The 52,257-nt window shown below is 39.7% G+C and overlaps 4 protein-coding genes across 4 annotated transcripts; 2 read left to right on the plus strand and 2 right to left on the minus strand.

Annotated features, from left to right (window-relative positions):
• Window positions 1-6,638: 6,638 nt before the first annotated feature.
• On the minus strand, window positions 6,639-12,340 carry LOC307259684 (sialic acid-binding Ig-like lectin 5; the record flags this gene model as incomplete). The annotated part of the gene is made up of 8 exons (XM_080039628.1): window positions 6,639-6,873; window positions 7,540-7,618; window positions 8,472-8,642; window positions 9,740-9,910; window positions 10,960-11,265; window positions 11,397-11,696; window positions 11,848-12,201; window positions 12,295-12,340. 8 exons carry the CDS (start codon window positions 12,338-12,340, stop codon window positions 6,639-6,641), a joined length of 1,662 nt encoding a protein of 553 aa, XP_079895754.1.
• Window positions 12,341-15,318: 2,978 nt separating this feature from the next.
• LOC307259685 (NLR family CARD domain-containing protein 3-like) lies at window positions 15,319-20,180 on the minus strand (the record flags this gene model as incomplete). Its single annotated transcript, XM_080039629.1, has 7 exons — window positions 15,319-15,643; window positions 15,788-15,955; window positions 16,711-16,797; window positions 17,050-18,859; window positions 18,981-19,031; window positions 19,176-19,253; window positions 19,853-20,180. 7 exons carry the CDS (start codon window positions 20,178-20,180, stop codon window positions 15,319-15,321), a joined length of 2,847 nt encoding a protein of 948 aa, XP_079895755.1.
• Window positions 20,181-21,377: 1,197 nt separating this feature from the next.
• Window positions 21,378-26,581, plus strand: LOC307260113 (sialic acid-binding Ig-like lectin 5). Its single transcript, XM_080040246.1, has 8 exons — window positions 21,378-21,419; window positions 22,410-22,814; window positions 23,197-23,508; window positions 23,590-23,853; window positions 24,402-24,677; window positions 25,135-25,237; window positions 25,336-25,501; window positions 26,179-26,581. The coding sequence occupies exons 1-8, from the start codon at window positions 21,389-21,391 to the stop codon at window positions 26,335-26,337; spliced, it is 1,716 nt and encodes a 571-aa protein (XP_079896372.1). The 5' UTR covers window positions 21,378-21,388; the 3' UTR covers window positions 26,338-26,581.
• A 1,049-nt stretch (window positions 26,582-27,630) lies between these two features.
• On the plus strand, window positions 27,631-49,885 carry xrcc1 (X-ray repair complementing defective repair in Chinese hamster cells 1). The gene is made up of 17 exons (XM_080040219.1): window positions 27,631-28,014; window positions 28,138-28,230; window positions 28,857-28,964; window positions 29,054-29,212; window positions 29,482-29,559; window positions 30,784-30,907; window positions 31,991-32,097; window positions 33,315-33,477; window positions 33,562-33,808; window positions 34,794-34,910; window positions 45,031-45,112; window positions 45,230-45,329; window positions 47,339-47,381; window positions 48,044-48,180; window positions 48,465-48,555; window positions 48,665-48,740; window positions 48,989-49,885. The coding sequence occupies exons 1-17, from the start codon at window positions 27,964-27,966 to the stop codon at window positions 49,094-49,096; spliced, it is 1,884 nt and encodes a 627-aa protein (XP_079896345.1). The 5' UTR covers window positions 27,631-27,963; the 3' UTR covers window positions 49,097-49,885.
• The last annotated feature ends 2,372 nt before the right edge of the window (window positions 49,886-52,257 follow it).

Raw genomic sequence — 52,257 nt, forward strand, 5'->3', positions numbered from 1 at the left:
TGTTCTGGTGCTGTTGAGCTCTGATTTGTCGCATTTCTGCCAAACAATCATTGTCATAAATACAGGAAAGTGGGTCCACCTCAGGGTTACTCTCTGGGCTGCATGGGCTTGATTGTGTGTCTTCATCTTGTGATCTGATAGACATAGAGAGAGAGAGAGAGAGAGAGAGAGAGAGAGAGAGAGAGAGAGAGAGAGAGAGACAGAGAGAGAGAGAGAGAGAGAGAGAGAGAGAGAGAGAGAGAGAGAGAGAAAGAGAGAGAGAGAGTCTTTAACTGTATAAAGAGAAAGCATCTATACATTGCCCATGTTGCCAACAACTTTTTTGTGACTTTTGTATGTTTGAGGAGAGATTCAAAATGGGAGAGAGGAGATACAAAATAAAATAGGCAAATCACATCTCAACTGATTTGTGGTTGAAAATAAAATAGTTTTCTTTACCTTTGAGGACTGTTGTGTCCTTGTTCTTCTAGGACTATGTCTAAATCGATGTGGGACCTTAAAGAAAGATGAACAAATGGGATTTGAATTCAGCACATTGTACATTAATCATTGTCCACTATAAATATAAAATGAGTTCCGGTTCAATTCTTTAAGAAGATTCTGGTGCAGCACAAAAGGCCTGGGGCCTATTGCATAAAAGTGGAATAAAGATATCCAGGATGATTGATAAAGCCAGCCTTGACAAAGTCTAGCCTGGGCACTTTGGATTAGTCAGTTGCATGAACGCCAATCCAGGATGTAAAGGGGCCGCTTTGTCAAGCCAGGTTTAAGTAATTCTGTTAAGTGCCAGCCCAGAGCTTTCAGAAGTAGACCCAAAGATCGAACACAGATTTACTGATGGAAAAATGGAAAAGACGGCCCATTTTCCCACAATGCCTTGCTAGTTAGTCAGGGGGCAGTTCATTTCATACAGGACATGTTTTCTCTGCCAGCTGTTTTTGATGTCCCTGCATTGTTTTATGATAGAATAGTTGACAGTGAGCAGTCTGCAGGTGTATCAAAAAAAACTAATATCATGGAAAGTCCATTCAAAAAGTGAAACTTTCATAGATTCATTACACAAAGTGAAATACTTCAGGCCTTTTTTTTGGATGATTGATTGATCATGGAATAAAAAATCCAGTATCTCAAAATATTAGAATGTTACATACAACCAATCAGAAAAAGGAATTATAATACAGAAATGTCGACCTTCTGAAAAGTATGTTTATTCTAGATTAATTTCACTTCATGTGTAATGAATTTCTAGAATATATTTAAGTTTCACTTTTTGAATTCAATTACAGAAAAAAGGAATTTTTCATTGATATTGAATTTTGTTTCAGATGCACCTCAATATAGTTATAAGTACAAAGTGAATTTATTTGACCCACACTTGCAATGTCATCTGCCATCGATAATCAATTGTATAAATATAGCCTGCAATATGAACAGACTATCACATAAATTATATAATTGCATCTTAATCTAATTATAATTAAGTTAATTATAAATGGTTCAGGTTAAATAAATAAAAAATAAGAACTATTTAACTAAATGACAATGCAGTCTTTTATGTGGTACCTTAAAACAGGCTAATGAAAATAAAGCAATACACAGAAGATCATGGAATAACTGTTAAACACCTTGATTTCAGATCGGAGTGACAGCTGACTGAGCCAATCAGGCAACAGAATAAGTTTATCCTTTACGTTTAGCCTGGTCGGGACCAGGCTAAACGTAAAGGATAAATCTCCATGGTAACTTATGTCCCTCCGCTTTTATGCAACCGGATCATGGCTAACACAAGCCAGGATAACCGAAATATCCTAGGTTAATCCCTTATCCTAGTTTTATGCAATAGGCCCCTGTTGGCAGTCTGTGGGCAATACAATAACAATAATTATATACACCGGAGAAGCACGGCCATTATGTAAGAGAAGGAGTGAAATCTACCAACCTGCCCCTGTTATATTTTCTGTAAATGAATACTGTGGATCCAAACAACACGGCAAATCCCAGGGGCATTAGAGTTGTCAACAATATTAGCAATAAGGCTGTAAAACGGGGAGAAGGAAGGAAGCTTAGTTAATACGATAGACAAACAAATATGAAAATAAAAGTTGATATGCATTCGCGTTAAGTTTGGGAAACTAAATAAGTCACTTACATGTTTTTGACAAGTTGTCGACAGTCAGCTGTTTGGTGCTGCTTCCCAAGGAGTTTGTGGCTGTGCAAGATATGTTAGGCCGGCTTTGGGCTGGGACACTTATTTCCCCAGAGACTATATTTGTCTTATTCGTCGAGACGAATGTAAAAGAGGAAGTGAGGTTGTCATTTCCATCAACGGTCCAGTATATAGTGGCATGAGGGTAGGCCTCAGCGTGGCAGACACACTTCAAAATGTTCCCAGTCAAGTGGCAGGAGGACTCAGGTAGGAGTACTGGCATATCTAGAAAGATGGAACAAAAACAAAACATTTCAGGGATCTTTACTGCAGGTGAACACTTTCTGTCTCCCCATGTTTAATGTCTGCTACTATGAACATACAACAAAGACAACATGACAATTAAATATAATTGATTTTGATTGTGTTTAATTGCATTAAATACTTATTGTGTGTTTGATAAGTATTGCCCATCTAATTTATTGCACACAATCAGTTTCAACATCCTCCTCTTTTATTTAATTTTCCTAATTTTAACCAATGTCATGGTTATAACTGTTTCATCTGGTCAACATTAGAGATAATGACCCAAATTTAGAATAAATTATCTCGGAAAGCCTGATTCCTTAAAGCCTCAGTTGAATTTCTTGCAAGAACCGTTGAGTCAAACAGCTGTGGGAGCTGTACCTTCAGACGCAGTCTCCCTAACTTTCACCACAGTTTGAATAAAGTAAACCATTCAAAAACCATGTCACTTGTGTGACTTGTGTTCTACTGTATACTAATGTATGGGCAGAAGATTACATTGCGAGGAATTTTGCCCTGGTTTTTGTGGCATCACGGTCACAGTCACAGGTTCATCTGTGGATATAGAAAATTGTAACATACAATTAATATAATAGGACAGCTTTGCAGTAACATACTGTGGAAGTAAATATAGTTCTATCATTTACTTTATTTTGAATCAAGCAAACTGAATAACTTACTTGAAATGTTGAGTGTAATGTCATGACTTTCTGCGGTGAACCTTCTGAACTGTGCAGAACAACTCAATGTGCTGTTTTGCATTTCAAATCTTGCGGGACCACGCAATGTCTCTGTGTACATCCATTGCCCATGTGCTTTTTCATTGAAAGTCATTAAAGTGAAGTTTTCCAGAAATGTACTTCTGCTCCAATGAAGGGATGGAGGATAGAAAGGGCAGGAGTAGTTTATGCTGCAGTTAGCCTGGAATATCTTCCCATCCACGATTTTCTTCGAGGTTGATATTATGGGGGCGGTCTTGTCTGGAAGTTGCAAAGTGATAATGAAAAAAACACAGAGAAAATAGAACAACATCGTAATTCAATTAGATAGAAATGGTGTAACATAATGTAGATCTTGTTGTTTCTTTTTCTTCTATGGTACTCAGGCGGATGGTAAAATATTGTTGAACAAATGAATGAAAGCAACACTATGATCTGTCAAATTGTTTTGAATGCCACATGCAGGCTTGAACTCCCTAAATGAAATGGTCGTTTACAGTGAGGCATACTTACCAACAACAATAGTTACAGTTTGATCATAGAATTTCTGATCTGTTTTCGTGTCTGGGTTGACCCAAACGTAAACTTGAAGGTTGTTGTCTTCTCTCTTCACATTATTAATCACCAGAGTGCAGTTACCCTCCGCGGCTTTACCAGGTACAGAGGTGCGTCCTCTCCAATGGGTTTCCATGTTATGAGGGCGTAAGCTGTCATACACCACTGGATACTGTATTTTATGGTACAGGTACCAGATGACCCGAGAATGAGACTGTGTGTGACATGGTACCACCACACAGCTCCCCACCACTGCGCTGACTGTTTGGGGTAAAGTGATGCTCCAGCTTCTCACCTGACAGAGCACCAAGATGCCTTTGTTGGATGAGAGGAGGAGGAGGAGGAGAAAAGTGAGAAGGGTTGAATTGAGGACAACACATTTAAGTTTTGGTTGGTATTTTTTTGGGATACCACTTCTAGTGATGAATGTGAAAATATAATATGTGACAAACAACTGGAAACTGACGCACAGAGCGAGGGTTTGCTGTTAAACCCAATGAACCACAGCGCTGTCTATGCTGCACTATTTAGAGACATTCGTCTAGCCAAAGCAACATTCACTTAAAAAAAACCACAATGGCTTCTCAGAAGTAAAGTTAAAAATAGTACTGTAATGTACCATATTGAATGCCAAAGATGCACGATTGTTCTTCAAGAATACATGACAACATACAAGGACCCTAGATCACCCTTCATGCAAAAATGCAGTGCATTTAAAACGGGGTTCAATGTGTGGCAATACTGCCATTTCAATAACTCTAAAAGCTTACACGTTGATCACCTGAATTATGCAATTATGATTATGTATTTATTTATGAGGAGTAAACAGACACAATCTAAGCTTTTACAATATTCAAACTATAATGTTGGTTATAATGGATAGCATCCATTTTGTCTTTTGTAACCTTTTCCCATTCTAGGCCAAATTCCCAGATGTTTGGTAAAGTCATTTCACCGCTACTATTTGAAATGATAACACATTAAGTTAACTTTTTATTATCTTAGAAATGTCCCTCAGCACCGGAAACAGAAATACAAACAGATAAAGCTCAATATTACCAGTGAACCAGCCTAGCAGTCTAAGCAGATGAGAAGTCTCCATTAGGAAAGTAGTCGCTGTACACCTTGCAGTGAGTCACCTTTTGACCTCTCAATCTCTGAAAAACAATAGCCATATCACCGTCACTATCGTCAGATAATGGAGTGTTTGTATTGATTACTTTCTGCACATTATAATTAATAATAATTAATAATTGCTTGGATTTATATAGCGCCTTTCATGATACTCAAAGCGCTTTACAGGGTTCCAGACAATTCGTTCACACACAGTCATACCGGTGGTGGTAAACTACCATAGTAGCCACAGCTGCCCTGGGGCAGACTGACAGAAGCGAGGCTGCCATTCAGCGCCATCGGCCCCTCCGACCACCACCTCAAACATACAGCAGTCATACACATTCACACGAGGCAAGGTGGGTGAAGTGTCTTGCCCAGGGACACAACGACCATGACACAAGTGGCCGGGCTGGGATCGAACCGCCAACCCTAGGATCATTGGCCAACCAGTTTAACCACCTGAGCCACAGTCGCCCCAATGCAATTATGCTCTTTCACACGGTGTTACATCAGAATACTGAACGGATGTTTAGGTATGAGTCGTATATCACCTGTATATTGGTTTGTAACTACAGTATGTCACTACAAATCCTCTAGAGATGTAATTCATTGACACTCCAAGGCCTCAATCACTTCCAAGTTTATCAAATTACAGCAAAGTTTTTCATATGTTTTGGTTAATACCAGCCATAGACATTATTCTGTATATCAAAAACGTAATACTGCAAAAGTAGAATTTTAAAGTATCTGGATTCCTATTTGTTTTTGAGTGATATGGACAAGAGGACTTACCGGACCAGATGAGCTGCTGTCTGAATGTGTCTGTGTTGGCCCACTGATCTGTTGCTGTGCTCAAGCCCACCACCAACCCCCACACTGTTCTATTCAGTCTCAAACAGGAAACTTGCTGAGTTCATTTAAAGCACTGAGCCTGAACGCTGAGAAGCCTTAAAAGGTTTCTAAAGTCTACTTTACTAAATACTTGTTACGCAGTGTATGTCTCAAACAGTATCAAGAGTACAGATGCAAATGTACAACATACAATGTATGTTACATTCAAACATAGGCCTACATTACACACAAAACGAAGACACTATTACTTTTGCAAACACATTTTTTATTGCTCACTCTTCTTGTTTACATCCAAAGCCAGTTCAGTTTGAGCAAAAACGTAATGTTAAAAACAAAGTAATGAACTAAATATACCTTGATTTACACATGCCACACATTATCAAGTACAAAAGGAATGTGAATATACAGTATTTTATGTAATTTTGCATTAACAGAATAAATCGCGTAAAATGCATTGTTACTTAAAAAATACTAAAAAATAAGCCGATGAGAAAAAACAATGAAGTTCTTAAAAACCACAAACAAACAAAATTGTGTTTATCTTTACATGCCTATTTCATAGCTGGATTAAAAGCAACATAAAAAAACAAGAAAAATACAAAAAAACACACATACACACTAAATGCTTCAGTGTAGAATATGCAGTGGCAGAGTGCATTTACTCTTTCCGAATTATTACAACAATATCTGGAGTATTATAGAAAAGCCCCACCCACCCCTTCTCATTTAAAAAATAACCTGAATCTTCACACTTCCGTTTCCTTTTATACTTTTTTAAAACTCTTTTAACTGTTTAGAGATATTTTAACTCTTAAATTTGAACACTGTGGAAAGAGTTAATTTAACACCAATTCTGAGTGGGACCAAATACACTCGCAAATGGTGTCAAATTGAACTCTTTTAGCGTTACTTTAACACCATCCACAGCAATACAGAACTGTAATCTATTTGTAAACAGCACTCTTGTCTTTAAATTTAACCTGGGCATATTCACATTCCACTTCCTTCTTCACATTTCTAGGCTCCTTTTCATCATAAAGACACTCCATCTCCAGCGCCTGGTTTAAGAAATTGCTGCACACCTCACCCGACATGCACCTTTCCTCCTCCAGAAAGGAGCCACCAGGCGGGTGCATGTCCACGGGTTCCACTCCCTTCTGTTTCTTACTCCTTTTCTTCCTAGTCACATTCGAGTAAATCACATCTGCACCTTCGTCGTTGGCCTTCTCTGAGCTTTTACGGTCTCGTTCTGCATCGTTCGGCCCAGAGTTTGGCTGGTTGGTGTTGTTTGGTTCAGAGATAGTTGCAGGAGGGGCGTCGTCTGCCGGGCTTAGCTCATTGGTGTCAACCTGAATGTTCTCTGGTTTGGGTACCTACAATAAAAGAGATGTCAGTGATACAAACAAACTGCTAATCCAGTTCAATTACTCAAAGTAGAAAGTAAAGTTGAAGTAAAGTACCTCATCTTCCTCTCCGCTTGTTAGAAGTTGGTTCACAGAAGCTCTTCTGGTGTCACCTGTGTACTCACTATTTGGGAGCTTTTGGTGAGTCTTCAGAGCCCTGAAAATGCAGTAGGACATTTAAAACACATGACATATGTGATTTAGTGTTTAATTATATTTTTTCCATCTCATTTTTTTAACAACTCGATAAAATCTTTGACAATTGAGAAAGTAAAAAATCAAACAAAAAATTACCGGCAAAAATCATCTGTCAGTCAGCATACAGTAAACAACTGAAAGTAACTTGGTGCTGTAGTGCATGACCCTAATGTAACTGATATAGCTCAACAATTCAAAACTTAATTTAAAGTTTCAAATAAACATGAAATTGTAAACTATTAACCTGATAACAAACAGCAGGGCACATACTAGTACTAGTAGTGCAACAATGGTGCTGATGAAGACTGGAAACATCACTTTGTCTGAAACACAAAAGGGAAAACAGAAGATTAGGATAAAGAAATAATTCAGACAAGAAATAATTCCTGAAAAGTTTGGACATAATGTATATAAAATTTAGCCTGGTGGGTTGTTACTTGTGTAAATAAATAGTGTACAGTCCCTACAGTCAATACAGGAATTTGGTGTGAGATGTTTTAAAAGGGACATACTGAGACCGCACATCTTAGATGGTAGGAAACAGGGTGTTTTAACACCACAAAGAGGCAGCAGATATGCACACAGACACACTTGCAAAAACACACAAATGTCAAAACCAAATTGTGCGAAATTCGTCAAACATCAATTAGACTTTGATCAGTCAATCCCATACCTACTTTAAGCTGTACAGTTTGTGATAATTCAAGAAAGAAAAGTTCAAGAAAAAAGGATGGCACCACAAACTTCTCTACTCATTTTAAAAGTTAACTTGAACACTGATGGTACATTTGAGGACAGGAGAAGTTGATAAAGACAAGTATCTCTAGTATTGGCAGCAAAAGATTCTATGAAAACACCCTGGCCCTTAATTTCTTACAGAAGCCATGAACTGTATTATATACAGTACAATAAACATGCACCAGTATAGTTTTGTTGAAAATATAAAACTTATTTGGATGATACAGATTCTATTACGAAACGCTGAGGGCTTCAAACCAATCAATAACATGTTCAATCCGCTCACAGAAGACAGACCTTGATTTGCAAAGGTTTGATGCTCAAGGCTGTGGAACCAAAAGTGTTGACTGGCAGATCCCAGGGAGTTGGAGCTGCGGCAGAGCAAGGTAGAAAGATCCCTCCATTGTGGTTGATTCACAGCGATGATGCTCCTCAGACCTGTGTCATTTAGAGGCTCAGAGCTGATTGAAAAGTTGTCTGAGTGATCGACAGGTAACCCATCCAAATACCAACGGATGGAGGGAGAAGGGTTCCCCACAGTCTCACAGGAACAGGAGAGCTGGGCTGTGGTTTGGGTGCAATTAGAAGAGGGCAGGATCTGTGGAGCAACTGTAATGACCGTGTACACAAGATGCAGGTCAAGTAAAGTCAATCAAGCTTGCAAATATGAAAAATGGAACGAAAGTCCCTCAAAGCGTTCTTGAGATATTGCGTTTATGAGCCATGAAGTCACAGGGACCTTGATCTTTGACCTATGATTGTCAGTTAATTTTTCTATGTTATTCGATCAATTGAAAACTGAAAAATGTATACGCAAATAACTTGTAGTTCGACCAACGGGTAATAATGGTAGTAATGAGAAAAAGCTGCCAATCCTCTTATTTTGAATTTGAATATTTGCATTTTTCCTTTGAAAACTATCGCTTGTAAAAATTATTGACAGCCATTTTTTTTTCGTCAATCAACTAATGAGTACATTTAATAGTTGCCTGGCTCTTATTCAATCTTAATCGAGAACATTCAGAGACCAGATCAATTATTATGTTATACATGTAATACATTTCAAAGTAAATTTGGTTTGAGTTATTTTAAAAACAACATAGCCTACTGAACACGGACATCGTAGATGGCAGAAAACAGGGTGTTTTAACACTTCGAGGAGGCAGCAGATATTAACACACACACCCTCAAAAACACACAAATGTGAAAATAGTGTGAATTTCGTCAAATATCAATGTTGCTTTTGATCAGTCAATCCCATACCTACTTCAAGCCATACATTTTCGAGAAAAGGATGGCACCACAAACCTCCCGACTAATTTAAGAAGACGTGTACCAGATGGTACGTTTACAGCAAGGAGAAGTCGATAAAGACAAGTATCTCTATGAATCTATGAAAACACCCTGGCCCTTAATTTCTTATAGAAGCCATAAGTTGTATTATGTACGAGAACACGCAAGGGTATATATTGTTGTTGAAAATACTACATTTAAATGGATTATACTAATTATTTGAAGAAACGCAGAGGGCTGCTAAACAACTAAAAACATTTTCAATCCGCACACATAAGACAGACCTTGGCTTGACTCAACGCTGTGGATACAAAAACGTTGACTGGCAGATCCCAGGGAGTTGGAGCTGCGGCAGAGCAAGGTAGAAAGATCCCTCCATTGTGATTGATTCACAGCGATGATGCTCCTCAGACCTGTGTCATTTAGAGGCTCAGAGCTGATTGAAAAGTTGTCTGAGTGATCGACAGGTAACCCATCCAAATACCAACGGATGGAGGGAGAAGGGTTCCCCACAGTCTCACAGGAACAGGAGAGCTGGGCTGAGGTTTGGGTGCAATTAGAAGAGGGCAGGATCTGTGGAGCAACTGTAATGACCATACACAAGATGCAGGTCAAGTAAAGTCATGTTCACTCAAGCTCGCAAATGTGAAAGATGAGATGTACTAATATAGCAAAACTAGAACTAGCACCTGGCAGTTAAATGCCTCTGTGTGGCATACAATGTCCACAAAGTGAGAGTACAGAAGTGGTAGGCAATGATTTAAAGAAGGTATAGCTCCTATGAGCTACTATAAGGTACACGTTCACTGCTACCTCACAATAGGTAAGGTTGCAGTAACCTTTGACATTTGACCTCCAAAATCTAATCAAAACCAATTTTAAAGAAAATCCCTCAAAGCGCTCTTGAGTATTGTGGTTAAGAGGAATCATATCACAGTGACCTTGACCCTTGACATAGGATTGTCGACCAAATGGTTCTAATGAGAATAATTATTCTTTTTTCGGTCAATCAACTAATAGATTGTTTCAGCTTTTTCAATCTAAATCAAGATAAAAAATATGAGTTATTTTAAAATCGAGAGTATGAACATGCACATCGTAAATGGCAGAAAACAGGGTGTTTTCACACCTCAAAGAGGAAGCCAATATTTACAGAAACACATGCAAAAACACACCAGAGTGAAAATAATGTGAAATTCGTCAAATATCAATTTTTCTTTTGATCAGTCAATCCAAAACCTACTTGAAGCCATACACTTTCAAGAAAATGATGGCACCAAAAACCTTATTACTTAGTTTACCAGATGTGTAGACTGATGGTACATTTGCAAAAAGGAGAAATCGATAAAGACAAGCAACTATAGTATTGGTAGCTTAAGATTCTATGAAAACACCCTGGCCCATAAAGATGGAGTCAGCTATGGAGTCAGCTTGTTGTCAAAATTCCTTTTTGTTTAAATCAGTAAATATCTCTCACAATCAGCTACTGATACGTACCTTGTGTGCGTATAAGTAGTATTCTCAATAATTACTGACTCCAGCTTTAATTTCTTCCAGAGGTATTGAGCTGTTTTATTTACTAGAACATGCATCAGTACAGTGTTGTTGAAAATACGAAATTTAGTTGACATACCTTGACCTGCAAAGGTTTGAACACTGTTGACACAAAAGCGTTGACTGGCAGATCCCAGGGAGTTGGAGCTGCGGCAGAGCAAGGTAGAAAGATCCCTCCATTGTGATTGATTCACATCAATGATGCTCCTCAGACCTGTGCCATTTAGAGGCTCAGAGCTGATTGAAAAGTTGTCGGAGTGATCGACAGGTAACCCATCCAAATACCAACGGATGGAGGGAGAAGGGTTCCCCACAGTCTCACAGGAACAGGAGAGCTGGGCTGAGGTTTGGGTGCAATTAGAAGAGGGCAGGATCTGTGGAGCAACTGTAATGACCGTACACAAGATACAGGTCAAGTAAAGTAATGTTCAATATGCATTAATAAAACAATGTGACAAAAACAACCTCTAATGTTGATTCAATTAATAGATTGCAGCAGAGGACTAATGAACTCACATGAAACAGCAGCCGTTAAGTTTGTGGAAACAGATGCCTCAGTTCTGCCATTTTGTTTGCTGTAGGTTGCAGTACAGGAGATTGTCTCTCCATCATGGAGGTGAGAGGCATTGAAGTTCATAGCAGAGGTTATGACTCCCTTTTGGATGTGGTTCTCCTGCCTGTGACCCAGGCTGGGAGTCCATGTCAGAGTAGGAGGATGAGACAGACAGGGAGCAGGAGCAGAGCACGTCAGACTCACTGAAGCTCCCTCCTTCACCTCCAGTATGGACGGAGTCAGAATTGGTCTGGTTTGGTCATCTGATATGAAGGTACATTTGAACCAGTCACTCAATAAAAAATATTTACATTAAGATTGATTATTTGATTTGCAATGCCCAATAAGTCCACATCTGGGTTAAGGTGTAGACAATGGGAAATTTAAAAGATAAAACATGAACATGAAACTTACCTTCGACCGTAATATCCACTATATCTGATGGATTTATAAAATGATATTTTAAGGCATTGTTGCATTCCAGTCTGAAGAGATATTTATTACTGTCCTGCATGTTATTCAGGGTTGTGGTGCAATCTTTTTTTTTCAGGTTTCCCTGGAATTCTCCGCGTGTTTTAGTTTGTTCAGTACTATCAAACACAACTGGCCCATTTTCATCTTTAGTTTTCCATACTGCTTTACATGTGTGATCTAAATTGGCTTCATATTGGTTCTCTATGTCAAAGGAGCAGTGGATGGTGACACAGGATCCCTTCAGAACCTGTAAAGGCTGCGACACAGTGACCTCAAACTGTCCACACTGGGCACCTGAAACACAAGACACAAATGTTTAAATAGTGAAAACTACTTAACAGTGATGAGGAACTTTAAAATGAATTTGAATCTTAAAAATCAACTCACTTTGCAGCAGGCAGCAAATGATGAGGAGTTTCAGACCTGCAGCCATCTCTGTGCATCAGGAGAGGCAGAAACTCTGGAGATTATAAACAGAACATTTAAGATTGTTTGTGCATTTCATCCCTAATTCACTTAGTTTTTTTTAATAGGATTTATTTGGAGGCCATTGTCAAATGCATTTCTTAACCCTCACCCTACCGACGCATTTTACATACATGGATACGCGACAGGGTCACTAGAGACCCTTAGCAAAATATACTGGAAGAAACCACCATAAAAAAAAGTATACATGATTTGTCTTCTATCAAAATTATTAGTTATGTAAATAATGTCACCTGAGATTAAAAAAAATAAAAATAAAAAAAAACGATTATTATCATTTCAGGAGAGTTGAAGATGATATATTCAATGCAAACAAATGGAAATATTGTTTTTAGGGGAATATCAGTGTTTTAGAGTTACTGACTGAGAGAGCCCCCCTACTCTCCCTAATTATGTGTGATACTTTAAATGAGAAACTATGGTAAAGATTAACTCGATAAATAGTTATATTTCCGGTCCCTTTGTTTATTTCTAACTCTGAAATATTTAATTTATCCAAAGTCAAGTATCATAAAATGTACACTTTTTTGTATTATGTTTAAAATACATGTTGATGATTTGGTTAAATAGAAGGTATGAATACTTACATATTCTTCAGGTCTCTTGAGCAGAGGCATGAAAGATGTACAGAGAAGTGAGGTTCCTCAAAATGTGTGCTGGTTTAACAAACAGCCCGCACACATTACAGTTACATGAAAATGTGGAAGTGTTCTCCTGTTTTATTTTTTTCTAATCAAAAATAATCAGTCACACCTCTGTCCTTATCCCTGGTCTTACTTTACTCATTAAAAATGTTCTTCTGAATCAAACAGTCATGCTATTTGGACCTAGAATAGAACTGAATATTTGGAATGTCTGCAAATTATTATTAATTAGTCAAGGATAATATTTGAAATATTAACTGATTCAGTTAACTTTTTTTCATCTAATTAGAAATGTCCCTCAGCACCAGAAACAGAGACACAAACAGATAAAGCTCAATATTATCAGTGAACCAGCCTAGCAGTCTAAGCAGATGAACAGTCTCCATTAAGAAAGTAGTCCCTTTTGACCTTTCACTCTCTGAAAAACAGAAGCAATATCAACATTACTATAGTTATAATTAGTGTGTCACTTTGCCACTTCATGTCCTTTGGAGGAGTCATTTATGGAAACTGATGGCCTCAAGAACCTACACGTTTTGTAAATTAAAAAAATAGGTGTTTTCTTAATTTTCTTAGTGATATAGACAAGAGGACTTCAGTTGAGTTGCTGTAGAAGGAGGGCAAAAATGAGATGCCACACATCTGAATAACTACAGCAACAATTCAGAGAAACTTGTTTTAATCCAATTAAATTATTAAATCTTGATAGCTATGTACGACAATACGCAGCTGTACATGGCGTTGTCTCTTGATTGTTCAGGGTAAATAGGAGCCCTTTTCATTGCTTTAAGTCTATGCACCCTCTAGATTAACCACCAAGTCCTTTGGTAAAGGCTTTTTAACTGTTCCTAAAGTCAGAACTAAGACCTATGGCGAGACAAAACATACATACAAAAGCGTATAGAAATATTTTTTTTAAAACAAGACAAAGAAAATCATTTAAATTATTTTTTTGTTATGTTTACTTTATCTTTGTTTGACTTTAATTTTTATTATTTTCTCTTTAACATAACATAACATCATAATCAGGCTGAATTTAAGGTAGCAAAATATAAGGAAACATTTTCTTTATGAAAAAATACAATCTGTCTACTTTTCGGTAATCCCAAAAGACAATCATCATCATGATATGCACAACAATTTTGACTTGCATTTTTCAGTTGCACTCAACATCCTAGACTTTAACATTTAGCAGTTTGTTTTGTCAGTGGGGCTTGCAAAGACATGAAAACAAATGCCCCCACACACGCACACACAAAAACTCAAAATCGTGTTCTTATTTTCCTTTAATCAGATCTGCAGATGGCTGAGGCAGCTCTACAAAGTTTTTCTGGTTAGCAGTCTGGCAAAGTTTGCTGTCATCCAGAGTCCTGGCTGAATTTGCTCCAGCTCCAACCTTTCCCCGCCTTTGTGAGGTAATTTCCGATTTTACAGATAAAGTATGAAATAACTCATAACTGACACTAGATGGCAGTATACTCACATGTTGGAAAACTGAACAGGACACGTTGTATTTTACCCTAATGTCCATGTGTTTTATATACCATCTATGGTTTTGAGAGGTGTTTTTCTGTATCTTCTCTGTGGTAGCAGACAGTAACCAGCGCCACCATCAAAGGAGTGCCTGGTGAGGTTACTTGGCTTGGGATTGTCTCAGTATATAAATGAAATCATTCCTTTGGTGTAATTGTTGAATAATCATCCCAGGATTTACATTTAGAGTGATTATTTAATGGACAAAAACACAATCATGAAAAGGTTTAGACTACAGACGACTACAGACTCATACAACTTAACACAAGCAAGGGCCTCGGCCAGCAGCGGACCCGGATTCGATTCCAGCCTGTGGTCGTTCTCTGCATGTCACTCCCCTCTCTGTCCAATTTCAACTCTGTCTCTACATTATCAATAAAGCATAAAAATGCAAAAAAAAAAAATCTTAAAAAAAAAAAAAATAATAATTAACACAAGCAGCATTATTGATCATCAAGCTTCAAAATTACAATTATATCTAATGTACATGATCCCAGTAAGAGTTAATAGTGAGGCCATGTTGCTGCTCGAAAGCTTTGCTAAGGCTTTTTCATTTATTCTAACTAGTTAAAAGAAATGTTTTTTGATTTGTCCAAGAATGTTCATGTCTATGAAACCAAGCAGAAAATAAGGGTTAATATGAATTCTACTTTTACAAAAGTCAGAATGTCGATTGACTCGTGGTGAAGTGTCTGCCACTTCAGATGGAGCCCTATACCCAGACACAATATGCTACATGACTTGTGGTTTATCTTCCTCCAGTCAGACCTGTGGAAGTCTTCAGCAGCTTCACAATCTTTGTCTCGAGCTCTTTGGCTTTCTCTGCGTTCTCTCCTTTCTCCATGTGTTCTCCGGCCATCTGGAGCCCATTCAGCACCGACTGCAAGGCGTCTGCGTTCTTCACTGAATCCATTTGGTCTCTGTCAGCCCGGATCTCCTCCACCCAGTCCAGGTAGGCCTGAAGTAATCCGAGGTCGTCCACAAAGTTTGAAATAATTCTCAATCCCGGTCGACGTTGCTCAAGTTCCCTCAGCCTTCTTCGCCCCGTCTCTCCGATGTCATTCCCAGCAATGCTGATAAGGGAGAAAAATAACCAGATAAGAGTTTTAACTTTTTCATTGTGACAAGGCATTTACTCACACTAGATGGCAGTGTTTTCACTAAATGCAGCATTGAGAACACTGACTGATTAGAAGTTAGTGTGTTTAAATAATTACGTCAGTGTCTTCAGAGAGGTGTTCTTGCCAAGGCAGTTGACAATGTTTTCTGTTCCTCTCTCTGTAATGCCGGTGATGTCCAGATAGAGCTCCTCCACGGTGGTGTTGTGCTCTAGAGCGTTCCACAGCTCCAAAACACCATCTGGACCCAGGTTATTGCCGCACATACTGTTATGAAGTAAAACTGTGTTAAATAACCTAGATACAGTTATCCAATGACTCATAATAAGGGCTTGGAACCAGGGTATCTGCATATCTTGAAAAGTCTGAGAGGAGCATTGCATTTCTTTCCCTGAGGGAGGTGTGTTAAAAACTTTTGAATTTCACTTTTACTAAATTAGATTATGTTTGCAGGGAGCTTTTAAGGCCTTTTTTATAGTGTTGCAGTCAGTAGCTTGAGACAAGGAGAAAACACTGTCACTACTGGAGATCCACCAATCCACTAATTATAAATTCCGATCTTATTCTGATAGCCTATCTGCGTTTTGGATTTTGACATTCAAGTCATACACAAGGTTTTGAAAGTGTAAAGAAAATATTTCAATTGCAGTGGAAGAATGTTAATTAAAAAAAATGAACTACAGTAGATATAATTGCAGTACTTTTAATTACAAAAATATTTTTTTCATGTGTAGTTATTGCCTGAAAAATTAATTTTCTTTCGGCTACAGAATTTGGATCGGTGTGTGGATTGGAGGTATCAGTCTGATATATGGTTCCATCTCACTACTGCCAGTTTAAATACATCTCACAATTGGCAAGTCGTAATTTATAATATTATTGGGAAAGAAATATAATAAAATGCCAATAAATTCCTACTATTAATAATAGTAAGCACTTTTCATGTATTTATTTTATAACCCTTAATGTTCATTTTTCAAAGTAATGTTATGATAGATGTAAATAATACTTTTATGACTTACAAGAGCTTTTTCACTTGGCACTCTTTTGATTTCAGGACTGCTGATTCTAAAATAGCTGCTCGTCTATCCAGGCAGTTGTATCTCAAGCTGAAAGAGAACAAAAAAAGCATTAGACCTTAGTGAAGTGGTTTACTTTTCGTTCATTCATTATCTTAACTGCTGTATTTGTTCAGGCAGGGGCTAAAGAGTCCATCCCATGTCTAACCCTGGATATGTTGTCTATCACAGTGTGAGCACCCAGACAGACATCAAAGCATACGCAGGGCTTATCTTTTATTGCCAAGTATTCAAATGGTAATGCAATGCCTACGACAGGTTAATGTATAATCAATTACTCACTAGAGAGATTCACAGCGATGCAGAATTGGCCCCAGGCGGTTGAGTCCTCTGTTTCCAATGTTGGAGTAGCCTACATTGAGTTCTTGTAGCTTGTGTGGAGAGTACTGCAGTACGTAGTGCATGGCAGCACAGTCCACAACACTCAGCTTCATTTTGAACAGGTTGAGTTTCTTGATCTCTGGTGCTGCCATGCTGGTGGCTTCCTCTGTGTGGAACTCCATCAGGCAGTGGAGAAGATTCAGTGCTGCCTGATTCTCAAGCGTCCTGCTCTTAAACTGGTCTTGGAACCACAAACCCAGCATGGCGGGGATGCCATCCCCTTGCTCCATGGGGGAGAGAACAAGGCCATCCAACTGACCCGACAGTCGGGCTCGGAGCATTCCCATGAAGAAGCGTGTGAACATCTGAAGGCTCTCCAGCTTGTCCATGCTGAGGTCTTTGTTTTGCAGAGGTGCACTTGCGGTGGATGGTGGACGTTGTCCAAAACACCATAAATCCATAGCTTGGATTACGTCCTCCTGGCTGAAGAGACTTATTGCGCAGTAGAGGGCAGCCAGATGTTCTTGAACAGTCAAGTGAAAGAAAGAGAACATCTCAACTGTTTCTTCTTTGAGAGGCTGGAGGATGTGACAGAGAAAGGTGCTCTGAAGATCAGCAGGTGTAACACCGTAGTGCTCCAGATCCTCTCTGTTGAACATGATCTTTTTCTGTAGAAGGCTTTCATAAGCCAGCTTTCCCAGGTTTGACAGTTGTTGCTTTGCTTGTGAGAGAACCTCAGATCTAGGGGTACTTCTGTCTGCACTCCCCCTCAGTGCATGGTGCTTGACTGCAGTAAACAGGTAGCAGAAGTAGACCTCGCTGACTGTTCTGGGCGGGTTGAGCTCTAGAGACATTGAGTCGCCAACGTCTTCATTTCCTGAAGAAAAGAAGTCAGCCATAGCAGTGCAGATGATGTAGCAGTACAGAGGGATGAAGGACAGCACAAAAAGGTTGTCATTGTTCAGGATGTATTCATAGACTTTTTGAGCAACTTTTGGGTCTTCGTAGAACTTGGTGGTATATTCCTTCACCTGGTCTTCTTCAAAGCCCAGCACCACACAACATCTCTGGAAGAAACGCTTGGGAGCTTCAGTAGAAGGTCTAGTCGTGAGAATGACTGATGACTCTGGGAGAAGGCTTCCCTTGACTAAAGCAACCATCAGCTCTGACACTGGCACCTTTGAACCAATGTCAAGGTGTTTGTCTGGACAGTTCCAGTCTAAGGGGAACTTGAACTCGTCTAATCCATCTAAGATGAAGAGCAAAGAGCTTGGTGAGGTGAATAGATCAGGTAGAGCTTCCTTCAGGTACCGGAACCGTTCTCCAAGCAGCTCCAATAAGCTAAGTGGTTCTTCGATCAGATTGAGCTCTCTGAAGCGTAGGTCAAAAATGCAAGTGAATTCACGCATGTTCTTCCCAATCGCCCACTCATAGACCAGTCGCTGTACTGCTACACTCTTCCCTATACCAGCAATACCCTTGACTTTAACCCTTTTGGGGGGCCGTCCTGAAGTTCCTTCGGGGCTCAATAGATGGCATGGCCGGATGCGCTGGCAAGCCTGATGGACATATATGCGAGCTCGTCTGCTCGCAAGGTCAAAGTACTCATGTTGGCTACTGTCAACTAAGTCATCATCTTCCGTCACAAACAGGTCAGTGTAGCGGATCTCGATGTGAGACGCTGAGTTTAGAGCTACTCCCTCACCCTCTGAGTAACTCTTTAACTGCTCTGTGCGTTTTAGTAGGGTTGTTTTATGGGCAGAGATGGGAACTACAAAGGAACACAGGAAGATGAAATATTGTCGGCAGATTTGATTGAAATTGTTCCTCAGTTTTCTATAAGATAAATATTTTGAATTATCTCGTGCAGTTAACCTTTATTATCGACATACCTCTGATGTTGGCCAGCTTTACACTCCTGTTTGGTTTCAGTTCTTCTTTAGCTGCAAAATAAGATTGTTTCACTTTAATACATTTTTAAAACATGGGATCCAGTCATGGGTTTAATTGTATCAAAAAATAAAACACTTCAGAAATAATATATATATTATTCTCAAATCTAGTTTAAAAACAATTTAAATCCATACCTTTAACCTCAGCAGTCAAGGTAAATCCCTTACTCTTTCCTCTGAACAGTTTAGCAATGGGACCTTTAGACTTCTTTTCTGTGGATATCACAGGGTTTTGTAAATAACACATATTATATGTTTGTTTTATATGTTTTATACATGGTGTTATTACACATTTATTTGGATACCATGCATTTCCTTAATGTCAGATTCACAGGAGACTGTGTTGCATGCATTTTTCTAACATAGCTCATCATATACAAATTGCTATACTGTATACCATGCTGGATACATACATTACAACCGCATAACAACGCAATCTAGAAGACTTGCTGGTCAAGTCAACATTTTAAGTCGATGAAGTTCATCCTTTGATGAGTGGGTAAAAAAATGTATGTTAATCCATTCTAAAGTTGTTGAGATGACCAACCGACCATTGCCACCCCCTCATTCACACTCTTTTATTGCCAAAGTGAGCAAAAGTTACTTGGCAAGGCATCACAGTTGATTGTATCCTGTTAATAATTTTCTTGCACCTTGTTACTCGATTGATTGTCTTAAGACTCAGTCTTTCAGTGAATGGAACGTTTTGCAAAGCAATAGTATTCACCTTTCCTCTATCTGTAAATGCACCTGTTTGTATAAATAATCCATCCAAGTATGCAGTCATCACCAGTATATCAAAGCAAGCTCACCTTCAACTCTTACAGGTGCAGCCACTGGCTTAGCAACGGCTTCGCTCCTGCAGTGTTTCTCCACCCAGACCTGTAGATCTCTGCAGTAATAATCCTGCACATCCCTCAGCACCTGCAGGAAGCGTCGGCTGCTCTCCTCAGTGGCACACACCGTCTCTAGAGCCTGGGCCACAGCATTGGAAGGTGTCTTCTCCAGCAGAGACAGGTAGTGGACGGAGGTGAGCACCTCAGCATCACACAACCAACGCAGCAAGGGTGCTGGGTGGTCACAAGTCCAGTTCAGCAACAAGTCTCTCTGAGACCGGAGCAACTGCTGAGCTGAGTTCATGGCTTCAGAAAATACCGACAGGAGGAATGAAACCAACAACGTCACAAAATGTCATGCTCAAAAAATAGTAGAGTAGTACATTATGGATAATTACTTAAGAGCACAGTCATTTGTAACTTTGAATTGTGGCTTTACATTTATCACAATGAGAAACATAAACATGCAGTATGAAAGAATAATTGAATAATGATGAAAATGCTTACCTTAAAAATATGTTTTATTATTGTGCTCTGTGTCATTTTCTCCTCTCGTCTAGTCCTGTCGTTGCAGTCAGGAGTAATGGCAGGAAAGGTGTTTGAGTTCTTTCTTAAGGTGTATGGGGGCGGAGTCCCATGGCATGAGGCAGCAATTCAAACAAGGGTCCATAGTTCATAGACTACCATTCTTTGTCCCTGCCGCTCCTTAATCACTTTTGTTTGAACTTTCATAGCAATCCACTCCAGTGACTTGGAAGTAACACACAACGTCTCATAACACATTGTGATTTCAAAAATCAAGTCCAATGCTGATAGATGAAATTGACTAACAGTCTCATACTTCATATATTTCTGTGTAAGATTAAAATGTGTAAACATTCTGTTTTTAGACCTTCAAAAGAAACTTATGGCTTTTGCACCCAACCTTTTACATAACTGTGATAATCTACTTGCATTGACCTTATTATTATTGTCAGAAGAACAGCTATACCAGTGTCAGTCAGAAAAGTTATTAATTAATCTTTTTTTATTTCACCCTCTATGAAACTTTTATCGCTAAAACTTTTATCACATAAGAGATCAGGACGGTCCGTATGGACGGAGGGAATCAGACTTGAACACAATCAGTTGTTGTAACATTTGTGGAAATAGCCAACAGCATGAGAGTGACTCATCCATTGTCATGTGTTGTCTCACAGATAGTTGCTGAGGTCTTTCTTTCCCTTACTAACAGTACCTAGTTCCTCCGCTTGATTAAGTGTTTGAATCTTTTGACATGTTTAAATAATTGTAAGGTTGCAAACCTACCATTGATTGTAAAATAAAATGTTGAGCAAGTGGCTTGATGATATTTAATAGATTAATGTTATAAGTAGATGATGTTGGAAGACTGGAAGAACAGGCATCAAAGTGAAGTCATGGTACCAGGAGCAAAATGAAACACAACTTCCCCCTCTGTGCCCTGATGTTCATCCTTCCCCCTGTCTGTATTGATAGAGCAGGGTTGCAGTCATGCATGTGGACACTGTCTTTCTCATTTTTGGTGAGTAATTCATGCATTATATATCTGTATTCATTTCAAGGTTTTTCACTATTCAGGCGTGGTTACCTCATAAAATTAGGACCCTTTATCCCCCATATCACCTTTTTTATGTGTAAGATGGTAAATGGATTGCACTGACGGTATATAGCGCTTTTATCCAACAATTGCAGTAGCTACCATGCAGGTTGAAAGTAAACCATCAGGAGCAATTTGGGGTTCAGCCTTCTTTCCTATAGGGACACTTCGCCACAGTACCCCAAGAGATGGATAACATATTTATTGTTAATTTGTGAATGTCTCCCGCTGAAAACCTTGTAGAATGATGTTATATTCACAGAGAATTACCATGTATGTTGCGTTAATTATTATATGCTCATTTATTTTCTGTGAAGTTAATCTTTTGAAAAAAACATTTGCAAAGATTTCCTGAAAAATCGTTTTGATTTTAGAATATTTATGTCATTTGTGTAAAGAACTAAGTGTTGTAGATTTTCCAGCATTTGAGGTGCAGTTGCCCGCTTCCCCTTTCTAAATATATATCTGTTGGGAAATAGTTCTGGTTCATAGCATGCCTTTGCAGACAACACAGTGGTATACTGCACTCCTCACCACATGTCAGTGCAAAGTTATTATTTGCTCTGCAATTTCTAGAAGATCAAGGAATAATTAAGTTACACCTCCATGATTGGTTTTGATAGCTTTGTAGCTTGGACCAGAAACTTTTTTATTGGCCATGTAAAATCAATCCAATTTCTTTTATTATATAATGTGTATAAGCCAAAGTCACCAAGTTTGTGTTGAGGGTTTATGCACTCCGCAAAATGGCTTCATAGAGATCAAATAAAAAAAAACACAAAAAAAAAATCCATAAAGCATGGCAATTATGTGGCACAATTGTATTTGTGGATAACTGGATAACAGCCCCATGAATTAAACCTGAGCCTAGAACAAGTCACGTGTATTGGTGATTGATTTTCTGTTTCATCACAGCAGCAGCCTTGTGGAGGGGGGTCCAGGCTGTCTCTCCCGAGCCCTCGGTGCCTGACCGTGTCCAGGCTGTTGTGGGCTCCTGTGTGGTGATCCCCTGCTCCTTCACTCCCCCAGCACCTCATCCTCTCAGGGGGAGGAAGGAGAGGGTGGATGTCAGGCTGAGGTTCAGAGGCGGCGGCAAGTTCTTCCCTCTCCGCAGCACCGCTTTCAACAGCGAGGATAGGGATCAAGTGAGCAGGGACTTCCAAGGCCGCACGTCCCTCTTTGGGCGAATCGCAGACGGAGACTGCTCAGTGAAGATGGAGAGGATCAGCCAGGATGACTCTCGGGTGTTTGAGATGGCCCTGAAGGGAGGGGGCGACTTGCTTTGGGGGAAGCCGAGGAGCTTCAATCTGGATGTTGCGGGTGAGTGGCGGAGTCACTACACAGCCTCTTTGTTCTCTTCTTAAAACAGCTGTTCGTTTGAATGTGCATAGGTGATGTGTAGATATTTCTTCCCTTCCGAACCATCATGCCAAACATAGATAAATTAACAGAACACTTTTTATGTTGAATGAGCGACAAGAGTAAACAAGCACATTTTGTCCTTAAAAGACTATATTCAAATGGCATTTTTTTTTTAAATCCGAAACACTCATACAATGAGTACACACACACTATCACATGTGGGCTGACTGACTGATTAAATATCTCTTATATTTACATACATATGGAAACCAGGGACACATAAACCACAATAATGGCTGTAAAACACAATAATACTCATGGATGTTTTCTACCCTGACAGACACTCCTGAGGCTCCAGTTATCAGCGGCATGTTGTCAGCCACAGATGGACAGCTGGTCACCCTGAACTGCTCTGTGGGTTATCACTGCCCCTCCAGACCTCCTGCTTTGCACTGGAGATGGGAGAGAGGAGTCCAGCTGAACAGCACTGGACATGAAGAGTTGAAAACACTCCATCCAGAGGCCCAGGGGTTGGTGTTACTGGCCTCACTGTCCTTCACTGTGTCACACCAGGTGAAACCCAAGCTCACATGTGAAGTCAGCTACCCAGGAGCAAAGGCATTGACCGCTTCCAAGGATCTGCACGTGACATGTAGGTATAGTTTTGACTAGTATCTTTGTGTTTTTTGGCTCATCTTACACTAATGCCTTCTTGTTTTTTCACTCTCTCTAGTCCCTCCAAAAGATGTAATGGTTCAGGTGCAGTCCCTGATAGTGCAGGAGGGGGGCAATGCCTTGTTGGTGTGCTCATGTAAAGCTGACCCTCCGGTGTCCGAGTACCGGTGGTCCTACAGTCAACATGGCCGCACAGTGCACCTGCACCAGCGCACACACACAGTCCGCGTGTTCAACGTGACCCGAGACATGAGGATCCGCTGCTCAGCACAGAACCTGATTGGACGAGGAGAGTCCCGGTCAACGCCACTGAATATACAATGTAATATTAGTACCTAATCGTAGTTATGGTGATAGACACATTTCCACTTTTTGACAACAAACAGAACCTGCATTTTTTCAAAGCTAACAAAAAAGTACAATAGCACCTAGCTATAAAGCACAGATTCCCTACCTTTTTTTGCAGCAGCTACCACTCTCATCTCTTACAGGTCTGGAGTGGATAGTTAAGTGTTTTGTGTAGCACCTGTAACCACACCCAACAGTGAGGTCACAGTGCACTGACCACAACCTGGAGTACACTTATGAGACGATAAATAGCTAGAAGTCAACAAAAAACAGATTTTCTGCTGGTTTTAAGTTGTCCTTTAAAGTGTCATAAGGGATTTCTTGAAGACACCCTTCGAAACGCTTCAATTTGAATGTAGCCAAAATTATACAAATGGAATATGTAAAGAGAAGACACAATATGGTGACAGGGTTATAATATATCACCTACAGTATATAAAAACTAAACGTATTGTTTCAAGACATACAGAATTAAAAAGTAAATATTCAAATTTTAGACATATGTCTCACTCTCTCCTGCAGATAAACCCGTCATCCTCCGGCTCTCCTCCGACTGTGTTGTGGACGATTGGGAGGTGCTGCTGTGTCGCTGTTCAGTCGCCTCCAACCCCAAACCAGCAGTCACCTGGAGCGTGAACGGGACTTTTCCACCTCGTGATTACAACATGTCGGTGACGTCTGAGCCTGGACTGTTAACAGCCACTCTGACGGGCCGCATGGACAAACCACAGACGGTGATCTGCTTTGCTGTCAATGCACTGGGCAATGACTCCCTGATGGTGCTGCAGGGAGGACAAGGTGTGTTTAAAAGCACTGCTGTTGTTTCACTCTAACAAAGACAACAGCTCTGCCTCTAGTTTTTACTCTACTGTGTTTTTTTTTTACTGGTCCCGAAACATTTGTGCAAAATGCCTGAAGCTGGTAAACATGAGTAAAAGACAATAAGAAAAAGAAAGCATTAGAAAATGCTGCAATTAAAACCTCATTGAACAATACTAAGAGCTATTTCCTTGTGACAGTCCATTTTATATTTCTTGATAATGCAGTGCTTAACATGTTACGTTTTTAAAATATTTTGCTGATCTTATTTTGGAATATTTAATGAAGCCATTACATCAGGCTACAGTCACAAACAATAAGAGTTAAACTATAATCCCATATGTGAGAGCGAGAAAAAAAATGTTTAATCATTGTATTGTTTTACATCATATGCTGATGATCCACCGCTGCTCTGTTTTGTTTTGACCATACACAGAGACAGCCCTTTGGTTGTGGTTGGTGATACCTGCTGTGGCCGTCTGCCTGTTCATTTTCTTTCTGCCTCTCATGTTCTACTGCTGCAGAAAGAGAGCTGGGAAGTATGTGTGAAGCAACTCATCCTTTTGAAGCCAAACGTTCACTTCAGTTTCACACTTGCTTGTTGTGAGGTTCACAAAACCTGTTCTGCTCCTCTCAGACATGCCCTGAGCAGACGCCCGGCCGTGTATCCTGAGGGACTGGGGATTTATCAGGACAGGGCTCCCCTCTACATTAACTGCACAGAAGTGACTCACATCTACACCAACGGCAGCTACCAACTTGTGTACCAAAACTGCACACCTCTTTTTGTCCATACAAAGCAGGTACTTGTTTTATCATTTAGGCCAATCTACAGTGCGGGCAAACAGAACCCACGGTCACCGTTGTTTCATTTCATAGCCTATATGCCTGGTCTGTTTGTGCGTGTGTGTGTGTGTGTGTGTGTGTGTGTGTGTGTGTGTGTGTGTGTGTGTGTGTAATGACTTTACCACATGTCATTGGGTATTTCATTATCTTGATCTCTGAGTGCAGGCTATGCCCTTGGAAACTAGAGGGCATTACATACAGACAAAAATCTCCCATTTCTTCTCATTTCCCAATTTTAAAGGTGCACTATGTTGTTTCAGGGGAGGGTCATTAGTTTATATTTACTGAGCCTGCAGTTAGTTTACAATGCATATTTTCTCTACATGCAATTCTTAGTATTGAATAATTCTACCGTCATAAATAAAATAAATTATTACGTGGCACCTGGAACCAAACGTAAGACTAGAATATGTTTATTTACCAATAATGTGGGCCCTTCTCCTGTAAACACCAACAGTAAAACAGTAACTTTTTCTAACTTCAAACTGTGTTCCAGGCTGCCAATTCTTTCTGTGAATAAAGTTTGTTTATTCAGTTATGAGACTATACTTTAGAAAATAATCACTTCTCTGACACACCCAAAGTTACATAGCGCACTTTAAAGGATTAGCAACATCATGTCCCCTTTTTTCAGAAGCGTCAGATGGGCAGGAGAGGTGGGGAGAGAAGAAGAGGAGGAGAGGGAGGAGGAGGACTAGACAGACGAGCGGGTTTGGGAGTCCGAGGCACAAGAGAAGTGCAGGGCACCGCCGTGGCCGACGCAGAGACAGCCATCTACTTGGAGATCCTCTGAACTTACTGTCACTTGATCTATATGCTACATTTAACTCACACTATAGACTTCAGATTCATTCTCATACTGATAGTAATGCATAGTTTATGTAACGTTCAGTTATTGTATATATTGTACATCTTTATCTTCATGTCACCAGCATTTCACAGCCATACACCACTGCGATCTCTTGCGTCACCATAGTTATGGCTGTCACTCTCATAATCTCCATATTGATACTTTTCTGACTCCTCTCATTGAGTGTTGGCCCGTGACCTACCTCTGTGCTTTTTTGTAATAAAAGATGAAAAAAGGGATTAATAAAAGAAGCTTTCATCATTTCATCATCTGTCTATTCTACAACGAACACAAGCATAGACTCTCAGATTAGATTCGGTCTTACCATTCCGCTCCTCCCATTGCATTTGTTACAGCAGCTGCAGCATGGCTAACACAGAGTTGTCGAGACTCGACAGGGCATGTTTATTGTTCTTCTGGGAGAAAGTATAAAGCTCAAGCTGTCACGCAATTCGCTATTTTTATTACAGAAGTGTGTGAGAGAGAGAATAACAGTGTTCAGGAGCAAATACTTATTCTCATATAGCACACATTTCATTGCAAGAGGAATTCATGTGTCATTTAAAACATAAACAATGGCTCAGTTTTATGAGGCATTCTAGAATGTTTTGGCAGTGTAAAGGAAGCAGGATAGCGACCCTGGGCCTGTAGCACCTAGATTGTATGGAGTTATATTTTATGACCAACTTTTTTTTAAATTTTTTTCACAGCATTCACAGAGAATGGTATATGTACCAGAATCACAGTTAACAATCAGATTTGGCTGACTTCTACTACCCCATATAGGCTTAATAGCTTTCTTATTCAGTTCATTAGATCTTTTTTTTAACTTACTAGTTGTAACCGTGATATATGATGCACCTGTGTTTTTTTCTGTAACACCTCTCCCTTCAGAGAAAAACACATCGATTGCCTTGAGTTATGGACCTATACTTCAAATATTATTTCTTTTTTTATTATCATTGATTATTGATTATATCCTACTCCCCATGTCTTAGAATTATTTAGACTTTTGAAAGACTTAATTAAAGCATATTATCAATTCAAACCTCACTTTTGGATGAACTTATTCAATGACTTTCTGCAGTCACCCCAAATAATACGTGTCAATATCGCACTCTGATCGATTGGTGGCGATAAATCTCAGGCAATGCGTTTTTTTTAGTTGAAGAAGAAGAAGCCTAGCGCACTCATTGGACGACACCGCTGTTGGTCGGAAATTACGTCACAGCACGACACCCACATAACAAGCATTTGGTGGGAAATGAGTTAGCCTTTTGGCACCTTTAACTTAAAATTAAACGAATTCAAATGTGTTTTATGATGTTCCATATAATATCACAGTAAGCGGCTATATGTCAAGTACCAAACAGGTTCAAAGGTTGATAAATAACGGCCCCTGAGGTGTGTTAAAATCATCAGGCTGATCAGGAAAAGTTAACTCCGCCTATTGTTTGCTAGCATGCTATCACTTTAGCCAGCGGTCTGTCTGACGCCGATTAAGAATATTTACTTTTTGAGTTTATTATTTTTTTCCTTTACACTGGCTCAAGAATCGACAACAACAAAATGCCGGAAATCAAGCTCAAGCACGTTGTGTCGTGCAGCACTGAAGACAATGTGAGTTCATTTGGTCTCTGTGTAGAAAGTAATGTTGCTGCTGCTCTTTCAGCCAGCATTTCGGCCAAATGCATGTGGGTCTGACGATCCCTCCTCTCACTTCTTATCATTTCGCTCACACAGACTCACAAGGCCGACAACCTGCTGAGCTCTGATACCTACAGAAAGTGGAAAGCAGCGCGACCCGGGGAGAAGCAGACATCAGTCATTCTGCAGGTTTGTGTTTGCACTCACACCGCCACCTCTGACGTGGAAGAATTCATCAATAAGAAATGTGGACTTCCACTCCCACTTCTCCTTTGTTGATTGTGTCTTCTTGGGAACCCCCCTCGTCTACAAAGTCCCTAACCCTTTGCTCGTACAAGAAAACAGCTTTTAAATAGCTGCACACTATAGTGACCGCTATACATGAAATGGGGCTTAAAATATAACCGCCATCGGTATTTAAATGTCTTGAACCAATCTTTCAAAAGTCTTAAAAATGCTGAGATATGCAAACAAAAGTAACAGGAGCCGTTGTGTGCCAGCTTTAAAGCTTTTAAACTACCGTATTTAATAAGCAATGTCAGCCTGTGTTTATATAAATTCTATCAAGGATGTTCTGCTTTACTCAATGTGTTTTAATAGTTTGACTTTGCACTTTTTTGGTAGCAGATATTTATTACAGAGTCTTGTATCAGCAAAGATGGTCTATACCCATCACCCACACATATTTACTTATCTATATAATACATGCATTTCGTCTGCATTAACATTTTCAAGTAAGAATCAGTAGAATACTTGGATCTGCTCCTGGCGATCTTTTGACCTGTGCTTTTTTATTTATTTGACTTTTCTCCCAGTTAGAGAAAGAGGAGCAGGTGCACAGCATCGATATTGGAAATGAAGGGTCAGCTTTCATCGAGGTGTTGGTGGGGAATTCTTCAGCTGTCAGAGACCAGGACTATGAGGTACACTTGGCAAAGCGAACAAAGAAAAAAGTATCTCGCGTGACGTCCTGAATGATTATCGTGAGCATTAATCCTTCTCTCTGCTTCAGGTTCTTCTGGTCACGTCTTCCTTCATGTCCCCCACGGAGAGCCGTAATGGCACCAACCTGAACCGTGTTCGTTTCTTTGGGCCCAACCAGCTGCAGAAGAGCCCCGCGCAGGAGAAGTGGGACAGAGTGAAAATTGTGTGTAGCCAGCCATACAGCAAGGTAAAGGGCCCAGTCAATCCAAAAGTGGAATGTCCACAGTCTTCTTTAAGTAGTGCAAAAAAAAACTAGACATCCAGTAGAAATGTGTTATTTATACAGACAGTACAATGAGGATCTGATGAAGCTGGAGATGTTATGAAAAAGGAGTTCAGGTTACGTAACTACCACTGAGTGTTACTTCTGCGAAAAGAAACCAATGTTAATTAGCATTTATCCATCACTGCTGGTAAAATGAAATCTTAAGATGATTTTGTGTGTGTTCCTTGTAGAACATTGCATACGGACTGGCCTTTGTTAAGCTGCATTCTCCGCCTGACAAGAACGACCCTCCTCCAACATCCTCCCCGGTAAGTCGTGCCAAGTGTGGTTTTCAAAACTTTATAAGATTTATTAATTTATTTATTTTTCATCTTTTCCCTTGAAACTGTAAGAATATTGTTCATTTTTGGGGCGGGTGTTCACTGTTCATAGACATGCTGGTGCCATTACGTTATTTGAATTGCACAAAGACATCTAACACCTATAAGTAACATCTTCCATATTTAATGTCTTAACACAACTGTTCAAGAACTTTGCCTGGATGAAATGGTCAAACATTTTTTTAATTATTAACAAAATACGAAACTGCTCAAAACCACATTTGGAATCTGACAAACTTTCTACACTTTGGTATTTGTTATACTAAGTTTCTATACACATCTCTGCAAACAAGGATGATGTCACTATAAATTACTCTAAAACAAGTTGGAGAAACAGACATATCAGTCAGGCCTCCAGTAAACAAATAAAAAGTTATTCTTACATTTTAGTGTCGGCATTAAATTGAGTATTTTATGAAAATGGTAGCATGTTTTATTTAATGTGCTGCTCCCCTGTTGTGTATGCTCCGCCTTTGCTTTGACACAAACGTGTGCAGTATTTATGTTTTTTGCTTATATTGATGCCCAGGGACAAGTCAAGCACTTAATCATAGCATAGCATCTCACTGCAGTGTATGTGTAGCACCTTTTTAATAAATCCTGTGATTTATACGACTTTATAGCCTATGCAATTATAGCTTGTGATAAATGTCAAGTCGAAAACCTTTTTTCTGGACTAAAAAGTGAAAATGCGTTAGTTCTAGAGAATTATGAGGTGCCTGCGTCTGTCAAACTCCATGTCTCCAGCTCTCGACAAAACTGTTTAATTTCTAACGAGTGTTTAATTTTGTGGATTTCTGTTATTTGTAACTGCAACATATTATAAACTGCCCGACCCCAAAAAAAACATAAACGTGTTCTACCGTCGATATTTTACTTTTTTATTTTTAAGTGATCTCCCATCATGATAATTAAAGATTATTTTCCGACCACATTTCTTCTTCAAAGATGATGGTTTACCACTTTTTGGGCGGGCAGTGTACATTAATATATATTGTGGCATAGTCCAGTGGTTTCATCTTTTTCCTTTTATTCTGGTTTAAAAATAACTCGGGATGGTTCCACTTCTGCCTCATTTTTAACCAAGAAAAACCGGTCAGTTTCTTTGTCTTTACTTTTGTCACTGAACGTTTCTTTCTTCTCTCCTGTCAGAAACTGACAAAGCTGGGACAGTTCAGGGTTAAAGATGAGTCTCCTTCATCCGGGCCCAGCCTTCAGCCCGGCAGTCTCTTCTTCAGTCGGGACACTGCTGCAAAGTCCAGCACTTCGCTTAAGGGTAAATCCCATTTTATTCAAATTTACCAGCTGCGGAAACCCAATTAAATTCTTTGAGGTCATTGTAACAACAGCTAATCACGTTGAAGGATTAAAAAAAATTGCACTAATTAGGCTGTATTTGAAGCCTGGAGACGAGAGAGGAAGAGATGATTTCAAAGGCAGGTCTTTATTACCATGCTACTTTGGGCCAATCCGAATAGTCTTTTTTGCATAGGAAATTTCCTTTCCTATCGAGATGAACCGGAAATGCTCGGCGGATAGGTGATCCGAATTCTCAAAATGCTTAGGAAAGGCATAGGAAAGGAGCCTCGATTCATCCTTTAACCCTCCTTTAGCATAGGTTACTCCGGACCAACCTATGCGAAAGGAAAGGAGATAGTGGTATCCCATAATCCTTTACGGCGGCAAGATTTAAAGCAACAGGCCACCGCCGGAGTTTACCGACTCTACACGAATACGAACGAGAGTTAAAACAGAAGAGAGGAGAGGAGAAGAGAAGAGAGGAAGATTTAACTCGGCTAAAACAAAATACCCCCCCTCCCCCACTAAGATAATAAATAACTCATAAAAGACCAACATCATAATAGTTATTTTCGTAGCACATAATTTACACCATAAGAAAATAAAATACCAACTTCACATTTAATGAAGTTACTGGGGGCAGTTCATTTCAACATCAACATAAGTGTAGCCTCTTTTTATTCCACAAGTGAATTGGGATATATGGGAGTGATTCTCACTCTGTTGGCGACAACCTGATTAAAATCAATATGAAAAGAACGCATGGATCAAACGAGCGCTTGTTGTAGTAAATTTTCGGAGAATAGTGTAGTTTCACGCTAGTGACTCACGTCAGCAATTCTCGCTGTCGCGCAATGACGTCGGTTAGGAAAAGTGGAGTCGAATTCATTTGAAACAGTGCTGTCTTTTCCTATGTTCGATAGGAAGCACCTTTCATATCTCCTTAACCCCGATGACGTTTAGTGGTTAAGGTATAGGAAAGGAGGTTCATAGGTTAGGAGATTGGACTATTCGGATAGGCCCTTTGTCTCCTAAGCCTCTACTCTTTTTCTCTCTTTAGCGTCTCCACAGAGTCCCAAGTTGAGTTACGCTGCTGCTGCGTTGCAGGCTGGTGGCAGCACCCACACGTCAGGCCAAGCTTCCTCCTCCAACAGTGCCTCACCTCAGGTACTAAACAGCACCACCATCTTCTCCTCTGAAGCACAGCTATAAAGTAGCAGTTACCTTAATGAGCAGTAGCTTTTTTAATAGAAAGGCTGAGAGATGCGTAGAGATAATGAAATGGAGGCAATTAAGCTTGTTGTACGATTGGATCTGTAGTTTTTGGGAGTTTTAACGACCACTTCCTGTCAATTAAAATGTATTTGTTTTAAGAACCAAGCAGTGTCTGAATATTCAAGTGACCAAATAACTGAAGTGAGTTTTAACAAGAGAATCAAGATTGTTTTGTTTTAATTCTGTTCTTTTATTAGCTTGACACTGTCTGACTGATCAGCTCTGTCTTAATCAAATTATTGTTGGTTTACTATCAGTAGATTAATTACTTAAGCTCAGTTAAACCAAAAATATTCCGTCATGTTTAAAAGCCCTTTTCACAAAATAGTCAAAATAATTCTGTATTCATAACTTTAGGACAAACCAAACATTTCAGGGTGGTAACTGAAAAATGCATTTATACATTTTGGCACAAAGTTATAAGTCTAAGATCAATGTCATGCCCCTCTGTTTTTTCAAAAAAAACACTTTATCAGTTGGTAAAAATCAATTTATTGAATGCAAATGTTACATACCCAGCAGCTTCCATTGACATTAAAACATGGCAATGGAGGGGGCGCCCTTAGCTCAGTTGGTAGGGCGTCCTCCCCCGGGCCGGGCCCAGCAGCAGACCCGGGTTCGATTCTCGCCCGCGGTCGTTGTCTGCATGTCACTCCCCTCTCTGCCCCATTTCACCTCTGTCTCTTCACACTATCAATAAAGCATGAAAAATGCCAAAAAATATCTTTAAAAAAAAAGAACATGGCAATGGATGGTCTGAAACCTCACATTGCCTGCCTCACCCTTTTGCATGGAACAAAATAAATACACAAATATCTAGTTGTGTGAGCTGCGGTTTTATTTCATTCGCTCGTCCATGATGAATGGACAAATTTATTACCACGCTTGTGTGAGGTTTATCAGATGTGCAATTTTTCTCAGATGTCCTCCTTTTGGCATTGAGTGAAATGGAAATGCATTTCTGGGTAGTCTTTTATATTTCACTTATCATCCAACAATATTTGCCTCAAATTCCCCTTTCTTAAATTTTTTTTTCTGAATTCTGAATTTTTTCTGAATTCTGAAAAGGTGCAATTCTACTGTTACTTACAATAATTTGTTCATCCTAGCCACCGGCAAAAAGAAAATTTGAGTTCAGCAAAGAGCGGCAGTCTGCCTCTGGCCCTCCGCCCAGCAAGAAAATAAGCCCATCCGTGTCACCCGAGGGCAAAGACGCGACCCCCAGACAGAAGCCTAGCCCAGCCAGCACTCCCAGCCCCAGCACAGCCAAAGGTAACATTTACCGTAGTGTCTGAATCCGCAGGTTATTAAGTCTCCTGGAAAAGTTCCTTGACTTTTTTGCACTTTTCTCTCCAGCTTCCCCGGCACCGAGGTCTGCTGACAAGAAGCGGGAGAGCCAGTCCAAACCAGAACCTAAACCCAAACAACAGAAAGCAAAACTGGCCCAGAGCACACAGCAGGTCCCGTTCAAGAGGATCATGGAGGGAGTGGTGTTTGTCCTCAGCGGCTTCCAAAACCCCTTCAGAGGGGAGGTGAGGGAAAAGGCCCTGGACATGGGGGGCAAGTACAGACCCGACTGGACACCAGATGCAACACACCTCATGTAAGTATCAAGCAGGAGGGATGTGAATACTGTCTCCTAAGCTGTCCTCACTTTACCATGTTTCACAATTTTTGGATGCTATACTAGCTACTTTATAGCAACCAAGCATCCAATTGTCACATATAATATAAATTAACACTGTAGCTTGTTTAAAACACCTGTAGCAGGCTGTTGGACTTGTCTGTGCATAGATGCATTTATTTTTTTAAATCTTTACATGCATAAGAAAGCAGGAATGGTCATACAGAAAATAACGATATTACGCAAAATAGAAAGCATAACGAGATACATGATTGACACACACTTGATTCGGGTCACATGTCCCAAGAGGAGTGGAAAGAAAATTCAAATTGGTAGCATTTTTTTAGTCGCTGAGCTTGACTTCACTACAAGTTTTCACAGTAAAATCCAACTTCACCAAATTAGATTTGAATATCCCCACTACATCAAAAGGTTGATGCTGCAAAGGACACCTTTCACAGCAATAATAATAATATTTCGACAATAAACTAAAACGTCTGTTGTCAAGTATGTCTCAGAAATAGGCCACTTACAGCAGAATAGACCAGAAAAGTCAGAGATGATTTGGGGGCAAATGCACTAGAGCTGATCAGCCAAAAGATCAATACGCTGTGAAATGTGCAGAATGTTGGCGATAAGATTAAAGAGAGATGGACAGAATGACAACTGCATCAATGTAGATGAAACCGATTTTTTTTACTTGTTTCAGAAAATAATCTTCTTTATTTAAAATGTTTTTTAAAAAGCTCTTCAATTGGCCATTCCAGAGATATTTTTTAATAAGTTAAGTATTTTTTTCTTTTTTCTTTTCTTGAAACAGATTACAGGGTTGTGCACTCTCAGTAATTCAGTGTGATTGCTTTAAGAGCAAACTACTATTGCCCTTCTTCGCCTCTCTCCAATTGATATAATTAATATATTAATATTTTTGTGTGTTTTGTGTGTGTGGCCCATTCTTCTCCAGCTGTGCCTTCGCTAACACGCCCAAGTACAGCCAGGTGAAATCAGCAGGGGGCATCATCGTACGCAAGGAATGGGTAATGGACTGTCACAAGAGGAAACAGCAGCTCCCCTTTAAACGGTAAGACAGTGTGAAATACAAAACAAACAATGTGAAATTAGACGATTTTAGAATATACAAACTAAAGGTAGAGTCAGCGATTCTGGATAATGCTTGATGTCAAAATCACCTTTCTTCATAAGTCGGTGAATATCTCTTCATGTTCCGCTACCTGTCCGTAGTGTGTGCGCTGAAAAAAATCCAGCGTTAATACACAGCCTAGGCTCTGTAAACTGGCATGTTGCTCGCTACGGTAGGCCCCCTTTGTTTACATACCAGTTTACTAGGGCTGGCCCGAATTATTCGAATATTCGAATACTCGTTCGGAAAATTAGTATTCGGAGTTTAAATTAGTATTCGGAGCTTCGTTTTTTTTTTTTTTTTTTTTTTTTTTTTATAATTTTTTTTTTTTTTTTTTTTCAACATTTTTTTTTGCAAGAAGCTAGTACTGCAATATAATGTCATCAAATAATTTTATATTTGGATATAAAAGTTAGTAATATTGTAGTAGTAGTATTGCTCATTTAGGAGGATATTACATCAGTAAGTGTCATAGCGCATCCATTACTTCACCTCCGAGCGCGTAAATCTTCAACAAAATATGCAGATACTGTCAAAATCGGTTCCAGGGAGTATATAGGGATTATTAACGTTTAAAAAAAAAAAAAAAAAAAAAATTATTTAATTTTTTTTTTTTTTTTTTTTTTTTTTTATGTCGTTTTTGATGGTGTGTTTTTCTGGAACGAATATTCGAATATTCGCTCGGAAAAACCAACGAATATTCGAAGCCTGAAAAATGGTATTCGGGCCAGCCCTACAGTTTACAGGGCCTAGATTTTATTCCATGATTCTATGATTTTGACAACAAGCTTTCTCCAGAATCACTGACTCCACCTTTTTAAATGGTAATGATGCTCGTTTGGAAATTTGTCTGGGCTTGGCCACAGTAACAGCTGCTGGAGGGGAAACTGTGTCTCGTCAAAGGGTTCACAGCCTGGTTTTTTGGGATGCAGCATTGTGTTCCAACGTTTTGAATCCACATCTCACTAATACTTACTCTTAAGGCCCGGACACACCGGCCCGATAATCGCCGTCGTAGAGTCTGGAGGGGGCGGGGACACGAATCTGTTTGGTGTGTGCCGTGAAATCGGTCGCCGTAGATGTCGTCGGGCTTCTTTTGAGCCGATTGAACATGTTCAATCGGCGGTGGGCAGTCTTTCAGTTGTAGCAATTTGATTTGTGGAGGGCTAGCGAATCAGTGAAGCCCGGAAGTGAGGCGGGTAGCACAAACAGCTAACAACAGTTAGCCATTGTTTTAATGTGTTTGTTTGTTTCGTTCAGCGAGTACTTGCATGCATCAACCCTTGTTGATTGCTCGACACCATGCTCGACACTCTCTGCTAAAAATGGTGCTCTTTATGGTCCATAAATATAAATACGTATTTCTATCTATGTTTATGGTCTAGAGAGCCGTTCCATCATTTCCGGCTTCCGTATTTTTTCGGGCCACAATACAGATTTGCGCCGCCTGCTGTTATGGAGACATTACGTCCCGCGCAAGCGCAGAGCGTACGGAAAGTCAGCAGTCGGCTTGGTGTGTTCTTTGCACTTTTTTTGGCCGCGACGGGAAGACTGGAGCTGCCTGAATCGGCAAACTCCATTTTCGGGTAGTCGGACTGGAGTGTCCTGGCCTTTAAGCCACGGCTGTAACTCGACACTGTACAATCTGGGCACAGCACTCTCACTGATTGAAGCTTCCTCAAATACACCCCTCACAGCAGAGGTGCCCACTCACTGCAGAAAACATTCTAACCTTGAGCAGCTGACTGTGATCACAAACTCAAGCCAGCCACATCCGTCCGCTTTCTAATTATGGGCCTCGTTACAGGTGGGGATTTTTCAACAACAAGGTTTTTCTGTCACCGCTCCACTGAATAATGTAGAGCAGATTACGCATCTTGGCCAATGGAAGGTCCAAATTAGTTGGAATATCACTTTGCTTGTGTTTTATTATACAATTTTTTTTATTTTTCATTTAAAGCAGCTACGAGTAACATTTAAATATCTTTTAAACATGTTTCCTCTGATAATCATAAATGACCTTTAACAGCATACGAGACCATCAGTGCAAAGAAAGACGTTTTTATATAGTTTTTATTACTGCTTTTGGTCTGGTCGCACACCCAGTCCGATTTTCGGTTCGCTCGTGCAGGCTCTATGGTCACATATCCGTATTGGTCGCAGATATCAGTGTGGCGCAGCAACGTGATTTGAGAAGCCTATCCCTCCAGGTGAGGGAAGGGGAGCGGGAGCCTTGTTTGAGACAGTTATTTGTCGTCATAATGACTGATAACGGGGCTGAACCATCAAAGAAAAAAAAAAGAATGCAATGAAGAAAAGCTAAAAGGGAGAGTGATACGGGCGGGACGAGGGCGTTGCCATGCAACGTGTATACAATTTCACGGGAGCGAACTAGACTGCTGTGTTTACTCCTAAATGAATGAGCGGTTGGTACTAACTTCACCATCATCAGATAACCATTATTCATCTGAAATAGTCATTATTTACATCAACAACATAAATACATTACCTCATCGTGATCCATACTAACTGCCATCTCTCATTCATTCACTTTCTGTGAGGACACGTAATCTTTCAGCTCCCTGAGAGAGAGTAGTTAGGTGACACTGCTGCAGCAACTCATTGCAATCAGGTGTGTGTGGCACTGACTGGCATTAGTTGATGCAGTGTCACTAACCACTCTCACAGAGCCGAAAAGAGTCAGTGCCCTCACACTTTCAACACACGGACATGCACTATATTGCGCCCTTCTCAGTTGACACTCGCACGCCTGGCACGGGCTAGAAAACAGCTTTGCGACAGCGGGCATCGTAAAAATACTATCGCTTTTGTCCAAAGGGGCCGCCAACGGACCATGTTACTCGTAGTGGCTTTAAAGGTGCAGTGTGTTTTGTCATCATCGAGTAGTGGAAAGTTCTAGATTGCAATGCTCCTTGTCTACCCCTCCCGTCTCGAAAATGTACAGAAGCCATGGTGGCCTTCAAGGACAAAAAGCTAGTGACTAAAGATAGCATCATCGACCACCACTGTATCAAGTCTTCCCACAATATCAAGTGAGGAGTTAAAGATGTATTTAGTTATTTATTCTATAGCACAGTTATTCTTGGTCCATCAACAGGTGCACCCACTACATAACAAAACATGTAAGGTCATTTAGTTTGTCTTTTCTCTCTTACTGTAGAAACATGTCGGTGCAACATGGCGGCCTCTGTGGAGGTTGCCCCTCTCCTATGTAGATCTAATAGGCTCATTCTACGGCAATAAAAGAAACAACTTTTATTGTAAAGCGATTATCACTTATTAAAACATACTTATGATTATTGTATTCCATTTTCTACCAGGTCTGTTCTGAAGAACTCCAATTCCCTTTACAAACTGAGACTTTAAGGCTATCTTTTATACTCGTTGCTTTTGTAATGATTGCGTCTGGCTTGAAGATGAATCCATTAAAGACCTCGCTATCACACCACCAGGTTATCCAAGGCTTATCCATGTGTGAGTCTCGGCCTTCTGTTGCACTCAGACAATTTAAAATTAAGGGCCAGAAGCAATATGCAGAGCTGGTTATGTGCTAGATATTGTATTAGCTGTCAAAGTAGACTTTAATAGTCCTACTCTCAGCCATTTATATTGTTCTATAACCACTTTCAAATATATTAAATCGGTAAAATTGCTGCCGGCTTCTAAAGAGAAATTAGACATTTTGATGGAATAACACCAGCAATCCTTATTACACTGAAGACATTTTCATAGGCCTCCAGGAACACAGCTCAGTGCTACAGTCTTCTTAAGAAGTTTATATCCATTGGTCATATTAAGCCTGCAACTAATGACCATTGTTATCATTGATTGACAGAGACCAACAAAGTTAGAATGAAAGGGTAACTGTTCAGTATTTGTATGCTTTGAAAAAATCCTAGGCAACTATGGTGTGTTTGAGGTGATTTCACTTTAAATCGTCTTTCATAGAAATAGAAAGATAATAGACGTATTTCAGCAAAAGTTTGATGTTTGCTGATGTGGATACTTTAAGCCACTGTAATTGTAGCATTGAAATTTCATTGTGACAGATCACTACAGCCTTTCTGTCTGATAAAAGTAATGGCCCTTGGGTTTTCAGACATACGTTTCCATTTGTTCAATATTGATATTGATTAAGCAGATCTGGGCCAATACAGCCGGAGTTGCAATCCTCACTTGGTATTAAGAACGCTGTAAGGACAAGCAAGCAAGAAGACAGCTCACAGTAGTTCTCTCCCAGGCTTGCATCAGTAGTGGAGAACGGCGTAATATGTCACACGGGTTGGTTGTCACAATCGTTATATCTCGGAACCAGAAGGCGCCGCCTGTGAAATTTTGGTATGTAAATATCCATAATTGGGATCAGGGGTCACCTACATAGTCTTCCTTGGAGTTGGACTGCTGAATTTGAGGTGAGAGGACTGTTGGTGTTTTTCATGTCAAATTGAAAATATTTAGCTCCTCAGTATTTTTCTTCTAGGCTTTTACACAATGGGTTTATAACAAAACACTTGTTACCCTAAACAAGAGTGTAGGGTAAACTATAGTTTAGATTGTGGTTAGCAAGCTAATTAGTTGTCAGATGGTTGTTGGCCTTGATTCTAGCAAGAAATTCAAGTTGGGGTTGGTCGTCACATTTTTTGGGGGGTTGCTTGTCACATGTTATCCAAAGGCTGCAGCCAGAAAAGGAACCCAATAACAAAATAAATTGTCAAGCTGTGTCCTCACTGACACCCCAGAGAAGGAGAGAATAGAGCAGGAAAAGGCAGCTAGCATGCAAATGAAAAAAGGGCAACAAAATCAAAACAACCCTGTGTGTGTGTGTGTGTGTGTGTGTGTGTGTGTGTGTGTGTGTGTGTGTGTGTGTGTGTGTGTGTGTGTGTGTGTGTGTGTGTGTGTGTGTGTGTGTGTGTGTGTGTGTGTGTGTGTGTGTGTGTGTGTGTGTGTGTGTGTGTGTGTGTGTGTGTGTGTGTGTGTGTGTGTGTGTGTGTGTGTGTGTGTGTGTACACGTCCTAGGGTACTGTTCATTTGTGCCAGGAAGCCGACGTTATGTTGATGTCTATTCACACACACCTCTGAAAACTGCAGACGTTTGTGTCCTTGCGGGCTCTGAACAGAGCGGACAATGTTTCTCCTCCTGTTGCTCCCGACATCAACTGTCACCCGCGGCAGTTGATTTTATATACTATCTATGCCCCCGACACAGACGTGACCGTTAGCAGATTAAAACACAGCATGGGCTAACAATGTTAGCCTAACATGCTGCTATGTTTGGCTGCGCGCAGCTACTGATCCTGGGTCAGCCGTAGCGTTAGAGTGACTGTAGTACAGCCGGTGGGATGCATGGGGCGGATCATTCTGCACATGCGTTAATTGCGATAAAAAAATTAACGCAGAAATTAATCAACCTGCGTTAACGCGTTAATTTTGACAGCCCTAAATAAAATATATAAATGATTTGTGCATCTTAACTAATTTCTTCATCACTTTGTAGCATGTGGCAGTAATTGGTTGATTAGCAACAGACAATTAATTTTAAGTTATTCTAACATTAAATTAATCTTATAATTTTTTGGGCAAAAACACCAAACATTTTACTTATGAAATGTGAGGATTTGCTGTCATTCTTTGTCTCTTATGATAGTTTTTTTTTTAAGATAAAAAAAATATGTCAGGCTTTATTTGAGAGTAGGACAGAAACAGTTGAAATGGGGAGACAGAGAGAGGTGGGATGACATGCAGTAATGGTCCATGGGTCGGATTTGAACCCGCGACCACTGCATGACTGCTACAAGGACTGACTCCACATGGTACGCACTCTGCCCACTACGCCACCGGGGTGACCTTATGTCTTATGATATTTGATAACATATATATTTGGTTTTGGACTGTGGGTTTGAGAGAAAGTATAATGTGGTGTGATAATACTGCTGAAGGACGATGTCGCGCGACACAGGGGTATTATGAAATCTTGTCCTAATTTTAACATTAAGTTCTTTGAAATGTTTTAAATTCATTGCAGCCTGTGTCATCATTCGCCCTTCCTCGATCTCCCTTATTTCAGTCAATTTCTAATTGTGCCAAAGATCCCCCACCCACCCTCTCTCTCCTGTTGTCAGAATTATCCATTCCCCTGCCCAGCACCACTATTGTGCAGTCTGTGGAGTGTGCAGCTTTGATGATGTATCCTGTATTTAAAAGCTGCATCTGCTATGGGTAATTAAAGGGACCACTTACTTTGATGATGACAAGGACCCAAACAAATATGCACACTCTCACTCTCAAACTGTTGCGCCATCACACACACAAGCACTTTGTCACTGAGCATCTGGAGGCAAATGCACAGCTCCATTCAGCTCCTGACATGCATACGTAACGTGAAGTGTGTATATTCATTATATTGTAACGTGGGCCAAGGAACCTGGAAATGCTTTCTGCATTGTCATTATCCAATCGGTGAGGATCCATAAATAAAAGAAGAGGAGAATATAGAAGACTTCATAATACATATGAATAAGTAAACACATTCTAATTAATGCCATAGCTCTGTTGCAATATCCAATATAAGAGGAATTGACAAAGAGTTCAGTGCATGTTGAAGGAGCCTAAATATCAGCACAACCCCACTGAATAATCTACAGCACATAAAAGTATATGGCATACAAACACAGTAAACTTCTTGTCTGGAAATATTCACGCATAATGAAGTATACAGAGCCAGAAGGGTGGTTAAGTGTAATTAATCTGCTTATCTGATTATTTCCCTCATTAAACCCCTAGTCCATAGATAACTCATCCCATTTGGAAGAGTCCAATGTGGCATCTTCAGATCAGTCTTTTTTTTTTATCCGAACAACAGTTGGAAACACAAACATATTCAATTTACAATGATATAAAACTGAGAAAAGCTGCAATTCCTCGCGTTAGAAAAGCTGGAACCAATTATTTTTTTAACATTTGTGCAGGACAAATTTTCAAACCATTATCAAAATAGTTTCTTTTGTACCATAATTAAACAAATAGATAGTTGCATTAGAGGATTTTTTGGTCTACTTACTGGTGGCTGTTAAACTGATTTTTGGACAAAACTGACAAAAAGACAAGTGCTGAAACAATGAGTTAATTTTTTGATCATGCACATATACAACGTCTATAGTTTTTGAATATTCTTCATTTTCAGAGTTAATAATGGAACCCAGCTTTTCAAAATTAGTATTTATTTGAACCCTTGGTGAGACAAAACAAGATATCCCCTCTGGCTTTAGGAGTATATGATGGTTAGTTTAGACATAATGTTGGTTGAACAATGAATCAAGAAATAATCAATAGAAAATCAATAACATAGTATATTTGTGTTCGGAGGATTGACTCATCTGGGTCTGCTTTGAATTGCCTCATCACAGAGAAATAACACAGCACTGTCTCAAGTAAAAGCAGACATGATGATAATAATTTAACGCAAATTTCAAAACTCAAGTGGTTTTAACCCAGACATAAAGAGAAGCCAATTGTAGCCCGATAGGAAGATCAGACGCAATCAACATAAAATAACTGAAAATAGTAGTTGCCATTTTAGGTATACTCGTAGAACAACCTGCCATGTCAACGATTCTTCCTCAGTCGTAAAAACTACATAAGGATTTTTATGTCTAAGATTATTAAGTGAACCATGTCAACAAGAAGAACTCATTGAATAGAAAGTTATTCAATATGTTTGTTATTGATTTATTTTCTGATTGTTTTGTCGATTGGATGATTGATCCTTAAGACTAATCAACGTCTGTAAATGAACAAAGAACATCTGTTCATTGTAAGCTGGACAGTTCGAGCTCACAGGTCTGCTTTTGAGATAACAACGCTTAATATTATGCTCTTCTGCATTATCCCCCTTTTTCATTTTCCAATTTCCTGGGTATTGAGTTTTATGAAACAAGTTGAGCATAGGTCAGTTAAATGTGTTCCTGCAGTGTGTGTGGAAATGATGTCATCTTAATGGTGATATTGCAGCTCCTTGCACTCCACACCTCCCAGACTGATGAATGTCCAAGTGACTGTATAGTGGCTTGAGGGAATTTTTCAATCTCACATCCTTATTATGCCCTCGCTCTCTCACTATGGGTGTCTGCTAGTCAATCCTTTCCTGTTTCTCTGCATGACACCACTCATATGTTTTCTCTGTGGGATCTAGCAGAGCATGTGGCTTTTTATTTTCCCCTTCCTCTCTACCCTAACATCATCACTCCAAAGGTGGAGTAAGCGATTCCAGAGAAAGCCTGTTGATATTTTAAATGTCCACCAAAACACAATTCACCCCTAACTTCCTGCTTCTTCAGAGGCCCCGCCCCATAGACACACCTTGCCTTGGCAACAGCAGTCGTCACTCACCTCTAGAGCTGAAACCATTTGTTTAATTATAGAACGATATAAACTATTTTGATAATGGTTTAAATATTTGTCCTGCACAAAAAAAAATGTGGTTCCAGCTTTTCCAGTGTGAGGAATTGCAGCTTTTCTCAGTTTTATATCATTGTAAATTGAATATGTTTGTGTTTCCAACTGTTTGCATAAAATAAGACTGATCTGAAGATGCCACATTGGACTCTTTCAAATGGGATGAGTTATCTATGGACTAGGGGGTTTAATCAGGCAAAATAATCAGCAGAAGGATTACACTTAATCACCCTTCTGGCTCTGTATACTCCATTGCAAGATAAAGTGTCTAACTGACTCCAGAGGAAACACACTGGCACATTATTCCATGAGGTCATTCCACTAGATTTACCACCGAGGGTCCCACCGTGACCTCTGACACGGTCAATATGACACTGGATTGTATTGCCACTTGTGACTAAGTCAGCTGCCCAATAGACCAAAAGCAAATATAGTGTCAGTCCAAACTCCTCTGTTCCATCTTCAGTGTGCATGGTGTTGAAGGCCACAGCAGTGTTTGGCTTAGTTTTTTGGTGCCACTGGTCTCCTAATTGTTTCTGTTGGCATCAGGGATGGGAGGACAAACATCCTAAACCTTCAAGGTTCAGGTTAGAGCCTTGATTGAATGTAGACTTTGCTCTTCGACGATGTGTCAAGCACTTTGTTTGAAGCCTACTGACGCCTTTTTGAGGGAACTTCTATTCAATTCAGTTTATTTAAGAAGGGGACAGTGCAAATGAATAAAACACATTATTATACATTGGTTTAAAATGCAAGAATTAGCCAAACGGTAACTTTAAAAAAATATTTGGGTTCAAAGGTTTAGGATTTTTGCGTGACTGAGAAGAATCTAGTGTCCCCCCATCCCTAATGGCATACTTTACCAGAAACAGTCCAAAGACAGTGGATAACATTGTGGTCTTTATGACAAGATTGCTTATCCTAAACCTGAAAGACAATTTCAGATTTGATTTCCTTCCTTGAGATACATGTAATCATTTATGTATTGATCCGCTGCAGATCACATGGGAGTGCTTTACGCTTTATAACCCTTTCTTCTCCTGATGGCTTGTGCAAAATGCAGCGGCCTCTCAGTATAAAATGTTGCACTGTAAAGGGACATGATGGAGGCTTTGCAACAAGGGCTATTGTAAATAGGGGCACTCAGTAATGCATCATATTAGTATGACTTCATTAATTCGATTCACTGATGTCTTCTGTTGAGCCACTCATAGCGGTGACTGTGAGACATGAAAAGCGTATTGGTGTAGCGCTGGGACAAAGCCTGATTTATGACGGGGTGGTTGTGGAGTTTAGTTTATAGTAAATTGCAGTAAATTAGATTTGTCTCCCAACATGCAAACTTGAAAGTAATATATATAGGCAGCGGTAATGGTTTTTAGCCTCAGGATGTTGGCTGTGTGGTGAAAGATATTCCCTTCTCTCTGAACCTTGCTTTAGTTCCACTATTGCCTGACAAAAGCCCGCTGCGTCTCAAATAATTTACAAGCTGATTTGGAGTGAGATATATTGTTGCAGGCGTTCTTCTCCTCCTGCCCTTTAATCATCCCGACACCTCTTTGCTCACCCGCATTCCCTCTACCTCCAGGTATTTGATGGATGGAGCGGAGTCGAGCTCCGAGAGTGAAATGGAAGTGGGTGACGAGAGTGAAGAGGAAATGGACACAAAGGTACTTTCTTTTTTTTCTTTTTTAAGTGAGACTATAAGAAAGGATCTAAATAAGAGTGTGTTACCATTTTGTCACAGTGAAGTCAGTTGTAACACCTAGTACACACTTTTCTTCCAGACGCCACTGAAGCAGGAGAGACAAGTGACTCCCAAAAAGACACCAGAAAAGAGAAATACAGATGACGAGTACGCCGGCTCCACTGATGTGGACGAACCAGGTTTGGATGGAAATACTTTCATAGACCTTCCCACTGTGAGACAATGAAACTTAACATCAGTATCGTGACTTCAGTGACTCCACACTTCTCTTAACCCATTGATGACTATGGCAATCTAGGATGCATGTCCTTAATGCCTGAGGGTTTTCTGAAAAAATAGTACGAATTGTCAAGTCTACCAAAACCTTAATATCTAAGCCTGTGTAGCACATAGAAACATGAAATAAAATACATTTAAAAGTTAAGGTTCACAGGTTTTATGTAAACATGCTCCCTTAGCGCTTACAAACCAACAAATATTTCTAAAAATCGTCAAAATTAGATGAATTAGAAAATTATTAAATATTGTTAATAAATAGATGCAATGTGTTGTGTGATTTTCGTCAGTAGTCTATAGTAGACCTTGATTCTGCGCACCAAACGCCACTAACTGTTCTGTCGCCGACATAGCTGGCGTATTTTTTTTATTATTTTGTTTTATTTTTTAATTTTTAATTTTTTTGATTGACGTGATTTTCGGCAAACCACACAACTTTTGGGTGGTCACGTGGTCTTAAAAAAATCAACAAAACCCACCTCATGTGTATTTGAACCAATGACAGTGCATTCTATGCTGGGAATGCCATGAAAATTAGATAAAGTAATAATGCTGCGCGACGCAGCATCAGGCAGGAGAGCCAATGTGGCATCGCGCAGCAGCCGTCATCAATGGGTTAATTTCATTGTGTACCACAAAAACTGTCCCTGTCATATTCTGAAAAGATTGCTGCCTTTTTATAAAGACTTACACAGTTTGAGTAGAAACAAAATCACAAAAACAATTCAGTCATAATTTTTACATGAATACATAAATGTTTTTGTACAAGAAAAAAAATACCTCGATAGGAACATTTTTAGCATCTCAGCACGGCCATATGTAGCAGATCAGAAAGCAAAGGCTTCCTAACTAAATGTTTTATATATGCAACCGTGTTTATAAATTACTCTACTGACTCAAATTTACAAATTGAACACAACACTGCCACAAGGTTAACCACTGCAAATACACTGCAATGAGAATTAATTAAGTGAGACAGGAAAACACCCTTTCTCACTTCAAACCATAAGGTTCACACAGCATTTTAAATGAAGTTAAGTATAGCTGATAAGCAAAGCACAAAGTTAAATAAATAAGCAAACACATTCTGACATTTCTTGCTTATCTGAACGGAGAAACATCCAAGAGCTGAATTGTAATTGGCTGTGGCTCATTGCGAGTGATTCATTTTAATAGCTGAAATAAGTGAAGGGTGGGTAGCGCTGGAGGATCTGAGGAGCACGGAATAAATTGAAAGGGTTAAGAGGAGGATGTGAGAGCCCAGGGATTAGACCAAATGAATCACCTTTATGAAGCACTTTGGGTTTCGATGAGTTGACGACATCGCCGCAAAAAAGAAACAAGACTGTATCCGCTGTCGAATGGGGCAGGGCAAAGAATCAAGGAAAGATGTAATCACTGTGGAAGGACTTGTGCATGATTCTCATTTCTATGTTAATGCGAAGGCCAGAAGTAAAGTGTGTCGTTGAGGAGACACAACAAACAGTGACCCGCCAAGCACAATACAGGCAGTCAAGGCATTTTAATTACAGCTGCTTCTCTTTCCAACTCGCCAACAGCACAGGGGTTGAACGATAATGTTAAGTGTTACCGGCAGCAAGGTTACATCCTTTTGAACTGCTGATTGGTTTCATAGAAAGGTTTCTATGATTCACTGGCATTGTATAGTTCTCTGCTTGCTGTGCATAATGAAAATGCAATATCCATCTCAAAAGTAATTTTAGGAATGGAGTCCAGTTTTTGGGATTTAAGGATATATAGCGACAGATGTGTGAACTAATCGAGTATGTTAAACAAGGATTGGACCCCACTTTTCGTGTTTATTAGATACCATTTTTGGCCTTTTTCTAGCATTCATGTCAGTTTTCTAGGTGATTTCAACCATATTGAAAACATCTCAATCTTTTCACAGGAGGTGACGAGTCTGCTGTGGACACAGAGGACGAGCTGCAGAGGTAAACAAAGCAAATGATTTATCTGATGCTGTTAGTGTGTAATATTGATTTAGACTTTATGGTTATTGACTCCAATCTTTGCTGTTGTTGCTCCACTAGTAAATCAACAATCAATTCAGAACCTAAATCAATCATTCCACTTTGACTGGAGTCGACTTTTTAATAATAATCACACATTTAGTAAGCTATACTTAAACCGTTAAAGTTTGTTCTGAGACAGTTCTCCTCCCTTCATTGGTTTAGTTTAACTCACACTGAAATCTGGCACTAAGGCACAGTTAACTCAAAATGGTATTTCTAAATAAATAGCTTCTTTAGTGCTTGTACTTACAGTTGCACTCACCAATATCTTACTATATATATCAACAACATATAAAATGATGACATTCCATGTGAGAGTTATTAGTTTAAAGAAACACAGAGAAGGATAACCTGACTCTGCTGCCCTGTGCAGACTACTTTAGCATCTTTAAGCTCATTGTTTTATGACCCACAGATTCACTGTTTTGGTTCACTCCCAAAGCTTGAATCGGTCTTATTTCCAGCAACAAAAAAAGCTCTTAATTCATACCGTGCACTACCTGCTCAGCATCAAACAAAGTAAGCAACTAGCTTTAACCATGTCAGAGAAAATATATCAAGTCATTTTTTCCTGTCAATAGAGTGGAGAATGAGAGCAGACAGAAGAAAGCAGCGGGACAGGGGAAGACGGTGAAGGAGGAGGACCCGTACGGGGGGTCCACAGATGAAAACACCGACGCTGAGGCTGAAGTGGACCATCCTGTCCCAGAGCTACCAGGTGTGTGTGTGTGTGTCTCCCCTTTCTTTCATCTCATCCTGTTGCCATTACAGGAGCCGCTGCCCTCCTTTGTTCCTCTCACACACCGACACAAAGTTAATTGGATGGCTTCCTGCCTTTCAGGAACACAAACGTAGAAGTAGAGTGTAAACCGTTTTTCTCCCTTTCCTTTATCCTTTCTCCCTTCTCTCAAAGGGCACCTGTTATTACCCCTACACTGCCTATATATTGTTGTAATCACTCTTTCTTTCTCTTCTCCTAACACTTTTCTCTTTCACTTCCAGACTTCCTGAGCGGAAAGCGCTTCTTCCTCTATGGTAAATTCCCGAACAACGATAGGCGCCTCCTGCTGCGATACATCGTTGCCTTCAACGGGTGAGAAAGACTCCCAGAAGTATCTGTTGATTGGGGGGAAAAAAAATTATGTCATGAAAAGCAAATCCTTGCAGTTCGTATTAATATCACATAAATGTCTTTGCTCCAGAGCAATTGAGGACTACATGACGGAGAAGGTGCAGTTTGTGGTGACCAGTGAAGGGTGGCACGACTCCTTTGAGGACGTGAGTTTCTTTCTCCATTTGGTAAAAAAATAAGGAAAAAAAAAAAAAATTATTTGAAAATGGTGAACTTCAACATATGCGAGTCTCCCAAAGACGAGGCCATTTTTGGAGTAATTACCGTCAGACTAAATTATGCTTGAATGCTTTTTTGTAATGATTTTAGTTTTCCTATTTGTCCATCTGTCATGCAACGTGAACAATTCACGACCTCTCTGTGACCCACCCTTTCACTCTGGTTTCTGTCACAGGCGCTGATGGAGAACAGCAACCTGAACTTTGTCAAACCGGCATGGATTTACGCTATCAATGAACGACAAAAGATGCTGCCCTATCAACCCTACACCGTGGTCCCCTGAACAATGCTCCGTACGTTCACATGAAGGTGTGCGCCACGGACACACTCACACTTCATATCCTGACTAAATGAAGCAATGAGGAAAGCCATAGACACACATTATATTTTCTTTTTCAGATTAACTTCACGTACATAAAAAAGCAATAAACTGATTATGGATCATTAATGCCTTTACATTGACTTTGTACCTGCTGTTTATACATTCTCCCCTTTTGGTCAAGCTGGGAAACCAATGTCTATTTAAATGGTGTTTGGTGAGGTAAAAGTTAGGATTATGGTTAATACTTGTTAACTTTTAGCTTTTATTTATTTGAGGGTTGTTAGTTTTCGCTTGGCCAGAAAGTAACATCTTCCATCCCCAGTTTGCCCCAGCTCACCTGGGCTACCTCAGGCGCCCGCGGTCTGGGAATGACTTATCACTCTGTCCTGACTGCCAGCAGCACTGATAAGAAGGCAGACCATTAAGAGAACGGCCCAAAGTGCCCTAGGTGCTGTCTATTTCGAGGCTGCAGCCACCAAATGGAACCATTTTTTAATTTTCTTTTATGAAATACTATGAGCGGTAAAGTGATATTTTTTTTGTGTTGTTGAAGTTTGATACATCTGAGTTTGTTATGCGGTTTTATTGTTGTTGGGAAATTAATATGACAAAGGATGGACAGGCTCGACCTAAAACAGACGTCAGCGTTGCTTTTTAGCCTCGCTCAAGATTTCCAAAATGTGTTCTAAAAGCAGCTTGTTTCTATTGTGTTTGTCTTCTTATAGTACTTTATTATTTTGTCTGAATAAAAAAAAATTGATTTTGAATCAATATTTCTTATCATTTTTTATTTTCAAAGCTGTCTGTGCACTTAGCTGTCTTTCCGGTGCCTTTCTCAGTGTGTTTCGCAGCTTAAGACTCTCTCTCTCCCTCTCGCTCTCTCTCCCTCCCTCCAGTCCATTCCTTCTCTCTTCTCCAGCCCTTTCTAGTCGCACTTATTTAGCCCTGGAGCCACTGGGTCTTCTGCTCTTCAGTCAAGGGGATTAGAAAGATGGAATGTGGTTGAGAGACGGGGTAGGAGGGACGCCTACATGGGAGAGAGGCTGATGGATAGACTTAAAAAGAATGCCTTTTTATACACAAGCCAAGGATATTTGTTGTTTATGTTGTACTTCGTATGTGTACATGCACATACTAACAAGTATGAGACGTGTGGGTGTTCGTACCGCCTCCTCTAACCTTGAATCATGAACTGATTTGCTTTTCTTAAAAGGCAGAGGGCAAGGTCAAACCCATTCAGGTCTGGAAGCAGGGCATCTGACAGCAGCTAACAGCATCTTCCTATTACTGTGTCATATTTCATTTAAATGTGTTTCTGTCATTGAGATGGCTGGGCGGATGGCCTGTTATCAAATTGTCCAATTTGACAGGTTGACTTAGTTCAAAATAGAAGAATTTCCTGCATATCTTTGTCAACCCCGATGTCGTCTATACAAATTTATTCTTTGTGCTTAGCATTTTTATGTCTCTCGGGAATCTTAGCATTGACCTTACCTGCCTGCCAGACATTATTTGACTTTTTTTTACTGGCACTCAGTACTGGCTGTATTCAACAGATAGACGTTTTTTTTTAATTATTAAAGAATCTCTCCCCCTGTCAGTCCTCACTTTCCTCTCTTTTCTTTCTTGTTATTTAACAAGGCAAATAACTGAAACACTCAACTAGCCCCAAATAAAGCTACAGAGGTTTGGGAGAGCTCTGCTGTCTGAATATGAGTAAAAAATATTTTAATCTTCAGCCTGTCAAACAATAAAACTACTGTTAGCATATGATATTAAAAGAAAGTGAAATGTTACTTGTACCAAATGATAATTTTCGTATAGTATTGTAGTATCAATACTGTAGACTGACATTATGCTTATGCTACCAAGTCAAATGTGTTCGTTTCCCTGAAAGCTGATTTTGTTTTCTCAGATCCTGCCATTTCAAATAAGGCATGCAGAAGGTTTTTCAGTTATGTGCAAGGTCAAACACTCAAAAGAGAACCTGCCTGAATAGAAGGAATTTGGCTTATTACTTAGAGCTTGCTTTTATTTATTTTTTAGTTAACCCATTATAGACAAAATCCTGCAATTAACAGTAAACTACTTCTTTTCTTCCGATGTTGTTGCGAAAGCAGAGCGGATGTTGGAGAATTTGCCTCATAATAGATCCCTTTGAGTAGCTTGGAAATCCAGACCTTCCGCTGGCAATTTAAATGATCGTTCTAGATGTGGTCTGGATTTTTAGGCTTTGAGTACATCTGCACTATACTTTAACCAGTGGTGGAATAACTGTTCAGACGACCTGCAGAAATAGGCGATCTGTTACGAGTAAAAATACAAAAGTATTAGCATCAAATATATTCAAAACACTCTAAGTAGAAGGACTCATTATGCCTAATGGCCTATTTCAGATTAGTATCAATTATTGTTTTATGATTATCGGTGGTCACGTTAAGCTTTCTTCTATAAAATTTCTGTTTCTCTCTTGTTGGAGATAATGTGTTTACTGTTTCCTATTCAGGGTTCTCTCTGTGGCACCAGCTGGGAAGAGTTTGATTTCTTTGTATAATTCATTTATAATTACCACAGCTGTGACGCTACACACGCTTTTGCCACATTGACTCATTTTACACCTGTTCAAATCCATATGGCGTGACATCCATGGAACTAGCAAATATCAATTACAAATTGATTAGAAATGACTTCATTGTGTCAATGGGTTACGAACATTGATTTTTTTTTCCTTTACGGATTTGTCTCATTAAAGGATTTGTGTTAGAGACCTGATGAGGTGAGACCATATCCAATATTTGACTTCCTTTTTGTGTGTTTTTTTTAAATAATCCTAATAGCATTAGCAAATGTGCAGCATTTGGCATTTAGTAATATATATGGCGTTCTGACTTATGCCACTCTTTGTATCAGAAATAATTTTTCATGAGTGTGGGTTACCAAAACTAATCTGCTATATAAAAATATATATATATATTGAAATATATGATTTGAATCAAAATCTCAAAATGAATAGACTACAGGAAGTAGGCATATTTAGGCTACATGAAAGTAGGAGATAACTTTGTTACAAGCTATGGGCTAGTGCAGTGTACAAATAATCCATATAGCCTATGCCAAATTGC

Source organism: Ammodytes marinus, assembly GCF_949987685.1.
Source record: "Ammodytes marinus genome assembly, chromosome: 13".
In the NCBI taxonomy this organism is placed as follows: Eukaryota; Metazoa; Chordata; class Actinopteri; order Uranoscopiformes; family Ammodytidae; genus Ammodytes; species Ammodytes marinus.

Coding starts and splice junctions, on each gene's coding strand:
- xrcc1 (XM_080040219.1), top strand. CDS start 27,964: ATGCCGGAAATCAAGCTCAAGCACGTTGTGTCGTGCAGCACTGAAGAC. Junction 28,015..28,137: donor CGTGCAGCACTGAAGACAAT/GTGAGTTCATTT, acceptor TCGCTCACACAG/ACTCACAAGGCCGACAACCT. Junction 28,965..29,053: donor TCAGAGACCAGGACTATGAG/GTACACTTGGCA, acceptor TCTCTGCTTCAG/GTTCTTCTGGTCACGTCTTC.
- LOC307260113 (XM_080040246.1), top strand. CDS start 21,389: ATGCATGTGGACACTGTCTTTCTCATTTTTG. Junction 21,420..22,409: donor CACTGTCTTTCTCATTTTTG/GTGAGTAATTCA, acceptor GTTTCATCACAG/CAGCAGCCTTGTGGAGGGGG. Junction 22,815..23,196: donor CTTCAATCTGGATGTTGCGG/GTGAGTGGCGGA, acceptor CTACCCTGACAG/ACACTCCTGAGGCTCCAGTT.